Source organism: Tripterygium wilfordii, chromosome 23 (genome assembly GCF_013401445.1).
Source record: "Tripterygium wilfordii isolate XIE 37 chromosome 23, ASM1340144v1, whole genome shotgun sequence".
Taxonomy (NCBI): Eukaryota; Viridiplantae; Streptophyta; class Magnoliopsida; order Celastrales; family Celastraceae; genus Tripterygium; species Tripterygium wilfordii.
Window position 1 is genome coordinate 5,936,220 of NC_052254.1, and position 72,089 is coordinate 6,008,308.

Genomic DNA, 72,089 nt, shown 5'->3' on the forward strand with positions numbered 1-72,089 from the left:
CTTGAAATTTGATCTTGAAAGCTGAAAGTTCCTCTTCCGTAACTTTTTGTTGCTGTATTATGTTGGACAATTGTCTGCCCTGATCTGTGAAATTAGTCTTCAAAGCAATATGCCTTCTGTCCAATTCATCGAACTTATTTTCAGCCTTCTTTAAAGCTTCAGCAGCAGCATTCTTCGTTTTTTCCAATTGAGCTTCGGCCTCTATCCTTAACTTTTTCTCCTGCTCTTCGGCCTCCAAAATTTTTTTAATATCGGCTTGTAATAATCCATTGGAAAGTCGAAGACTCTTTACTTCCTCACTTAACTTTTCGACTTCTTTATCAATGTAAAGCTGAACTGACAAAGCCTGAAAGAAGAAGACGAAGATTATTTTTAAGCTAACATAGAAATACAAAGAGATTGAATTTTGAAAATACCTGAAAAGCATGAGAAATGCTATAAAGAGAAGCATCCTCAAGATTCAACTTAGGAGGAGTGAAACCAAGGGGATAAGCCAATTTGTGTAAATCAGGAAATAACTCGACAGGCCTCAAATAAAGGGAGATGTTAGGGATCGACATTTCGAAACTCCTCTCCGGGAGATCAGATGGAAGATCAGCACCCGATAATCTCAACTCCTTTTCAATTAGAGCTCTCAGAGGTGAAACCGGATGAACAGGATCTTTTCCTTCTCTTCTCACGGTCTCCTCTCTCACTTCATCATCAGGAACCTGAATGATGTCATCGGCCTCCTCGCTCAATCCCGCACTTTCACCTACTGGAGAAGGAGACGATACCCTGATTTTCTTTTTCCTTATAAGTGTGGAATCATCATCTATGTCACCCTCGGGAACTTCAGAAGTTTCAGTTACTTCAGCAATTGTTCCTAACTCACTGTGAAGTCCCAAGATAGATTCATGTTTTCTTTTCTTCCTCTTCTCCTTAGAACTTTTCTGCACTTTCTTCTTTTCAGCAATCTCATTAAGACTCAAAGGAATGATTACTCTTGGAGCCATATGGGGTCCTGTGAAAAATTGAAAAGAAATTAGTAGAAATAAGAAAGAAAATCAAAATCGTAAATATTTCATCAACTTACTTTCAAAAAGATACTTTGAGGAAACGAATTTCCAATCTCTTTCAGAGCGAGGAACTGACTTTAAAAATAACTGGCAATTCCTCGGAGCCTCTTTAGTAATAGTTGTCTTAAGAGATTTGCCTGCCATTAAAAGATAAATGTTCATAAAGAAATTAAATAAAAGTAAAGGAAAACTTAATTAATTATACCTTGAATTGTCCAAGAACTAGGAATAGCATCGTCATCTTCCAAAAGAATTTCCTTTTTCACCAAGAAATATCTCTTTTGCCAGTTATGATCACTGGACGTCGTCCCAACAATCAAATTTTCCTTATCCTTCTTCGACAACATATATCTACCTACATCCTTTTTGTTTTCTTGCCAAGAGTAAGCGGCAAGAAATTCATGAAGACCAAAAGTAAGACCGTATTTTGAACTTAAAGCTTTTAGAGATAGCAAAATACGCCAAGAATTAGGCATAAGTTGACAGGGGGCAACTCCAAAAAATTTTAACACAGACTTAACTAAAGGTCCTAAAGGAAACCTTAATCCACACCTTAATGATATAGCATATACTACAGTCCATCCAGGAAATTCATAAGAAGCTGATTCGTTAGAACCAGGAATTCGCATTTCTATTTCCTGTGGAATTCTGAATTCAACCCTAATACTATCTAAATCCTCTTCCGTTAATACAGAAGCAGGATCCTTGTCTACTATAACCTCATCCTCCAAAACTTTTTGAGTCTTACTTTTTGAACGAGTAGTTGGTAAAAAGCTAACCTTAGATGAACTAATCATCCTTTGACCCGATACTCCTTCAGATTCAGAGTAAGACGAAACCCTAAGATTAGTGGATTGATCTCCTAGTTCTTTTTCTGGTATATCACCTTCAGGAAACTCATCATGAGTATCTATAACAGTCGAACTTTCATTCGGAATGATTGAAGGACCGAAATTAGATTCGTCTCTTTCATTCTCTCGCTCAAATCTATCGATGAATTCTTCAGAGGAACCAAGCCAAGCCATAATCGAAAATTCGAAAAAGAAAAAGTCAAGAAACGTACCGCAAGTCGAACCGTGTCTTGGAAGTTTTAAGATAGTGGGTGGTTACAGTAAACCCATTAAAAAACCCCCAAGGACTAAATAGTAAATTCGAAATTCAAAAGTTAAAACTCCTCGGAAATCGTTCTTCCACGAATTAATCAAAGCCGTTCGATCAAAAGTAACTTCTCGATAAGTGGCGAAAATGGCAGCGCTACATCATGTCACTAAAATGCTAGTTAGAATCGAAATACGATTCAACTTCTAAAGTTGCGTTCTTTTTCCTATAAATATACTAGAGAAAACCCAAAGAAACACCACTTCCAAAACAAAAAACCTCTACAGTCATGAGTTCCTCCAAGCTTCCTATCGAGCCTGAGTACCGAAAAGTAATGTCCAAACCAACCAAGTCAGATGAAGGACCATCTAAAGTGGCAGAAAAATTTCAACAGTTGAAGCTATACCCCGATGGGTATGATCCTTATCAACATGCCTCCGATCTGCAAGATCTGCTGATACGTTTGGATAAAGATCTCCATGATGCAGAAAGAAGGATAATAGAGCTTACCCGAGCCTACAAATTGGCTGGAAGGTCACTTTATCGGCTTCGAGACATGTCAGAAAATGCTGCTATGGAAAATGATCCTGAAAAGCTACGACAAGCTTTACAAAACATCAATCTTTTTATGAAGAATAATCTAGTTAGAATGCATCATGCCTTATGGCCAAGACCTTAAAAGCTTGAGCAATTTTAACCATTTATAAATACTATTCCATGTCTATCTCTGCCAAAGATAAAGTTCTTAGACAAATCAAGAATCTCCTCTTTACATTCCAAATATTCAATTTCTGTCAAAGATGAAACCTTTAGGTGAAGCAAAATCTCACCGGTAAAAGATAAAGCTTTATTAGAGGGAGACGAAGCTTTATTAGGGGAAGACGAAGCTTTATTAGAGGAAGACGAAGGTTCCCAAAAATTCCAAAAATAATTCAACTCCAATAAATATCAATTCTGATCAGTTAACCCTCGAGCAAACCAAAAGGCGTTCCAATTCCTCGAGAAAAGACGTGGAGTAATGTCGCAACTGTCCATTTCCCCGTTATCTATTACAACTTCCAAGGAAAAGGTAACTTCTTTCATATTCCATTCGTATAAATATTCAAAAGAAAGAATCAGCAGAAACCAATATTTTCCTCAAGAAATCTTCAAGGATGGATACTCCTAACTCTCCACCTGCGAAAAGATCTAGAACCAATGAGGGTTCTACTTCTAAAGAAGATGAAGATGGAAATGATCATAGATTCAACCTCTCCCCTATAAGAGAAGATGTATATGAGGACGATCACCAGAAAACCATCGAATCTCTACAAAAAGCTCTGACGGAAACCAAAAGGAGACTTAAGAAAGCAACTGACAAAGTTCAAGACTACAGAAGACAACTTATGGTATCAAAATACGCCATACAAGGCATTCAATATATGTCATGGGGCCGACAAGCAAGTAGTCATGATCCAGATAAATTGCACGAAGCAATCACTGAGATCACAGTACAACTTGGTTCTGTTGTAGATGGAATTGACAGTGTTCTTTACACTCTAGAATAAAATTCCTGTCCATTTTCCTTTTTTCCAAATTTTATTTCAGGAAAATTTCTACAAAAATTCCATTTTATTTGCAAGGTGGGATATTTGAATTGTTTATTTCGAAATACGAAAAGACACCATGGTCTCTAAAAAACGGTGCAACCGTTTAGCTTCCCCACGTTTTTCAGGAATAACTGCTTCTTTGAACGTGAACCTTTCATCCTTAAATACACGGCGATAAGAAGGAGAAGACATTCCTGTTTCCTTTCAAAAAATCTCTCAAACACTCAACAAGATGAGTTCCTCTAACTCCACTCCTACAAAAAGAGCATTGGATGAGAAAGAGAATCTCATTCCTTCAAAACGGGCAAGAAACGAAGACCCTTCATCTTCAAAAAGGGCAGAGGCCAAAGGAGAAGGTTCCACATCTCGAAACAATGACGAACCAGACGATCAGTCGTTGAAATATTTGTAGTATCTGAAGAACTGTACGAAGAAAATCCTCGAAACTCCATCGAAGGATTAAAAGGACTTCTTGTAGAAGCCGAAAGAAATCTGCAAAACGAGTACGAACGAAACCAGTCTTATACGGATGTGCTTCGAGCGGCCAGAGATGCGCTGAACAGAGTTCGCGATAACGCTTGGGGTCATTCTCAAAATCAAAACGTTTATCGATTACAATAATCTCTTTTAGATCTTGCCGCCCATGTTGGGAATGCAATGAATATCATAAATGATGTTATTCGTACCTGGACTCGTTAAGAGTTATACCATTGCATATTCATTTCCATGTATGAAGTATTTATGTTTTATTTTGACAAAGATATTCTCATTGTTAATCTCATTGCTCTGAAATTGCAATTGCAGAAATACTTCAACAGTCAAAAAATGCAAAAACTGCAAACAGAGATGATGAGACGAAGAGCTCTGAAGAAGACGCAACCCCAAGCAAAATATTTTTAAGTTTAAATCAAACTTAAAAATAGGGGGCAAAGTGTAGGGGTCAAAATCAACCTCAACAAATTATATGGGTCATGTTCAACCCAACAACAACATAAAAGCCCAACAGAGGCTAGGGCCCGGAAGCCCAACAATAATAAAAGCCCAACAGAGGCTAGGGCCCCGAAGCCCAACAATAACAAAAGCCCAACAGAGGCTAGGGCCCCGAAGCCCAACAACATAAAACAGACCAGAACTTACAGTCCAAAAAGGACTTGGTCTTATCAAGGCAGTACAAAGCGATGCAAATAAGGCCGAACCAATAACTAAGGGACGAAGCCGAAGATAAGGCAGTTCCTCGTTAAAAGGTGACAGCCGAAACTACTGTAAACTACTGCAAACTGCTGCAAACTACTACAAACTCCTCCAAACTATCGTAAACTCCTCCAAACTGTTATGAACTTCTCTAACTACCACAACTGCTGGTAACTGTTCAAGAAAAGCATAAAAGGAGTTCATTAGGAGGGTGGAGGGGGATTCGGTTTTCGGATTTCTTACTCACACTGTATTCACAAGTGATAATAAAAATACCATATCATTCTGCACCGTGGACCTAGGCTCAAAGCCGAACCACGTAAAATCTCTTTGTTTTGTCTTATATTTGCCCATTCATTCTCCACAATTCGATTGTCGATAATTTACATCAACAATGTTTAATAGGTTACCCGATGACGGTCTGGAGCCAACAGTTGTCAATTTTCTAACTCTTTTATGCTTTGGGGTGTATTTGAGTATTTTAGAATTGTCTGAGATTTTAGTTACTTTTGGTGTGTTTAAAAATAGAGTGTCAATATTTACACACATAATTGTGTTGGACCTATGGTTCTACATGTCTAATTTTGATGATATTAAATCATTTGTAAATGATATTGAAACATTAAAGTAATATTTGATTTATGTGAATTGAATTTGAATGGATAGATCTTATTGATTAAGTGAGGCTTGTGCCTAATTCTATGTGAATTTGACATATATACATGCTTGAATATATATTGGAAATTCAGTTTTGCAAATGAACTAGAATGGACTAAGTTAAGGCATCAATTCTCCAATTATCATATTTTAACCAACTTAGGTCCCATTGACTTAATTTAAACTTGAACCACATGCACACGAGGGTCTAATATATGTTCTAGGACTATAATCATGAGAAATTAAGTTCATCACATATATATTTGGTCATATGCTTAAATTCTGTCAAAACTAGGTTTAATCTAATTTTGTGCATATGTGTTCTTTGTGAACGTGGTGAATCAAATGAACTCCGATTTAAATGAAATTTTGTGTGCACCTTAGTTTTATCCCTATGAACATATTTGAATAAGTAAAGTTTAAGAGAAAATTTCATTTACACTGAGTTTGTAAAATGGTAGTAAGGTTACACTTAGAACTTATCGGTTTTCACTATAAGTGACCTACTTGCTTGGTTGAGTGACCAAACGATTTCCGATTGTTATGAAATTTTATACGAGCATTCTAATAAGTATAAAATGATTTATCATGAAGTAATCTGAATTTTTTGGGTTTTTTTCAAATATAATTAACATATTTCTTGATATGAAGCTCTTTGAGCTTACATGCAATTGAGGAGTTATATCTCTTATTTCCTTGTAGGTTAATCATCATTGTGGTCTCATATGACTCAGAGTTTAGAATGTTAAAGATATTTGAAGTCCGGTTTCTAAGAATGAGCTTCGAGCTCTAGGAAACTATGGAAAATCTTATTTTCACCAACTTACCACCACTAAGGTCAATATTTAATGGTGATTGAAACAAGTCTTAGGGCTATCATTTTTGGACATATTGATTTTATCAGTACCATTACATGATTTTATTTGTGCTAAAGAGAATGATTCAACTGTGCCAAGAATCAGTTCATGTTGGACCGAGTATGTCATTGTGCAAGAATTGTGGGTTGTTTGCACGGGAGCTGTGTTGGCCAAGCATGTACAATTGCTTGAGCTGGAAATATTCTAGTCAAAGCTTGTAGAAGAAGTCTCAAGCATTGGAGGGAAGTTTTATTGGCTTGGAATTCAAGAGACAAAGCTAGGAGCTAAGAGACTTGGAGGAGAATAAGCCAACAAGGCTTTCTCTTCAAAGGACCAACATATGGGACCTACTTGTGCTACAATTCAGATTTGTCATAGTCTTTGTACTACAATAGAAATAGCCTATAGTTGCGGTTAAAACTGCAACTATATGTAAACAAAACCGCAGGCAAAGACTTTACCTGTGGTTTACCTTTTTGCAGCCTAAGCAAGAGTGTTGTTTGGCTTCTTCATTCAAGACTTGTGTTACCAAGAAGATTAGTTTGGTGCGACCAAACAAGGCCTTTACCTAGGGTTTGCTTTTGAAGTCTTGGAGCCAAAATGGAAGGACAAGATTGGTTAGTACATTTATATCCACGGCTGAGAATTAAAGAAGGATTAAAGGCTCAGATTTGAAGGTTAATGTGGATCAAATGGCTGCTATGGGAAGAAGTAGAGTTCTCAATTTTGAGAAGGTGTCCAACGGTCACTTTTATGGATGGCTTGGATTAGAGACATTTGTAATCCAATGGTCAGCTGTGCTTGAAGACATTGAATGGCCAAGATGAAGACCAAATAGCAAGATCAAGGTCTGATATTGAAACAACTCTTTTGCTTGTCAAATTGGACTTGAAGAGCAAGAGGATAAACGACTCTATCATTGAGGATCACGATTTGTTTGAGTTTTATATCCTATGGATGAGATTGAGAGCTAAGATTAAAGGTCAAGATTCGACGATGGAAAAAGATCCAATGATGGAAATTACAAGAGCTTGGTGAATCAAAAAGAGTCATTCCAACTGGGATAAGCTTTGTGCAAGAAAGAACCTACCTTTACTTTCAACTACAACCAAGCTTTCAAGCTTTCATCTTTACTACTCCTAATTACTTCTACCCGAGCCATACAATCTCAAGACTTCTTCATCTACTTACTTTTGCAAAGAGGGAGTGCTTATCGTTTTAGGGTTCAAATATAGATTTTCGAAATACCTCACTTGAACTTACATTCTACATTACCCATGAGATATTTGTTGCAATTCTTGAGTGTTCATCACCATATTAGCTTAGAGCTATCATTGTGAGAACCTATTCGTCAACATTCGTAAAAGTCCCTTTTGTTAGGGCAACCACCTTTGAGAGGTTGAGTTTGAGGGAGTACTTTGAAACCCTTTGTAAGAGTTTTGTGGAGCTCTTGGAAAACCACACCTTAGTGGAGGTTGGAAAATCCTAGGTTGGTGAACCTAGGTAGTAGATGATGTGAGATTTCGAGCCACTAAAACTATAGCGATTCAAAACTTAGTTATTACTTGCAAGTGCACGAATCAATAGTAGTATAGCTTGACAAATACAAGTGTCAAATCCACGAGGATTGAATATTAATCTATCCTAATTCCAAAATTCACCACAAATATCACCGAATAAGAAGACAAAAATTGTTGATGGTTTATTATGAGAAAGAAAGAGAAGAATTGCAAAGAATAAATTAAATCGGAGGGTTGTATGGAAGATCAAATTGGCGAAAATACTAGGGTTTCGATTTCACCATTTTATTGCACTTAAATCCTTTAGTTGTCAATTATCAATTTCTTCATGCATGTCAAAGACCAAGTCCCCTAATTCATGTAGTAGTCGTGGCGTCTAACTTACTACGTCTATTCTTAAATTGCAACTATCCACGGCGTATAGACTAGTTTAACAAACAAGAATGCAATTAAATCTATGACAACTTATGTAGCGATCACATGAATCCTAGCATATGACGTCTATGTCTACACGTCATGGTGTTAAATTGCAAGAAGCTATTCCCAATCCGAGCATGGCGTCTACTACGAATTGCATCAAAACAATCAAACCTGCATGGTAGCTAAGCATCACGGTTCAATCATCAATTAAGCACAACAATCAACACTCGACATAAAATAAAGAAATCCAAAAATTGATCAAACCAATATCATTAAGCACAATCAAGGAGGCTACATCATCCCCCTATCAAAAGGTTTAGTTCCTCATGCCAGATTCACACAAGAAAGTAAAATTAATAGAATCCATGGAAATCTAGGAAATAACACACAAGAATGATGGAACCCGATTGATACACTCTTGCATCCTGAACCTCGTAGAATCAACAAGAAATGGCAAAGGGAATTACAGAAGAAGAAAGAACAATGTCTATTATCAAATCTGCTATTACAAACTAATTTCTCCGCTAATATACTACCTAAACCAACTTAACTATCCTGGACAAGTGGCCCCAAAACCACCTTTGGATGATAGACCACAAACAATACGTGTCATCATCTTATATAATGGATCCTATCAACTCCCTCCCACTCGAAATACTCCTTGTCCACAAGGACATTACAAACATAGCAACAATACAAAACAATGATTACCAACAGTTCAGTATATTTAAGACTACAAAACAAGTGCATATTCAAATTTAAAGAACAAAATTAGGAAATTTCTTCACAAATTCTTCATAGTCCTCCCAAGTTGATTCCTCAGTAGTATGATCTTCCCACTGTATTAATAATTGTGTTCCGATAATGTCACATTCTTTGTAAATCCTCCTCTGCGAGACGGCTCTAGGCTGTTGTTGAATAAGACCCTCATCTGTCACCATTGGCAACTTGGTTGTAGGGCATACAGCTGATCCCAAATACCTTTTTAGATTACTCACATGGAAGACAGGATGAATTTTAGTCTTTGGAGGTAACTTAAGTCTGTAAGCAGAATTCCCAATTCTTTCCAAGACTTCGTAAGGTCCATAAAACTTAGGGTGAAGCTTAGAAAATGAATACTTATTCAAAGAAGGAAACTGGTAAGGGATGAGCTTGAGATAAACCAAAGCTCCCACCTCAAATTCTCTGTCAATTCTATGGTTATTTGCTTGGAGCTGCATTCTTTCCTGTGCCAATAACAAATTATGCCTCAACAATGCTAACATTCCATCTCTGTCCATTAAAGCTTTTTCCAAAACATCCAACTTTGCTGTGCCCGATTCATATGTAATTAAATGTGGAGGTTGATGACCATATACCAACTCAAAAGGGGTGGCCTAAGCTGCTGAATGATATGCAGTATAATAACTCCATTCTGCCCAAGGTAGATAATTCACCCATTTCCTTGGTTGAAGACCAGCAAAACATCTCAAATAAGTCTCAACATACCTGTTAACTACCTCAGTTTGCCCATCAGTTTGAGGGTGATAACCTAAGCTCATGCAAAACTTGGAACCTTGTAGTTTGAAAAACTCCTTCCAAAAATCACTTAGAAATACTGGATCCCTATCACTCACAATTGTAGAAGGCATTCCATGTAGCTTGAACACATGTTCAATGAATAAATGAGCTACTGTAACTGTAGTATATGGGTGAGCCATAGCAATGAAATACCCATATTTAGTTAATTTGTCCACCACCACCATTATCACTGATTTTCCCTTGCAAGAAAGTATAGAGGTAATGAATCCATGCTAATGTCTTGTCAATTCTATTTTGGAACAGGTAAAGGCTGTAAAAGTCCAGCAGGAGACAAAGTCTTATATTTATTCTGCTGACAAGTTCCACACTCAGCCACCATTTTTCTCACATCCTTCTTCATACCAATCCAGTAAAAACCCCTTTTCAATCTGTGATAAGTCTTTAAGACCCCAGGATGACCTGCTGATGGAGTCTCATGGAATTCAGCAAACAATTTAGCCCTCCAAGCACAACATATTTAGTAAGAGATACAGAAACATCAGCATCAACTGACTTCATTTCTTCACGTTTTGACTTGATCCAGTCATCCTGCTCCAAATGCCTCCTCAAATCATCTAACCACCCAAAATACAGGTAGGTGATAGCCAAACATTCACTTCTACTGCTAGAAGCAACATATTCTATTGGTAATTTAGGCAAAGAAGTAAAACCTCCTTTTCTAGATAAAGCATTTGCAACCACATTTTCTACACCTTTCCTATATTGAATCTCATAGTCAAACCCTAACAGCTTAGACATCCATTTCTATTGAAATGTGGTATTTGCCCTCTGGTCCAGGAAGTATTTGAGACTGCTGTGGTCAGTCTTAATAATAAAATGTCTTCCCTGGAGGAAATTTTGCCATTTTCTGACAGCAGAGACCAATGCAATTAACTCCTTCTCATATGTAGACAGGGATTGATTTCTAGGTCTCAAAGTTTGACTATAAAAGGCAATTGGTTTACCAGCTTGTTGCAAAACTGCTTTCACTCCTAACCCAGATGCATCACATTCCATTGTAAAAGGCAAATTGAAGTCAAGTAGTGCTAACACCTAAGGAGACACCATAATAGACTTAAGCTTCTCAAATGCCTCAGTAGCCACAGATGTCCAAACAAAACAATTCTTCTTGGTTAGTTGATACAAAGGATGACAAACCTTGCCATAGTCTTTAACAAATTTCCTACAATACCCTGTCAAACCAAGGAATCCTCTCAACTCCTTAACATTTTCAGGTATAGGCCAATCCATAGTTGCTTTGATTTTACTAGGATCTGCAGAAACCCCTTCCCTTGAAACCACATGCCCCAAATACTCCACCTTGTCTTGGCCAAAGGCACACTTGGACTTTTTAACTAAAAGGTGATGTCGCTGAAGTAAATCAAAAGTATTCTTCAAATCCTCCAAATGCTTCTCCCAGCTGGTATTGTAAATGAGAATGTCATCAAAGAACACTAAAACAGATTTCCTTAGAAAATTCCTGAAAATGTCATTCATCAAACTCTGGAATGTGGCAAGAGCATTAGTGAGACCAAATGACATCACTAAAAACTCATAATGACCTTCATGAGTATGAAATACTGTCTTCTCCACATCATCATGATGCATTCTAATATGATGATAACTTGATCTCAAGTCCAACTTTGAGAAATATTGAGTTCCATGCAGCTCATCTAGCAAGTCATCTATCAAAGGAATAGGGTACTTGTCCTTGACAGTCAACTGATTTAATTCCCTATAATCCATACACGTGTGCCATGTTCCCTCTTTGTTTTTGACTAATAGCACAAGTGATGAAAAAGGACTGTGGTTGTTCCCTTATAAAACCAGACTACTTCAGCTCACTAACAGCTTTTTCTATTTCATTATTTTGTAAAGATCCATAGTGGTAGGGCCTTTTACTAGGAGGTTTAGCATTTGGCAAAAGAGGTATCCTGTGGTCATGTATCCTTTCTGGAGGTAGAGAAGAAGACATTTGAAAGATATCATCATAGGTGAGCAACAAAGATTCCAGTTCAGCTAACTGTTTGGAAGACAGGTTTGTATTAATAGGTTGTACCTCAACAACTTCTTGTGAATACAATAGCATTCCCAAGCTAGAATCTTGGATAACCCTCTCCATCTGTTGGAGTGATAACTGTTACACAAATGACTGATTCTGATTGAAACTCATAACTAAAATGGTATATGGTTCACTGTGAACTGCATTGTTAATTCGTGGAAATCCCAGAGGACTAGACTCACTGTTTGTAACCATTGAACCCCAAGTACTACATCACAGCCTCCCAATGGTAACACAAACAAATTCATCATGCAATTGAAACTTCCCATAATTAAAGGTACGACTTATAGCAACCTATGCTCATCAGTTGCCCCCCGTCAACTATCATAACCTTGAATTCTGCAGTCTTCTCCAATTGCCATCCCATTTGCTTAACTAAAAACACAAGCAAAAAGGTGTATTATAATATACGCATCAAATACCCCCACACTTATCTTTTTGCTCGTCCTCGAGGAAAACAACAAAGAGGGAAACTAAAATACAAATTAACTCACTGTCGCGGGAATTGCGGTGGCACTTAGCATGTGACACAAGCCTTTAAACCCCTAGGTATCCCTAGTGGACGGGTTATAGTCTCGTGAGGGCTTACCAGAATGATACCCACAAATATTATAAGACACCACAATGCCAAGTTATTCCACTAATAGAAACATGTGAATACAATCTTGCTCAAATTCACACCAGCAAACCAAGCATCAGGGCAATATTTTCCAATACAAGCATTCATTCGTAAACTTCATTATGTCCAACGTGCTTATGGAATGTGAAACAACACTTGTATAGGGATTTCAATAACAACTCAATATGAACACAAGCATAGGATATTAAGAATCATTAGCAAAAACAAGTAAGCACTCCGGGTTATTTATTTATTTTGAAAGCAAACCATTTTTTTCCTGTGACTTGTGCAATGCTTTACCCCCTTAAGCTTTCTAATTGACCCATCTAACTAGTTTTCAACCAATGACTCCCAATCCAGTTGGACTAGGGCATCAGGTGTAGAGATACCCCTACCGGTCTAGTAACTCAAGTCAAAAAGGCTACGACGTTGAGCGAGTCACTGTAGAAGTCACTCATGGTCTCTACCTTTTTACGCGAAACTTACTGCTTGCCAGGCAAGAGGCCCGGTTACTCAGTAGAACCCAATGAGAAAAATCCACTTATTCTATTTTTCTTTTCTTTTATTTGTCGTTTATTTTTCTCGATTTTAATCCCGGACGTGTAACTTAAGAAAACTAATGTTCTTGACATACCACAAGTGTCCAACATTAAATGTCACCTAGCTCGTACCCCACAATACAAGTGTTCAAATTATTGGATCACACAAGATAAACAAAGTTGTAGATATAAACACACAATTGGGCATGAGTCCTTAGCAAGATTCATTAGTGCTTCAATTAATCACAACATCATATCGATCAAATTTCATTCATGAAAATCACAAGGCATTGCGTTTTTTTTTTTAAATTTTTAATCAAACAAAGTTGTTTCCACCCCCACACTTGAATTTTGCAATGTCCTTAGTGCATGGACTAACGTGAAAAATATCCTCAGGAAAAAATACTGGGTTAGAGCAACACAACCTTACTACGAAGAGACTTGAGAAACAATAATAATAAAGCACATAAACCTCAAAGGAAACTCCTAAAACAAGTCAAACTTCTAATTCTAAGATTTTATTCTGTCGAGCAGTTGTTGAATGCCTGTTGAGCATCTATTGAGCGCTAGCTGCTGGCCAATATTGTAACATCTACGCTCAAGCATGGGTTGAGCAGCTATTGAGTGTAAGGAGTTGAAAAGGCACAAAGAATAGAATTTACGCAAAATCCAATCTCATTTCGATAAATAAAACGTCAATTCAACCTAAAAACACAAGCAAAAAGGTGTATTATAATATACACATCAATTCACCTCCCTCTTGTGTTAAGCACGATCCATCAATGGTCTCAATACACACATATTTTTTTTAAAGATATAAATTTACTAAATTAATCATATATGAAATTACCATAAAACTTTTTTTTGTGCATTATGTTTTTTTGATACACTTAAATTGATGGGGTTTTTACCCATAAAGACAAAAGTTAAAAGTTGTATTCAAATAAGGACAACCTCAAGAAAACTTTAGAAAAAAAGACAAAGCCTACCAACTTATCAAAATATCCTCCATCCTTCTTCTTCCTCCTTCCTTGCACCACCATATCGGAAGTTGGCCGTCCAGCCATCATTTTTGATGAACGAACTACCGAAATAAAGCTCTAGGTCAGCCCGATCACAACCCAGTCATCAACGACAGTAGAAAATTACTTGAATCACTGGAAAAGCTTCATTTAATCACGGCCACTGTTTGAAAAAGAGCTAGATCCGACCAATACGGCCAATGCTGACGACCATCATCACGCCCAATCAACTCCACATGCCAAAGAGCATCACCTTTGAGATTTTATTGCTTTTTCGAAATTCGTTTTCTTCTGAAATCGAATCTGAATCTGCAGATATTATATCTGTTTCAGATTTGTTATGATATGTTATCTGTTTTGGAACTTCAAACAGATAACATCTCATTAAAGACATATAACATTTTAACACGACATATAACATATAGCAAGACAGATAACATTATGACAGATACCAAATTAAACGAAATAGATAACAAACCACCCACAGTCTACAAATCCTAAATCAGAACAAAAAACCCATGAAAATCACCATAAAAACTGTCATAAATAATGATGTGATGACGGATCGAAGGAAAACAATAAGATCTACAGGTCCTGTGGTGAGTATGAGTAGATATAGTTTGAATACAACAAATATCGGGATGAAAAATCACTAAAAAATGTCATAGAACTCTCGAATAAGCCATGAGGGGCGGAGATGAAGCTGCTGACTGTAGAGACGAAGCTTCCAGCGGAGGTCAGAGATGAATCATGTGCAAGAGGCAGGTGCCATGTTTGAGGATGAAGGTGATGATATTTTAATCAATAAAACCAATGTTATTAAAAGCGATCCGGACATCGATCTGGGCAAAGGACAGGATCATTGGTTCAACTAGTGGGTCAATGGTTTAACTGCAGGTTCAATTAATAAATAAGAAATATTATAATTAAACTTAATGCTAAAAAATAAAAAATACAAAATAATGAAATATGATCATCCAAAACTAAAAATAAATACAAAATAATGAAATATGATCATCGAAAAAAATATGTATGTAATATTGACATTTAACATTGTAATAATAATATATTATATTGACATATTGATTATATTGATATATTTTGATAAATGATAAGTGATAATTAATATACATATATTGGTATTATCATATTATATGTAAAATATAAATACATATACAAAAGAATTCAATATTTTGTAGTCATTTAACTCTAAAAAATAATATCTCCGATTCATGTAAAACTGGCTGGGTCACCGGGTTTTCGGTCCGATAGCCCGGTTTTACCGGTTTTCACCGGGTCACATGCTCAAACGATAATATTAACAGAACCGTGTCGGCTTGGTGTCCGGGTCACTGGTTTTCTGATTCGGCCGGCCGCATCAGTCCAATTCTCACAACACTGAATAAAACCATATATCTTAACTTTTTGTTATTTTTGAAATATTAGTACAAATTACATGACTTTATGAAATACGACTTTTAAGAATGTCTTTATTGGAACAAAACTCTCCAATGAGGGACTTATGCTTAATTTTCCGTAAATTTATTTTAACTTTGTAACCCTAATTATCATTAATTAAATTTATGATACAATTCTTCTTGTGATCTCTTAACAAACACTGATTTTATCACAAAATCTCGTCTCAGGCATATCACTCTTAATCCCAATGCCAGCAGCGTGTATGTAAAATATGTCTATGAACACAGCTCCATCAAGAAGGAAGCCATGATCTCTAATATCAAAGATGATGTCGACGAGATCCCCAGTTCCCCACGATAAGATAAACCATCTCTTTAGGATTCTGTGCGCGTGCTAACCCGCTAGTCCTACTTTGCATTTGCAGCCGCTTTGATTTGTGTGAGATGTGGTGTACAGTGTACAGTGGGTTTGGTTTTGATCAAAAAGGAAAAAAAAAGAAAAAAAAAAGAATATGTATAGTGCTTCTGTTGTTGAACATACTTTCATTGTGTGGACTACTATGTTCCAGCAGATTGAGTTGTACTCCCTAAAAAGTCAATCTTGGAAGCTGTTTTTCGCATTAAAAAACAAGATCGGAGAGAGATGTGGGTGGAGAAGATGATAGTTAGAGATATTAAAGATAACGTAATTAATAAGTAAGAATGGGTAATTTGGAAAACTTAATGTGTGTGTATTAAAAAAAATTGATGTGTATTAATTAAGTAGGTGTGTGTAGTGAGTCCAAGTTTGTGTGCGAATAATTGTTTCCTAAAAAATATTTAAATTTTTTAGGAATGTGGTAAACAAGGAGTGTGATTAAAAGCTCACCATTCCATTATCCATTCCATTATCCAACCAAGAAACTGTTGGGCTTGGCCTGTTTTTTTATTTTAAATAATGGACCTTAACCTATCTAATATCTTAAAGTTCAAAAGTTGGATTTCTTGGTCCATGGGCCCAACTAGGAACCCAAATAATTTTGACGCAACATCGTATGTAAAACCCTAAATTTTTCCATAGGGATACTTTTGTATTAATTTTTTTCCCTAGGGATAAATGAGGAAAGTAAAGGAATTTGGGGTAAAAGTGGAAATCTAATAAATACGTAAATACTTAAACCTAATCTACGGTATTAGTTGATCACCAAATTAGAGAATTATGGGTAAGTTATCTCTACCTCTATCCCTCTCCTTTGTTGTTTATCTCTCAATGAGATAAGTTGGATTTAACTAGGTATTTGCGATGATTGATGTGTTAGGAGTGGAAGGATTATGGTGTGGATAGATTTGAGGTTTGTGTGTGAAGAAGTTTATTGCAGGAAAGGAACTTGTGTTTTTGGTGAGTTTTTTTCCCTCCCATTGTTGAATATCTTGACAATATGTTTCGTTCAACATGGGAACGAGAACAGGAATGAGAACATTATCGAGGACAGAGTGAAAAGTCAACATAACACTGGCTACAGGGATCAAGGTTTTCATAGAGGAGACAGGGATAGGGCTCCCAGACAGAGAACATTGATATGTTTCAGATGTGGTTAGGAGGGACATCGCTCCATTGATTGTACAGTTCAAAATCGAGATGCATGTTTCTTATATGGCCAACATGGACATCGGATTAGAGATTGTCCAATTAGAGGAGGGTTTGGACACCCGACACCACTAGCGCAGCAGAAGGCGCCAATCAAATTGCCAGCTCCGCAGCAACAGAGAGTGCTACCTCCTACGGGTAGAGGACGTATGCCAGCACCACTTGTGCCACTTGTTCAGCAGCAACAGAGCGCACCAGGAAGAGTTCTTGCTTTAGGTTACGAGGCAACTCCTGTGGATCAGCAGGACGTTAGAGGTGAGTAGTTGTTTTCTTTGAGATGTTCGTTTGAACTCGTGTAAGGGATTGATTTGTCGATATCACCTTTTACAGTTGTTGTTCTTTTATGCTTACTTTGTGAATGTTTGTTGCCTCATTGAGGAATTTTCGATTTGTTGAGTCCCCGTAGGGACAAATATGTATGTTATTAGTATAATCGTTATGGTATGATTCGAATGTAGACTCTGAAATTGTGTTGTCAAGGATTCATTCCGTTTTGATAGAGTTTAGTGGTTTTGACGTTATGATCGAAGTCGGGATAGTATTGGAGTGTGATGAAAGGAGAGTCATATTGATGGTTCGAATTTAAAGATCGAAGGACATTATTTTTTTTTGGATTGGTCATAGACTAGTTTGGATGAGGACGCTTGTTGACGCATCTGAGTCGATTGAAATTTCGAGGATGAAATTTTAATTAGGGGAAGAATGTAAAACCCCACATTTCTATGGGGGTAAATGAACTCAAATGAAAAAAAAAACCGAGTAGTGAAAGAACAAACTAAGGAAACTTATGGGGCAAATTTAGAAATCCTAAAATATATATTATACAAGAACTCTCCTATGAAGTCTTAAAATGAGGTCCTAATTTTCATGATTCACTTTTATGGTTCGAAACAAAAATCAAATGCAACTTGAAAAGTGTATGAAATGTCTTTTGTTTTATATCCAACAATCTAGAATTATCGTACACTTTTCATGTTGAAATTGATTTTTGTTTCGAACAAAAAATGTATCGTTGGATTTGTAAGACCGATCAAAATACAAATATATTTTTTTAAAAAATATTTCAAACCCTAATAATTAAGACCTCATAGGAGAACTCCTCATATATATGGGTATATACCTCTATACCTTTTTGTCTTGCTACAAAAACTAATTGTAGTAACCGGTTTCCGTTTGACCCAAAAAATACAAAATACAGAAAAATAGGAAAAATAGAAAAACAAACAAAAAAATTCAAGAGCCCGTTCTTGAGCCCACAAAAATTCAAAAGCCCGTTTTTCGACCCACAAGATCTATAAAAAGTCATTACCTTGACCCATGAGTCCATAAGTACCCATAAATAAAAACCTTAGAAAATATCTAAAATTTTAAGAGAATTAAAAAATTAAAAAAGAAAATCTTAAAAAAGAAAAGGTGGCACCTTTTAAGGTTTTACAAAAAGAATGAAAAATACAAACTAGGGTTTCTAAAGAGAGAAAAAATTAGGGTTTAAAGGGTAGAAAGGGGAAAAGAAAATTGAAAGAGATATAAAACACTAGTCACACCATTTTCATGGGGCCCGGACACCACAAAAAAAAGGAGACAGAGAAAGGAGTTGACAGCCGCACAATAGAGAAAAAAGGGAGAGGGTTTTGGCTTTTGGTGAAAGAAAGGAAGGTTGAGAGAGCCGCCGCACAAAATAGAAAAAGGGTAAGGAAAAACAGTGGGGTTTGGATGGAGAGAGAAGTAGCAGCCAAGAGAAGCTGCCGGAAGAGGAGAGAAACGGAGAGAAAGAAGCCGCTGCACAAGGAATTGGGGTAGAGAAAAAGGGCTAACAGGGGGAGCTGCACAATCGGAGCAAAAAAAACAGAGTGTAGAAGGAGAGTAGAATCAGGAGAAGGTAATCGGCACATTATTTTGTTCTATTTCTTCATTACCTCACTGGTTCCATTTCGGGGTTTTGCTTCCGGTTTTGTTTCATTGAATATTGTGATGTTTGTTTCTGGTGTATTGCCAGCTTGAATTCTAAACCTTATGCTGTATGTTTCTATTTTGCATCTGGTTTAATTCCTCTGAAAGATACATGATTCCGTTCCTGCATGTTTTCAGTTTTGAAGTGAGCTTTGTTTGCTTTCACTTTCCGTACTGGAATCGATATTGAAATAGTTTGTATTCGGTTTTGTATGAATGGAGATGTTGGTTTTATTTAGATCCTTTTAGATCTTGTATATTGCTTCGGTAAGTGACTGTATTCGGTTTGAAGGTTTGTGTGTTGCTTTGAGTTATTGAAATGATTAAGAAATTCTAAATGATTCACAAGTCTGAGTTGAAACCAGTTTGTATTTGCTTTGGTTCACAAGTCTGAGGCTGTCTATGTTCTTTGTAGTAACATTAATCTTGCATTTAGGACTGTATTCATGGTTTTGTGTTAATATGCTTATGGCTTGACGATTGTCCTTGGATTTATCTTACTTGGTGAATCGATTTAGGATCTGATTGTTTTTGACATTAATCTTGGCGTATTTTATGGTTCTTTGCTTGGTAATGTTGTTCGTGCGAGCTTGATATGGAAGGCCCCCTCCTTTCCTTAGCTAATTTTGTTTGGATAATTATTTTGAAACCTTGAAATAAATTATTATGAAACGTGGGTTTGATTTAATTTGAATTTTGATATTAATATTTGGATATCTATTTTTGCCCCCATTTTCTTGTTGATGTTGGGTTGGGACCGCGCTGGACCTTACTTGGGCCGGAGTGTGCATTTGGAGTTTGGATTGGATCTAAGCAACATACGGGCTCCATAGGTCATATTTTTATTTTTTATTTTTGTTTATTTTGTATATATTTTTATCTTGTTTTTATTTGGCATGTATATATTTGTAAATGTAAAAATAGTGAAAATAGTGAAAAGCAGTGTAAAATAGTGTAGTTTAGTTTTATGCATGTTTAATATGATTAGTATGCATGTTTAGGGATTTGTAAATTTAGAATATCAAAGATTCATGAGTAGGAGTAGTTAATAAATTATTTGGAATGCATTGCTAGATTATATGTTAAGTTGTATGCTTAGTATTACAAATCTGTCAACTCAACAACCGCATCTTTACCAAATTTTAATATAAACAAAAACAATAGATGCCTAAATTAAAGTCAATTAGGAGGAGGACTTGATGACATTCAGCTCCTGCCCATACTTTAATTGTGTTATCTTCATTTAAACGAAAAGCAAATGATAAATTAATTTACTAGATATCTAAATTAAAGTTCATTAGGAGGAGGAATTGATGAAATTTAGCTCTTGTCTAGGCTTTAATTATGTTATCTCTTCGAATTAAAGTATTATTTGTATTCGTAAACACAATGATAATTTAATTTACTAGATACCTAAATTAAAGTTCATTAGAAAGATAATGGTAATTTAATTAAAGTTAATTAAGAGGACTTGATGACATTCAGCTCCTTCCTAGGTTTTAAAAATTATGATGATCAAATGGGTGGAATGTTTTCCATTAATGTTAGACCAAGGCTTCTCATTTTGATGGGTTTTATTGGAAATTGATGAAAATCCCACTTGAAGTGAGTTTTGAAATTTTAAAAAGAATGCACGGGATCACTATGGTCATTCTCGGCTTGGCCAAAATATGTTCTTTTTGATTTGGAAAGAATTCTGTGGAATTTGCAAAAGGGCATTGGGTTTTATACCAAGGAGACTTTCATAATCACAAAATAAAAACGGTCTAACTTTATTTGATGAATACAAATGATATTTTAATTTGAAAAGATAACATTAAAACAAATTGGGACATACAACAAATTTTTAGGAAAAGGCACATAGATCAATCTAGATAACCTTTTAGGGAGTTGTGGGGTGCGTAACACCTTCCCCACACTCAATAGACCCCCTTACCTATTTTATGGTTCGTAGACCACATTTTTAGTGTTTAATTGCACTCAAATCAATTGGTGGTGACTCTAAACATTTTTCTTCCTTTCATTGTTGGTCCACGTCGTGACCCCAGTTGCGACAACTGACGACTCCGCTGGGGACGTTGGTTTTTATACCAAATGGGTCGAGTCTGTATGATTGATTTTTGTGCTTTTCTTGTATAGTTTTTTGTTAGTTCCTATTTGTGTTTGCATATTAAATTTGAGGAATTTAATGAATTTGTTCAATGTTGTTGATATCTTCATTAGATATGGGCTTTGTGAGATTTAAATGTTAGGGATATTGGTTTGTATGCTCCAGCACACACATACACTTATCACTGCACACACTTAACCCTATTCCCGGGTTACTTAGTGATTAGTGAGGGTTGACCTACCACTTTCATGGGATTCACTTCCCTGTATGGGTGGGGGAAGACATCCTCTTGGATTGACGTCCTCTTATGACATTAAGGGATGGACTTTTGTGATCCAATGGAGCAAAAGCCACCTGATCTAGAGATCTCGCGATTAGTTAGTTAAACTACCCATAAGCACTATAGATAAACCATAGCCATGGTTCTAAACCTTCAGACATTTTTAGGTGGTATTACCCAATTTAGGAGCAAAGGGGGCATCCCTATCCCTAACTATTTATTTCCCATGTCCATACTATGTTAGATTCCTTGTTATATGCCTTAATCATGCTCATTTTCTTTTTATCCCCTCTTGTATATATTGTTTTGCTCTTGTATTTCTTGTATCCTAACCTAACCTATGTAGGTTAATATCCATAATTGTTTTTCTTTCTTTTCTTTATTATTGATCATGTATACACGTTAGAGCATATCTTTGCAATCTAACAAGATAATATTGGTAAATGATCAAGCCCATAGGAACAAGCATGGTGGAGTTGGGTGATCCAGTAGAAATCAGAGATAGGTAAGAGAAGGTACAAGAAGAGTTGGGAAACAATTTGAAAGAGGATCAACCGTTTAGACCAATGAAGAAGGTTTCATTCCAGACTCGAGCACCGGAAGCTTTATTTGAGTTTTGGTAGAAGCAGGATGTGAATACAAAGAAAGCTTTTAGAAGCAAGTTTGGGCTAGTTGATCATCTGTTGACTGTCCATGCGCCAGTAACTCTCTTGAAAGCGGCTATACATCATTGGGATCCGGCATACCGTTGCTTCACTTTTGGGTCAGTAGATTTATCACCATCGATGGAAGAGTATGCTGAGTTGCTGGGATACACCTTGCATGCTAATAAAATCTACAACCCTAGAGAAATGACTTTTGCAGAAACAGTTATCTCTAAGCTTTTGGGTTTACTGGTGAAGAAAATTAAAGAAATGGGAAGTACAAAGGGTGCAAGGTGGACTTTTCTAGAAGAAATACTGATGAACTTTGCTAAAGAAAATTTTCACAATGAAGAAGGACGATTTGCCTTTGCAATTGTCATATATGGTACTGTGATTTTTCCATGCGTTGGTGGAAACATTGATAGAGGTGTGATCAAAATGGTTAATCATGTTAAACATCAAGCGACTCCAGTGCCTGCCATATTATGTAAGACTTTCCGGTCCCTTAATCACTGTCGTGTTTCTACAGAAGGGAAGTTCATTGGATGTGCTCAGTTGCTTGGAATTTGGCTTCTTAGTCACCTAAGGTATGACAAGACGGTTGGGGCTCCTTTTGTGCTGTTCCAAAAGGATGATTGTCAATTGAGGGATCCTATTGGTGATTTTGAAAAGACAAGATTACAACCTTTAAAGCCTTCAAAGGAGATATGGAGTTGTTTTTTATCTAGCTTGGATGAAAGGAAGATATACATGAGAGCTCCATGGCATAAAACAGACGGATTGATTTACAGGTGTAGTGATTTCGATTAGGTTCCATTTATAGGCCCTTGGGGAATTACTATTCAGGCACAGGCCATGTTTCTCCAACAAATAGGTGGGAATCCGTGTAGACTAGTCACTTTTCATTTGAAGGAGTTTGAATTCTCCTTTGAAGATGAAAAAGCAAAGGTGTTAGTATGGAAGATAGTGGAGGAATGGAGTACTCCTCAGGGAGTAAGAAGAGGTCCGCAAAATATTTATGGGACTGCTCAGTACAAGGCATGACATGCAAGGAAAATCTTATACAGTTTATGATATGTCTGATGAGGGAAGAAGGAAAGGAAAAGGAAAGTTAGTTGGAGGAGATAACGGGAAAGAAAAGTGCTCATAGGAAAATGAAGCCATATTTAAGGAGGTCATTGAGGAAGAAGATGAAGATGGAAGGGTTTCGTATCCAGATTTTGTCCCAGACAGAAGTGTAGAGATAATGGTGGAAGAAGAAATTCAAGAAATGGATGGAGACTTACAGATGGAGGGCACATCAAGTGATGATGAAATGGTTAGAGCACCACCTAGATTTCTTGACAAAGAGGCAAAGATAATGTGGAAAATGCTACAAACTATGACTGAGAAATATAAAAAGTATAAAGGAAAATTTAGAAGGATGAAAGTTGAGTTCGTCGTGAGCAAGAAAGTGAAGTTATAAGAAGATTTGCAGATGGAAAAGGAAAGGGGCAATCTTCAGGAAGAGCATACCAAAATGAAGGAGCAAGTGAGAAGTATGAAAGGAGAACTTCAAGAGGCATAAAAGGAAATTACTCAAATGAAGGGAACAATTGTGACATTGGAGGAGTTAAGGTACGATGCTAAGAAAGAAATGTTTGACAAGGTCGCTCAGCTAAAGAGGAATATGGTGGAGATCAGCTCTCTGAAAGAACAGATGGAGTATGCCTTTTCAGAAAGTCAAAAATTCCAGAAGCTATATGAGGAAGACAAAGATTTCATTCAGCAGAAGGAGGCAGAGGTGGAAGAATTGAATCAACAGAATGATTTCTTACATGATGAATTGAATGAACTTCAACAGAGGCAACAAAACACAGAGGACAAGATCAAGTTAATTATGAGTCGAGCATTGCACTTATTAGAATGGGCTCACAGTTATGAAAAGCGGGCACAAGATTTGAAAATAAATCGGGCATTTAAGGCGCCGAAGTTGGCTGGAGTTTCTTTGTTTTTGGTAGATTTACACAAAGACTTGTATGTGCTTAGGGAGAAGATGCTTCAAACGCAATCAGCGAATTCTGATGTCGTTGAGATTGATGACGAGTAAAGACGTAATCTATTTGGGCTGCAATATTTTGAATGGAATGATATTTTGCCATTATTATCTTTTTTGGATTGCAAAGATTTCTTAGGATTTGCACAAATAATAACCGTATGCACACATGTATTATATGTGCAAATCCTAAGAAATCTTTGCAATCCAAAAAGATAATAACGGCAAAATATCATTCCATTCAAAATATTGTAGCCCAAATCGATTACATCTTTACTCATCATCAATCTCAATGACATCAGAATTCGCAGATTGAGTTTGAAACATCTTCTCCCTAAGCACACACAAGTCTTTGTGTAAATCTGTCAAAAACAAAGAAACTCCAGCCAACTACGGCGCCTTAAATGCCCGATTTATTTTCAAATCTTGTGCACGCTTTTCATAGCTGTGAGCCCATTATGATAAGTGCAATGCTCGACTCATAATTAACTTGATCTTGTCCTCCGTGCTTTGTTGCCTCTATTGAAGTTCATTCAATTCATCATGTAAGAAATCATTCTGTTGATTCAATTCTTCTACCTCTGCCTCCTTCTGTTGAATGAAATCTTTGTCTTCCTCATATAGCTTCTGGAATTTTTGACTTTCTGAAAAGGCATACTCCATCTGTTCTTTCAGAGAGCTGATCTTCACCATATTCCTCTTTAGCTGAGCAACCTTGTCAAACATTTCATTCTTAGCATCGTACCTTAACTCCTCCAATGTCACAATTGTTCTCTTCATTTGAGTAATTTCCTTTTGTGCCTCTTGAAGTTCTCCTTTCATGCTTCTCACTTGCTCCTTCATTTTGGTATGCTCTTCCTAAAAATTGCCCATTTCCTTTTCCATCTGCAAATCTTCTTATAACTTCACTTTCTTGCTCACGACGAACTCAACTTTCATCCTTCTAAATTTTCCTTTATACTTTTTATATTTCTCGGTCATAGTTTGTAGCATTTTCCATATTATCTTCGCCTCTTTGTCAAGAAATCTAGGTGGTCCTCTAGCCGTTTCATCATCACTTGATGTGCTCTCCACCTGTAAGTCTCCATCCATTTCTTGAATTTCTTCTTCCACCATTACCTCTACACTTCTGTCTGGGACAAAATCTAGATACGAAACCCTTCCATCTTCGTCTTCTTCCTCAATGACCTTCTTGAATATGGCTTTATTTTCCTGGGAGCACTTTTCTTTCTCATTATCTCCTCCAACTAACTTTCTTTTTCCTTTCCATATTCCCTTATCAGACATATTATAAACTGTATAAGATTTTCCTCTTTTTGCATGTCGTGCCTTATACTAAGCAGTCCCATAAATATTTCGCGGACCTCTTCTTACTCCCTGAGGGGTACTCCATGCCTCCACTATCTTTCGTAGTAACGCCTTTGCTTTTTCATCTTCAAGGGAGAATTCAAACTCCTTCAAATGAAAAGTGACTGGTCTACACAGATTCCCACCTATTTGTTGGAGAAACATGGTCGGTGCCTGACTAGTAATTCCCCAAGAAGGGCCTATAAGTGAAACTCAATCGAAATCACTGCACCTGTAAATCAATCCATCTGTTTTATGCCATGGAGCTCTCATGTATATCTTCCTTTCATCCAGGCTAGATAGAAAATAACTTCATATCTCCATTGAAGGCTTTAAAGGTTGTAATCTTGCCTTTTCAAAATCACCAATAGGATCCCTCAATTGACAATCATCCTTTTGGAACTGCACAAAAGGAGCCCCAACCGTCTTGTCATACCTTAGGTGACTAATAAGCCAGATTCCAAGCAATTGAGCACATCCAATGAACTTCCCTTCTGTAGAAACACGACAATTATTAAGGGACCGGAAAGTCTCACATAATGTGGCAGGCACTGGAGTCACTTGATGTTTAACATGATTAACCATTTTGATCACACCTCTATCAATGTTTCCACCAGCGCATGGAAAAATCACAATACCATATATGACTGCAAAGGCAAATCGTCCTTCTTCATTGTGAAAATTTTCTTTAGCAAAGTTCGTCGGTATTTCTTCTGGAAAAGTCCACCTTTCACCCCTTGTACTTCCCATTTCTTTAATCTGCTTCACCGGTAAACCCAAAAGTTTAGAGATAACTGGTTCTGCAAAAGTCATTTCTTTATGGTTGTAGATTTTATTAGCATGCAAGGTGTATCCCAACAACTCGACATACTCTTCCATCGATGGTGATAAATCTACTGGCCCAAAAGTGAAGCAACGGTATGCTGGGTCCCAATGATGTATAGCCACTTTCAGGAGAGTTATTGGTGTCTAGACAGTCAACAGATGATCAACTCGCCCAAACATGCTTCTAAAAGCTTTCTTTGTATTCTTATCCTGCTTCTGCCAAAACTTAGATAAAGCTTCCGGTGCTCGAGTATGGAATGAAACCTTCTTCATTGGTCTCAACGGTTGATCCTCTTTCAAACTGTCTCCCAACTCTTCTTGTAGCTTCTCTAACTTGTTTCTGATTTCCACTGGATCACTCAACTCCACCGTGCTTGTTCCTATGGGCTTGATCATTCTGCCAATATTATCTGGTTAGATTGCAAAGATATGCTCTAACGTGTATACATGATCAATAATAAAGAAAAGAAAGAAAGACAGTTATGGATATTAACCTACATAGGTAAGGTTAGGATACAAGAAATACAAGAGCAAAACAATATATACAAGAGGGGATAAAAAGAAAATGAGCATGATTAAGGCATATAACAAGGAATCTAACATAGTATGGACATGGGAAATAAATAGTTAGGGATAGGGATGCCCCCTTTGTTCCTAAATTGGGTAATACCACCTAAAAATGTCTGAAGGTTTAGAACCATGGCTACGGTTTATCTATAGTGCTTATGGGTAGTTTAACTAACTAATTGTGAGATCTCTAGATCAGGTGGCTTTTGCTCCATTGGATCACAAAAGCCCATCCCTTAATGTCATAAGAGGACGTCAACCCAGGAGGATGTCTTCTCCCACCCATACAGGGAAGTGAATCCCATGAAAGTGTTAGGTCAACTCTCACTAATCACTAAGTAACCCTGGAATAGGGTTATGTGTGTGCAGTGATAAGTGTATGTGTGTGCGGGAGCATACAAACCAATATCCCTAACATTTAAATCTCACAAAGCCCATATCTGATGAAGATATCTACTAACATTGAACAAATTCATTAAATTCCTCAAATTTAATATACAAACACAAATAGGAACTAACAAAAAACTATACAAGAAAAGCACAAAAATCAATCATACAGACTTGACCCCTTTGGTATAAAAACCAATGTCCCCAGCAGAATCGCTAATTGTCGCAACCGGGGTCACGAAGCAGAATGACGATGAAAAATGTTTAGAGTTGCCACCAATTGATTTAAGTGCAATTGGACACTAAAAATGTGGTATACGAACAGAAAATAGGTAAGGGGGTCTATTGAGTGTGGGGAATGTGTTAGGCACTCCACAACTTCCTAAAAGGTTACCTAGATTGATCTATGTTCTTTTTCCTGAAAATTTGTTGTATGTCCCAATTTGTTTTAATGGATTTTTCATATACCTGAAAAACCATGATGACCAAATGGGTGGAATGTTTTCGATTAATGTTAGACCAAGGCTTTATTAAAAATCTCATTTTGATGGGTTTTATTGGTAATTGATGAAAATCCCACTTGAAGTGGGCTTTGAAATTTTAAAAAGGGTGCACGGGTTCACTATGGTCATTCCCGGCTTGGCCAAAATATGTTCCTTTTGATTTGGAAAGAATTTGGTGGAATTTGCAAAAGGGCATTGGGTTTTATACCAAAGGGACTTTCACAATCACAAAATAAAAACGGTCTAACTTTATTTGATGAATACAAATGGTATTTTAATTTGAAAAGATAACATAATTAAAACCTAGAAAGGAGTTGAATATCATCAAGTCCTCCTCCTAATTAACTTTAATTAAATTACCGTTATAAAATGTAATAGGGTCGAGTCTGTATAAATTTTTATCTTGTTTTTTATTTGGCATGTATATCCTTGTGAGTAACTTGAAGAAACACTTGGGTCTTTCAGTGACTCCTTCTCCAATTCTACCTACAGTCACTGAGCATGGGTTGGTCCAACAGCAGCCAAAGGTCGTGTTACAAAGAAGAACGTATAAAAAGGGTAATGTAGCTGGTACTCAACTCTTGGTACAATGACTTGATCATAATGAGGAGGATGTCACATGGGAAGACTATGAAGAATTTACACAAAAATTCCCTGCATTTAAATTCTGAATTTGATTGTCTGGTTACTATCCAGGAGAGCTTCTCTATATACTTGTTCTATTGTATTACATTTATGTAATATCTAATCTTCTGCTATTTGGGTAAATCCTATTTCAGTCTATTCCTGTTCTTCACCATCCTTGTGGACAAGGATCAATCGAAGAGGACGGCAGTTGATAAGAACCTGGAAGTTTGACTTGAATCTGGAAACTCTGAGTAGTCAGTCTAATGGATTTGTTAATTGTAATTTGTTTATAGTTAGAAATTGTAACCGACTTTAGTCTGTTGTAACTACTATTGAGTGTATTGAATAAAATACCCTCAGCTGGTATTGTACGATTAAAACATCAAAGGGTACTCTTTAAAGCAGTTTTGATGAAATGAAATGTGTTTTTGTTCTTGTTCTTCCATTTCTCTCTCAATACTAGGTTAATGTAGAAAGGTTCCTACTAGTTAGAACCGTTCACACAATAAATATATATTAATCAAACACAAGGACCAAGAATGAAAAACAAACCAAGTCGATATGTTCACCTCTGACTTTAAAGTGATTAATTGTCCTGTCTCTGTCCTTGCAGTCCCAACAATTTCACCTCCCAGGTCTTGGTAACATGTTAACGTAAGCATACCATTAACGTAACAACCAACCAAGAATTGAATGATACACTCTCTTGGAAGGAACACAAAAATGGCAGACCAAAATAGAAGAAGGAACTCTTTCGAGGAAGTAGGGAGACCAAGAGGCTGAGTAAATAATAACTGGAAATGGTCAATCAATAGCCATTGAAAAGAGAGCCTTTTGTTACCCTCAAATCTGGGCAACTACCAGCCCATTAAAAGGACCTGCTAGTGCCCATAATCTCGAGCTTTTTGAGTAAAGAAATATTTGGTTGTTACAATACTTTTGTAACTAACCCCTCTCATGATTTCCCAAAATCATGGAATTGATTTGGTAAGAGTTTAATCTTAAGTTGGTCAAACAGGCTTTGTGAAGCCCACGGTCCACACCTCGTGTGTTTTGGCCCAACCCATACCTTAGCCCATGTATGATTTTCCCACCAACAAATTAGAAGGATTTTGGGCCCAAGTTCATAAACTCACTCTTGAGTTCATAATTTTTAAAATGTGGGATTGGGTTCACGACACCAATTTACACCATTTCATATGCACACTTTTGACTTCAATTTCTCATTCACCCTATATTGGTTTTTGTAATGTAAGTGTTCTACACTTAACCTTGGACTCGTCCCAAGGGACGTACGGATCCCATGCTTAATTGTGCCTATAGTAAGCCCATTACAAACCAATATCCAACAATTTCAACATGATATTTGCTTCGATTTAGTTTCAATGCAAGCAAAAGTTCTTAGATTCATGGAGATTTAGAACAGCAGCTGCAACCTTTGTAACTTCATGGTATACCCAAGGATTAGCTAGTTCCTATTTGGAATGGTGCAACTTCTTAATCGCCGCAGTTTCTAATATTCATGCTAATAGTTTAATGCATTCTTTGTTGTTACTATGGGATCCCGAAACACAAGGGAATTTTACCTAGTGGTGTCAATCTTTAATCAAGGGTTTATTATTTTTTTAGTTGAGGCAAAGTCGAAATCTTTCAAATTGTGGGTTATACAACTTTTTATCACCGAAAGATTTTAAATTTTCCATGTTGACCATTCATTGTTCAAACGTTTCAACATGCTCACCAAAAATTGTAGTTTATTTCATTTTATATTCCTTCTCTTTAATTATTGTTCTTTCCAAAGTTGTATGGGTCAAAGTTGTTGGAGAAGATAAAGTTATTGGGTTGGAAGGTATTGCTGTCTACTTGCGATAGGGATTGGGCGTTTGACCGGCAAATTCAACTAGCAAATATGATGGAAGAAAAGGGTATCAAGGTGGAGAGGAGGATCGTTATTGGAGATTATCATGGGGACGAAGCCACGGAATTACCTAAGCAGCAAAAATTGATGATAGCCTTAAAAGATTTCGTATTTTAATCTTCATTTGCTCAATTTTATTTCTAATTGATGTTTGTTTCCCTGCATGTGTTCCAAGTTTGTAATTTATGTTTTCTTTCATGTTTCGTTTGCTCTCCCTTTATGGCAGCTTCTAATAATAAGTTATGTTTTTTGCTTTTCACATATTAATGGATTAAATGCTGCCGATTTCAAGTCCATTCGATAGAGGCTTAAATCCGTATAGTGCTATACCGATCGACAAAGAAAGTGTTGTATGTAGGGAGATAAAATTCACGAAAACCTACTGAGCAGTATCAAAATAGGCAGGAGCTATTATTTTAAAGAAATTTGGTTTCCCCGTGTCTCACCTTACAGGATCAAAAATTTTTTTTGTTGTTTTTATAAGCTTGTATATAGGCAATTGAATAAGGACTTGAAGACGACCAAAATGAATCAATCGAAAATTTAGTGCCAATTGCAGAGCACAAGTACCTGGCAAAGCCATTGCTCTCTTACTTTTAGTTTTGGAGATCAATTTTCACAATTTGGGGTTACCCCTGTATATGCCCAAGGACCTTAAAATGGTTGTAAAGTGAAAAGCTAAAATATGTTTCGTCTTGGCTTTTGCTCTGGCATACAAAATGGTTGTTATAGTTCTTTAGATCGTAATGAGTAATTAACTGTGAGTTAACAACTACGAACGAACAGGGTGTTGTGGGGTACTAACACCTTCCCCACACTCAATCAACCCCCGAACCCAATTTTCTAATCGTAGACTAGTATTTTAAAAGGTGGTCAATTACACCTCCAAAACAGTTGGTGTCAACTTCATTATTTCTTATAACGCGTTGCGATTCCAGTTGCGACACGTAGAATTTGTTAATTCGAACTTCCATTTATTTTATTTTTTGTAGGCATATTAAATGCTGCCTTAATTTTGCTAACTAGATTTGATTTTATTTTTGGAATGAAATAATTGTTTTTGGAGGATGTTGTCAGAAATTTATGTATTTAGGGATATTTTTGTAATTCCATAGACTCCTTTCGGGAAGGGTCATTACACCCTGTCATCCATATAATTATTTATAGGAAAAATAAGAGGTAAGTCCCTACATTAAAAGTTTGGTTCCAATAAGGACACTCCAATAAGTTTTGTTCCATGAGGTCCATCAAGTTTAAAAAATATTCCATAAAGGACAAAAAGTTAAAATATATAATTTTATTGTTTAAATATCCTCAAACATGAAAGAGCTTCTCATGCACGTGATTTATCTCAGCCTGTCGTCGGAAGCTTCATCTCCGCCCTTCATGGCTTATTCGAGAGTTCTCTGACCTTTTTTTTGTGATTTTTCATACTCACCACGGGGCTTATAAATCTTGTTGTTTTCTTTCGATCTGTCATCACATCTTTATTTTCGGTAATTTCTATGGTGATTTTCGTGGTTTTTTTGTTCTGATTTGGTATCTACAAACTGTAGGTGATATGTTATCTGTTTCGAGTAATTTAATATCTGTCATAATGTTATTTGTCTTACTAAATGTTATTTGTCTTGTTAAAATATTATCTGTCTATAATAAAATGTTATCTGTTTGAAGTTCTGAAACAGATAACATATCAAAACAAATCCAAAACAGATATAATATATGGATCAGATTTCAAAAGAAAAAAAGTGTTCGAAAAAGAAATAAAATCTCAAAGGTGATACTCCTTGGTCTGGAGTTTATTGGGGGTGTTGATGGTCGTTGATGTTGGTCGTATTGGTCGGATCTAGCTCTTTTTTACACGGTGACTGTGATTTCATGAAGCTTTTCCAACGACTCAAATGATAATCGATAGTCGATGATGAATTGCATGGGCTTTGGTCGAGTTGACATAGAGCTTCATTTTGAGAGTTTGTTCGTCGAAAATGATGGCCGGATGGCCAACTTTCGATGGTCGGTGTGAAGGAAAAAGAGGGAGAAAATAAGAGAGGGAAGAAGAAAGTAACGTGTTATACAAGGGTATTTTTGTAAGTTTATAACCTTTGTCCTTATTTCTTTTTAACTTGTCCTTACTGAAATACAACTCACTCATTTTGTGGTTATGTGTAAAAAGCCCTTATTTATATATGCATTTTGATATCCTAATTATATAAGGCCTAGTCTGGTAAACAATTTTCAAAGTAAAATATATGCTAGCAGAAATGGTGGCAGTAAAAATGCTCGACAATTTTAGTAGTAGATATACTGTCTGAATGCTTGATAGTGTTTGGTTGAACTTATAGTGGTATTATGCGTTTTAATTGTAATTGAGAGATATAAATGTATTTAATCATAAAAATTAAATATATAAAATAAAGATAATTCATTAAAATAAAATAAAGATAATTAATTTATTAAAAAACAAAAATAATTAATTAATTTTGTCAAAAAAGATAATTAATATTTAATTTATAAAAATAGTGATATTTAAAAACTCTTCAATTCCTTAATAAGTGAACGTGTTCTTGAGTTAAGAGTCAGCTATATATAATATATATGCATATGTCCGAGAATAATTAGGATCTCCAGCTATGCACTTAACATGTTAATTCAAAACAAACCAGCTATATACATATACATATATACATATATATATATATATATAAATTCTCCTATGTGGACCAACTTTGTGAACTTGTTTTTCAACCATAGATGTGGTGGGTCTCAGAGTAAATGTGTGGCACCCACTTGTGTTGTGCTTTATTACAACCTTTGGATTATGTCAGCGAATAATTAGGATCTCCAGCTATACATCTAAGTTATCTAACATGCTAATTAAGCTAACAAGATAATTAATTGATTACATTAATGAACATATATATATATATAATGAAACACGTGTTTATAAAATTAAAATATATATTATGAAACAAGTTAATTCAAAACAAGCCAGCTATATAATATATATTTAAGCAAAAAAAAAAGATATATTATATATACATTCATTTTTTTGACTACTTTTAACACGTTAATTCCAAACAAACCAGCTATATATATATATATATATGGGATCCACAGGACCACAGCTATTCATTTAACACGTTTAGTAAAAGCAAACCAACTATATATATAATATATAGATTAATACATATGATCCACAGCTATGCATTTATAACAAGATAATTATTTGATTACACCAACACTTCCTTTCTCGTATACATATACCCCCAGAGACCCTCACAGCTAGAAACCACTATGGATTCTTCATCTTCCCAAAATCCCACAGATAAAGGTAATACTGCACAACTCTGTAAAATGGTTTCCATCGACGACACTTACGCTTATATTGACTTAGTACGCCATCCTGATGGCACAGTCACTCGTAAACCGAGCAGCCATCCATTGAAATCAACAGCGCCTGACCTTAGCCACCCCACTCCGGTACTCTCAAAAGACGTGACAATCAACGAATCAAATCACACTTGGGCTCGAATATTCTTGCCTCGCCATGCACTTGATCAATCTTCCTCCTCATATGCACCACTTCCTCTCATTGTATATTATTGTGGTGGAGGGTTCGTCACATTGTCTGCAGATACAATATACTGTCATGATTTTTGTTCCAACATGTCTTTACAACTCTCTGCGGTGGTTGTCTCCCTCAACTACCGTCTCGCCCCGGAGCACCGCTTGCCGGCAGCCTACGATGACGGCGTGGAAGTATTGAACTGGGTCGGAAAAACAAACGATGAGTGGTTGAAAGAGCATGCCGATTTGACTAAGGTGTTCATCATGGGATCTAGTGCGGGCGGTAACCTAGCTTACCATGTCGGATTACGTGTTGCGGCCGCAGGAGTTGATCAATTTAAGCCGTTGAAGATTAACGGCTTGATATTGCACTATCCATACTTCGGTGGGGCCAAGAGATGTGAATCCGAGTTGAGGTTAATAAACAGCCACCTTATGCCTCCTTGGTTAAGTGATCCAGCGTGGGAACTCTCATTGCCAATTGGAGCTGATCAAGATCACGAGTACTGCAATCCGACGGTGGGGGATGGGCCAAAATTGTTGGAGAAGATAAAGTTATTGGGTTGGAAGGTATTGCTGTCTACTTGCGATGGGGATTGGGCGTTTGACCGGCAAATTCAACTAGCAAATATGATGGAAGAAAAGGGTATCAAGGTGGAGAGGAGGATCGTTATTGGAGATTATCATGGGGAGGAAGCCACAGAATTACCTAAGCAGCAAAAACTGATGATAGCCTTAAAAGATTTCGTATTTTAATCTTCATTTGCTCAATTTTATTTCTAATTGATGTTTGTTGCCCTGTGTTCCAAGTTTGTAATTTATGTTTTCATGTTTGGTTTGCTCTCCTTTTATGGCAGCTTCTAATAATAAGTTATGTTTTTTGCTCTTCACATATTAATGGATTAAATGCTGCCGATTTCAAGTCCATTCGACAGAGGCTTAAATCCGTATAGTGTTACACCGATCGACGAAAAAGTGTTGTATGTAGGGAGATAAAACTCACGAAAACCTACTGAGCAGTATCAAAGTACGCGGAAGCTATTATTTTAAGGAAATTTGGTTTCCCCGTGTCTCACCTTACTGTGTTTGTTTATATAAAAATTGAGAATTCGAATTGAAATTACAAAAATTGAGAATCCGAATTGAAATTATGAAATTTTAATGCTTACCGTACTTGAGGTTGTAGATAAGATACAAAGTAACGACCATTAAGTTCATTTAAAAATCATTTTGTTCACATTTTCTTTTATGAATTGTCGGATTCATTAATAAAGATTAGTTAACAAAGAGGTTATCAATTATAGAGAAATTTTATTTACACCACAAAAACTTTTAAGTTTACACCATTTTGATTTTTTTTATTTACATCCATATCCTTATATGAAATGCCTAATACACCCTTAAATGAAAATAAATATTAAAAATATGTATTATTTGGTTAGTAGTGTGTGTGGATGTGGGTACCGATCAATAATTCTGTTTCACATTTGAACCATTAGATTTAGGTTATATCATCCAACGGTGGTCATATTTTATCTATTATTTTATTAATTTAAGTCTTACCTCTCAATAACTCATCTCTCCCAGTTTCTTCTTCAAAAACATTGAACAAAACAATTTTGTTTTTGAAACTTCTAGTTTTGTTTATCTTATTACCGATGTTGCTGGATATATATACCTTCTTCGACATATCAATTTTAAAAATAAACGAATATTTTTAATATCCCTTTTTCTTTCCATCTCATTAGATAATGAAAATGTTATTTGTCCCAACACTTTTGGTCTCAAATATAAAATATTCCCAATCCCATGTGGCATTGTCACCTAAGCTTGATGACATGGAAAGTATGTTGACATGAATGGACACATTTGAAATTTAAGAGTACTTTTGGTTTACCTGTTTTCCAAGTATTTTTTGTTTTCATTTTCTGAAAAATATAAAACACTTCTGAAAATGTGTTTTGCTTGCCACTTTGAAAAACACAGAAAAGGAAAATAATCAAAAAATAGAAAACGATAAAATGGTGTTTTCTAAAATTGAAAACACGCTCACTTTATAAACCAAAATGATATATTTCAATAATTTTCTTATCCACAAACTTACATAATCTAAGTGGTAAGTCAGATAGAAATGCCACATAGATTAAAAAAAAAAATTTATTAAAGAAGCCACATAGACATGTCATATGTCTATATAAGTTTATGAATATTTATGAATGTGTAGTTTTTCCTCTTTATAAAAGACGGGAATCTCCATCTCCCGTATTCTGTAAACCTTCAGAGTCATAGTTGGGAGAAAGTGCAAGCAAGAGTGCTTCCAAGTGGCTCAAATGGTTCGGCTCTTTCTAAAAGGGCCCAAACAAATGAGAAGCCCATACGTTTGGTTACTAGATTGAAACGTGTTCCCTTTTTAAGAAACTTGTGTTCTATTTTAGAAGATTCAATTCATGCTTAAAGTCGTGTAGAGATATAGCCATATTTATTTTACCATAAAATTCCTATTAAGTTTTTAATGAAAGAGTATAAGCAGTTTTACTTAGGGATGGCAAAACTTCGTCTGGATGACCAAATTTCTCCGACCCATAACAAGCGTATCAACATCTGTGTTAGACTTTCTTTGTGAATGGAAAAAAAAAAACCTGCTTTGATATTTTGTTTAGATAATCCCAAATGCACCAAGCAATCAAATCTAATATTTTGTCTTTCACAACAAAACATCACTGGCACTGAGCCCTGATATCATACAATAGATCAATAAATGAAAAACGGTTAATAGTGCAACTAAACAATGATTAACAACATACTTTATCTGATAAAAACAGATATTAAAATAACTTGCATTCAAAGCACACCGAAATGGCTCATCATTAAACTTCAAGTTCTAGATACCTATTAAAATTATCATGACTTCAAGCACTATCAAGCTTTTCTATATCTAAGGCATAATCAAGGGCTCTCAATACCGAGCAATCTCGTTAACTTTTTTTGCAACCGAACTAACTTGAGTGTCAAAGTGTCCCCTTGAGATACACCTCGGGAATCCCGTAATTCTTGTTATTTATCTGTGTAGAGAAGAGCAGCTGCTCATTAGTTCCTCCAAGTTTGATCAATTAAGACGACTGTAGGTTCAAGTAACAACTTACTGAACAATCAGTTAACTAATCCGATTTCCCACGTCATTAGTAGCAACTCCTTACACAACGTGATAAGCCAGTGGTTGATCATGAAGAATTAGATAAACATTGATGTAAGAAAGATACTCGATGTTAAACCAACACATCAAAGCGCAGCCTCATAACAAAATACCTCTCTAAAACCCAACTTATCGTATCAATTTTGCAAATCTTTTGATTTGGGATTGATATAACATTCTCATATCATGACAAACAGACAAAGCAACAGTTCTACATTCTACAAGTGGCAAATTGGTATGTTGCATGCCCTTTATTGTCCTCAATTTTAAAATAAAAAACTATTAAATTATTAAAAAAAACTGACCACTAGTTGGTGGCTCAAATTTCAAGAAATAGAATCAGATCAAATATGGGCACACACATTCTTGACATTATTGAGTTGTTGTCATTATTTGTAAGTACTTTGAGTCTGTGTGGAAATTATTTCATATTTTAGTTTCTAAAAAAGGATTTTGAAAGAAGTTTTAGAAACAAATTTAGGTCTAATTGTTGTGATCAAGGCCCATTGTAAAAAAAGCCTATTCTTGTTGAAACTACAAGGGACAATGATAGGTTGGTACTCACTATGGAATTTTTAGACGGATTAGGGGGTTCCGTAATTAATTTTAAATTATAGAGTCTACGATTGGAATCCATTGGCTTGAGAGATGTGTCCCTTCTAGACATTTAGATCCAGTAAAAAAACATATAGACATAAAACTACTCCTAAATAATCAATTACAGCTTTACCGTTTAGTTTAAGTTAGACCGCTTGCTTTAGTGCTTCCGTCTTTCGTAGACGGAAGCTTTCTTTTTCTTTTTGTTTTTAATTCAAAAATGCGTTAGTAAATAACTAAAGACTGAAGCTTTCTTTTCTTTTAATTAATTAAATATTTAAATGCATTTAAACGATTTCAATTATAGTGTTTCTATTTTTTCTTGTTTTCATGAGTGGTTTTGGGGTGGGGCGACACTGGCCGCCGTCCCGAGCCCCCAAATCCCTAACGTCCACAAATTTTTGAAAAAAGTTGTTATAGTAGTTTAAGCACAAACAATCAACTAAAAAATTAATAATTCCCAACATATTTCAACTAAAACACCAATAAATAAAATAAATTTGAAAATAAATAAAAAAAGAAAATATGAGCCCCTTTGTAGAGTTACTAGTAACATAAAAAAAGGGTCCCTTTAAAGAAAGCTTAAAAAACTTTACATCTAAATATATCAATGTCAAAAGGGGCCCCTTTTCTTATTGTTCGGTTCTCGTAAAACAGTAACATATTTTTATGATTGAATTTTTTTTGATTATTCAATCATACTAGTAAACTAAATATCATGTCACTAATCTCACATCCTATAATGCTAATACTTTTTTATTGACATTGTCATACCTATTTATAAATAGTAAAATTATAACTGTGTCATTACATGTGGGCATATAATGCTTATATTTTTCATGTTACTGTTTTCATGTTACTAATTTTTAAGAATAGAAACAATAGATCTAAATATATCAATGTCAAAAGGGGCACCTTTTCTTATTGTTCGGTTCCCGTGAAACAGTAACATATTTTTTATAATTGAATTTTATTTGATTATTCAATCATACTAGTAAACTAAATATAATGTCACTAATCCTACATCCTATAATGCTATACTGTTTTATTGTCATTGTCATACCTATTTATAAATAGTAAAATTATAACTGTGTCATTGCATGTGGGTATATAATGCTTATATTTTTCATGTTACTATTTTGATGTTGCTGTTTCTAAAATAGCTCATAGGTATGGTTCAACACTCCCAATTGAATAATCAAATATTGCTGTCCATATTTCTAAAAACACCCACCCAAATCATTTTCACATCCATTTTAATTTTTCAAAAACATTAAACTGTTCTAGAAATTACAATCGAACACACTCTTTACTTTTATTTCTTTGCGTCTTGTGACTCTTGTCTACTTTAGGACTGTTGGCCCTTTTGAATTTGTATCTCTGTATATGGGCAACGACTGTTTCTGTACAACATTGAAGTGAATAAACTGGTCACTAATTGTTATTGTAAATATGAAGATGAATCTATGTCGATAATATTATTTTAAAAAGAATAATATTATTTTAAAGAGGTGTAATGTTATAAATGGTCAATAATTGTTATTTCTTTTTTATTTCTTAGATGTTTTCTAGGGTTTTGGTTTTAGTTTTGGTGGGTAGTTTGGACCAAAATTTGGGCTTTTTTGGATAAAAAAAAAAAGCCTGGAATTTTGGGTATTTGTGGGTTCATGGGTTTTAAGCAAATAAATGAATTTTTGGGTTTGGATTTTTTTATTTTTGATTTTTGTATTCTTTTTTAAATTAATTTTTGTATTTATTATTATTTTAAAATTCAGCCGGACGAAAACCGGTTTCTATACTTTGTTATAAGTGAAATCATGTAAAGAATAGTACTAATTATGCATATTTTCTAATCTATATGCGCACAACAACTATATGCAGACAACTACTGACTTGTATCATTCATTCATTAAGTACCATTTCCATAACCCCAAATTTCCCCATCACTCTATAGTTGCAAAAGGTCGGCACATAAAAAGTTTTAGGTTCCTATCCAATTACAAAAATTCACTCTATTACTACTTCAGATAAGCCACCACCAAAGCCAGATGCAAAACCAAAATGTCCTCCTTTGTTACAACATTGCTTCATGTGGCTCTTGCAACAAGTCCCCATCTCCCTCTTCTCCAAACTCATACAGACATGTAGGGCCACTGATTGCAAATGATTTGGTGGAACATCCATGTTTGTTTGAAGCTGATGATTGCAGCAGGAAACTGACTTACTTGAGTCAGAAGAATGAATTGAATGGCAACCACCGGTCTCAGCGATTTTGTTGCCTTCTTCTAGTTCAATGGTATCCTTCAAATGTTTAGCAACATGGGGCCCATTTTCGCCCTCATGTTCTGGATGCAAGTTCATATATTTAGGACCAGAACAACCATGGTTGTGTCTATGGTCTGCCCCTGCAGTATTATGGACCGTATTGCAATTATGGTCGTACCAGCTGGTCCTGTGAGACTGATGTGTGTCACTACACTTATTAGTCCCACATGAGTCGGAACCGAAAGGCTTTGGCTGACATTTTGAGGCACATTTTTGGGCAGAAAATGTTTCAGGTTCGCATACTTCTTGGTTCTTTTTGTCGGAGCAACAATGCTGATGTTTGTGGCTACCACCAGAAGTATTATGTTCGAGTTTAGTACGAGATGTGCCACATTTTGTTCCGTGTTTGTGGGTTCCCCTTGAAAGCATCATGCTGTTAAGGGTTACTAGCAGACACGTCCCGGCGTCAGCAAGAACAGCAGCCCAAACAAGTGGATGAACTACAATGGCCAAGACAAGGATAATAGCCTTGGTAGAAAATGACAGCACAACATTTTGAATAACTTTCCGATGTGCTTTCCTTGCGAGTTTGATGGCTCTCGCTATTTTTCTTAGATCATTTGACATAAGAATCACATGCCCTGCCTCAGTTGCCAGAGCCGAGCCTGAAACGCCCATTGAGATGCCAATGTCTGCAATAGCCAAGGCCGGAGCATCATTAACACCATCTCCGATCATGGCAGTTTGCCCTTCCTCCTTAAACGCTTCAATAATCTTTGCCTTGTCTTCAGGAAGTAATTCGGAATGAACCAAATCTAGGGCATTGTCTAGCTGCAAATTATATGTGAATGTACCTAAAATCGCTGAATTCATAAGCCTATCTATTCACTATAGGCAATTCAGCTAGCCAACAACTAGAACAATGGAGAATTTGCAGAATGACTATCTCAGGTTGGCACATAATATAGGTTTGGATTTGGTGTGTACCTGCTTTTGTACATGTGTCGCTGCTGCATGACTATCCCCGGTTAGCATAGCAGTCTTAATTCCCAGTAACTTAAGCTTTTTGATTGCCTCATGAACTCCTGTTCGACAATCATCAGAAAGGCTAAAAATTCCTACTGGGGTTGTCCCAGAAAATATGTATCTTACACCCTTTCCTCCATCAGAATCACCTTCAGTAGCTGGAACTAGAGATTTATAAGCATAACGATTAGTCAGAACGAGCACAAAAACAGAGTAACTAGGTCAGCTTATATAATTCTGAATGTAAAATCAGGCAAAAGCTTTCACCTGTGTCACAACCAGCTCGAAGAGCGATTTTTCTGTTTCCAATATAGACGCCGTTGCCTTCAATTTTTCCATAAATTCCCTCGCCGGGAAAATTCTGAAATTCCTCCACAGCTTCGGGCTTAGGCTCAGCGGAAAGCGACCTCCCATAGTCCACAAGTGCAGCTGCCATTGGATGACTTGACTTACTTTCAATGCTTGAAACCCTTCAATGATATACAAAACTTGTATTAGTATCCATCGGAGAATCAAACTTTTTGTGATGTTTGTGTAAGGCTAGAGGTAACATAATAAGTCCTTACCAGTAAAGCAATTTGTCAATACTAATGTCATCACAGAGGGATTGGAAATCCGTCACTACAAATTCACCTCTTGTAATTGTGCCAGTTTTATCAAAAGCCATGACCTTAATTTTCGAAAGGGTTTCAAGATATTCGCCGCCTTTGATTAGAAGGCCGTAATGTGCAGCCTTTGTAATTGCACAGAATGTTGCAACAGGGGTTGAGAGGACGAGAGCACATGGACATGCACTTACTAAAACAACTAAAGCCAAGTAAAGCCAGTGTTTCAGGTTGTGAACTCTTAACGCAGCTGGAATCACAGCCAAGCATATCGATATAACTATCACCGCTGCAAAAACACATATGAAATCTGTAATATTTCGATGAAAGTATCGATTCGAAGAGATACACCTTAAATAAGGAGAGAATATCAAACTAACCAGGGGTGTAATACTTGACACATTTGTTAATCAATCTCTCAGTTTTTGATTTGTTAGTCTGAGCTTCTTCTACTAACTTTGTCATCTTAGACACCAAACAGTCTTCAGCTAGAGCAGTTGTTTTGACACTAATATAACCTGGGAAACAAAAATGAGAAGGTATTAGCTTCAATCCAAGCCTGCATCAGTTAGAGAAAGCAATTACCATTCAGGTTCATCGTTCCGGCCCAGACAATGGAGTCCCTTCGCTTTGACACTGGAAACGACTCCCCGGTTAAAGTTCTCTCGTCCATTTCAGCTTCGCCTTCTACAACAACTCCATCAATAGGTACAGCTGCACCAGCCTTAACAGCAAGGATTGTATTCACCTTTATTTCATCGACGTTAACCTCTTCTCCAGTCTCGGCTATGACTGCTTTTTGAGGGGTTATGCTCATCCACGCTTGCATCACTGCCTTCGTCTGACACAGGTATATAAAAGGAATCAGTTTATATATATTGGTTGCATAGCTATAGTAACACTTTCAATTAAATTTGAACTGACTTTAGAAAAAGACACAAAAAGCTCCACTTTTATCAGTCAGCCTGTGAATTAACATGCAATTATGTCCGGAACAGAGATGGCCATCCAAAACACTGTAACATTTTTGGTTTTTTCATTATCATCCGAGCCTTGTATCAAACTATTTGAGATCGGCTACATGAATCCATCAGAAAAATAAATGACTTGGGACGCTCTCCCGGTACTCTCTAAGGGAATATATTCATATAATTGTTCGCAAGTTTTATGAGAGTTTTACAATGTATGGCTGCCAAACTAGCGCAATCCTCCTTTTCTACTATGCACAAATTTCCCCTTTCCTTCCTTAAATCAAAATTTTTGCAGAACAAATTGTACATTTCAATTCAATATAGATAAATTAGGGTTTTGGTTAAGTACCTTATGGCTTGCCATTGACTCGAGCCATTCTCCGATGTTGAAGAAGAAGACAATAGTTGCAGCCTCTAAAAAGTCATGCATAACAGTTGTTGCTATCACTGTAAACAACAAACACATACGCATGGTGTGTAAGTAAGCAGTTATGATAGAGAATTAGAGAATACGCATGGTGTGTAAGTAAGCAGTTATGATAGAGAATTAGAGATTATAGTAGTGGTATGTGGTTAGTTGGTATCCCAATTATCTCAACTGCTGAGTTGTATGCACAGAATTTTATGTGCATCATGTGTAACATGTGGAGTTCACGAATTCATTTGGATCCTGAACGTCCAACCCAACAACTGAGATAATTGGGATATCAACTGCTCGGATCTTTATAAGTAGACAACAGTCAATATTTACCTAACCTAGTAACCATTAAAGCAAAGCGTGTGATGTATGATTTACTCAAAAAACATACAACACTACTCATAGATGTATCAGATTGGTTCTAAACTTGTACTAAATGCGTCTATGCTATCACTTTCACGCTGACGCAACAGCTACCCTATCCGTTGTCATCCCTACTACACTTCATATATTTCTTTCTCACAAGTAATTAAAAAATGTTAAAATAATTAAATTACTTACCTGAAATAAGAATGAGAATGGTGATGTCTGCAAACCTAAAGTTTGCAATGGAGGCAAAGGCTCTAAGGAAAATTGGAAGAATTCCGGCGGCCACCGCAGCAAGAGCCACCCAATGTAAAGGATGGTACAAGTATTTGAAGATTGAGATTGCAAGTAAGAAACCACAGACATTTGTGTACGCGTTTGGCCACTTTTTCTTGAAGCCTCCCACATCTCCTGCTGATGCTCTTGCATTGGCTTCAAGTCTGTATTTGTTAAGTGCTTCCACTGTAATTATTATATTAACCCACAAATATTCCATTAATCTACAGTCAAAATATATTAATTAATAAATTCAATATATTGAAAATTGACAAAGAAAAAAAAAGAGAAAATAAGTATAAAACTTCAAATATGATTGATTTTTTAGGATAATCTGGTCAATGAGACGAGAAAGACAAAATAAGTTAAGAAAGAGGGAAAGTGACACCCACCAAACAAAACAAATTCCCTACCTACTGAGCTTGACACATCACCTGGATCCCCTTTTTGACCATACCCATATATATGTCAAGTTCATTTCATTATTTATCTGTATTATTGCACTAATATATATATATATATATGTATATATTTTACCAATAAAATATATTATCATCACTAGTGCCATGGATGGTTTAATTAAGACAACAAAAATAACCAAAAAAAAAGAAAAAAAATAATGGGGAAGTGGGAGGTTTAAGAAATTGCCAATTTGAAGCTGAGAAATGACAAGATTGTCATGGAGAACAATGAGAGTTCTTGTTGGCACAATGACAGAGAAATCTTTGATTCCATCAATGGATTTGAGGATGTTCTCAACTAGAGGAACCTCTGATGAGCAGCACAAACCCAACACATCAAAGTAGCTTTTCTGCAACTTTTTCTTCCCCTCTGTAGACATTATTGCTCTCTATATCCCTACTCGATCTGCAAACACCCAAAAAAAAGAAAAAATCAGAGAGAGAGCTGTTATAATGCAAGTGAACAAAGAAAAAGGGAGAGAGAGAGAGATGCACATAGATTTAATTGGATTTTGGACACAATACAAGTTATGAGAAGAAAAAAGGACCAAAAATTAGAGAGAAATCTATAAATATATATGTTTGTCATAACTTGATAAATAGAAAATAAAAATTAATGGAAGATCTTAGATACCTTGAATACAGAAGAGGAGGAAGAAGGATGAAGTGGGTATGTATGGTACTGGCCTTTAAATATAGAATGAAACCTACGAATTTTATTTTATTTTTTCTATAAACTACAGATGTATTGCAACACAGTAACAAGAAGAAAACAACAAGGCATCGGATGAGACAATCTGAAAACATCATACTAAAAACAAAATGGGGAATAAATCATAAAATCTGATTCTCTTTTCTCTAGTGGAGAATCAGTTGATTAATAATGGTATTGTACAGAATGGAACCCACGTGTAAATCCACAGAAATGCATTGTTTTTTATGACCAAGGACAGCATATGTGCTCATGAGTATTGTGATTTTATTATTCTCTTTCTTCTGCTTTTTAAATAAATTTTTTTTGTTCAAATCTTGTATTTGTTATGCAAGTAAACAACTTTGGTTGCTTTTAATAATTTTTTTGTGGCTTTTACACGTTGCTTTATAGTCTTTGCGTGAGGCTTTTTCGCATCGGCATCCACAGATTGCACTTATTACATTTGGTGCCAATTCCACCCACGTAATTGGAGTGTCTAGTTTTTTAAGCCGATAAGGTTTGATAATGAAATGTACGTAACATGCATGCTTATGTGCTCAAATTTTACGTACGGGTTCGAGTAGGAATGTAACCGGTTTAATCGGGGACTAGTCGGTTCTCTTAAAAAAAAAGGCCGATTCCTAAATCACTGGTTTATAAGGCATAAATTGGGCTGGAAAGAGGGACGGTCCAAGGTTGAATTAGCCGGTCCAATTTGGTTTTAATAACATGGATTTTTTCTCACCACACCTAGAGAATGTTAAATCAAATTCTTACAATCGGGGCGTAGACAGGGACTACACTAGATTATAGTCCCACCTCCAAATTTACTATATATATAATATAGATATATATAGCTATACACACACTTGGCCTTTTTAATGGCAAAAAAGCAAATTTAACCTAATAGTAATGCACAATACATATAACCATGATATTACCCATTACATTGTTGTGAATATTACACAACAATATATAACAACAATTTTTGTTTTAAAAACTTAGATTGAAATTGAAATATGACTTCTAGTCATACATTTATATATTATTATTTCATCTAGTACATTGTATTTAAATAAATTTTATCAATTTTAATATGTATTTAAGTTAATTTTTTGGCATACTTTATGAGGCCAAATATAAGATGAATGTTCATCGATAATTGCCTTCAAAAAAAAATTCGAGAACACTGCACTTGATCTAATTTTTTTTTAATGTTAGCCCGCCCCATTATTATTTCCTGGCTCCGCACCTAGTTACAGATCTCAATCGCATAGGTGAGGTGGAGTAATTGTAATAATATATGTTGGGATTGACCCCCTAACTATTGGGCTGGTCTTTGGTGTAAGATCTATCCTTAATAATTAGTATTAGAGTTGAACTCTTCCAATCGAAGCATGTGTGGCCCTGTGAGATTCTGCATTCTAGGTCAATCCATAGAAGTGTTATCTAGAAAATATATAATTAAGTTGTCATTTGGCTCGCATAATCCAACTTTCCAAGAATAAGAGTTTTTTTTTTTTTTTACTAATAATTCTAATGTTTGGTTGGTAGAATCTTTGAAATCTAAAATTACTTGAATTCATCCAAAAAAAAGAGGAATCATTGGAATCCTCATTTATTTTTAATTAAATACCTATAACGTCATTTTGAAAAACACATAATTTTTACAATATCTCAAATTATTTTTAATTTGAATTTAAATTTAAATATATTATACAATATAAAATAATTGTAATTTTTACTCTAACCAAATATGGCCAGTGAAATCAATTATCTCAGGAAAATAGTAAAACAATATGATCCAAACATGACAAAGAATGAGGATGTCAAGAGAATAGTTTTTCTAGCATTTTTTTTCTCCATTCACATCACCAAATTTGCGAATCAAACAAAACTAAAAAATATGCATGAAAGGACATAATATATGTACTTTTTGTTCCTTCCACTTTATTTTCCAACTCAAACGGATCACGCAAGTGTTTCATGAAGATTTCATGTTTGTTCAACCGCCTGCAATTGTGAAAGTCACCAGCTGGTCTGCCACTTTTGCATACATTACTCCACTTGTACCTATTTTATTCCTACTTATGTTTATTGTTTAATTAATATTTTTAAATTTAAATGTCTTTATCATTGTGCTAACTAATTATATACTTTATACTTTAAATTATTTATATATATATATAAATCATCCGTATGATTCTATTGTATAAGAAAATTATGAAAATCTTATAGAAAAAAAGATGACCCCTTCATCATTTTGTTTACAAGAAAAGTGGAGCAGTTGATCTTGCTACTCTTCATAAAACAATATCACATGACAATTGATCTGTCACCATAACCTGGTTGTTACTCTTCATAAAGTCACATGACAAAACACACAGTATCATCACTTCTCAAGGTCGCTAAGCCTTTCTAAAAACAAAGTCCAGAAACCACATACGGTATCGGTAACAGACAACTCTTATGGAACATTAATACTAATAAACAGAGTAAACTTTTCTTAATGTGTCTTCACTTTTACATAAAATTCAACAGAGAGAGATGTAGCTTAAGGTACTACCGTATGCGATTCCTGAAAGTGAAACTGACATTTTCAGGAGAATGCAGATCCCTCCTTGCAGAAATTTGCATAACTGCACCATCAGCGAGCATGCGTTGCAATACTCTTGTTATGTTTTTGGTGTCATCAATTCCAAGATGGTGACTTCCCAACACTCGTATTTGACGTTGCTTCAACATTGCCATCATCCCTCTAGCCTGTCGGACATGATTAAGAAACATATAACGTATGTTAAATAAAGCTTGCCATTTAAAATTACGATAAAAAATTAGGGTTCCCCGATCCCGACACCTAGGGCTGGTGGGAGTTCAAACTATTTCACTTAGGAATAGAGCTAAAGCAACAAAGGGGTTAAAGGTTTAAATCATGGGAATAGCTTCTCCGCAAGGCAGGAGACTGAGGCTGCCCTTCCATACTGTAAACAAGTAGTAGTTTGTCCTTTAAATTACAGTTTGAAGAAATAGTTTTTTGAATCCCACATTTAGCTATTTGTGCGACTTTCTCTCCATCAACAAGCATCATACCGACACCAAAAGGAAATGTAAATGTAACTTTCAAGTTCACAACATAAACAGTCATAGTCCATGTGGAATGGAGCATTAGCTTATAGGATAAAGAAGTGTTTTACCGTATATCATCCAAAAGGACCAGCTTTAATTCATTATCAGGGTGATGCCTTGCATATTGATATGAAATAAATGTGATTTCTCTTTTAAGCTACAAGATGTCATATCAAGGGGGATTTACAAGTGTTCATTAAAAGCTGAAAACTAAAATAAAGTGTTGGTTTACCTCTTGATTGTAAAAGTTAAGGTAGACATCTTTCAGATTGATCCACTCCATAAAATATGGGGGAAGCTTCATCTTTGACACTTTACACTGTTGAGGGACCTTCGTTTTCAAATCCCAATTCCCACTGGTACCAGTGGAACAGAAAATATGTCAGCAAACAAATATAGAGAACTCCTCAACACGAAAATCCACAAACGAAGTATCATGTGTAGATAATAAGGAATTGCTCATTTCAAGTACGATAAGACACACCAAGTTACAAATGCTGCTCGATTAAGCAGCCCAGACCGATCATTGCCCCACAAGTGATGCTGAGCCAACCAAGCTTCAAATTGTTGGATAACTTCCTTAAATGGGAGAGCTGTGTCATGCCAGACCCTGCAAAATTATGCATGTAAGCAAGATTATACAGAAAGCTAAGAGATTGCAGGGAACTATTATCTTCCAAGTTGTCATACAAGTCATGATGCAAAAATGAAAACTTAATCTACACAGTTACACACTATTTCTCTAGCACCATAATCTATCCAGTGGTCAGACTGACAGGTATTAATTTTAAAATCTCCGATTTCAACCGTTTCGTTATGTAGCTTCTCAATAATTAAACTATGCCACAAAAATGGATATATGGTGATCTGACATTATGGAATCAGTCGCATTGTTTGGGGTGGTGAATAAATAAAATATTCCTAGGATCCCAAACCAAATACATTGTCCTACTGAGCAAAGTAACTCTGCAACATGAAGCTTGTCATCCTCAAAATGGAGAAAAAGCGAAAAACTTGAAAAATGTAAAATTCCTATTGGCTAGCCTACACAGCTTCAGGATTTTTCACCCCTCTTTTGGGATGGTACCATAATTTATATGTGCAATGCTTTGGTGGTTCTAGTCGCAACAATGAAGTATTATTGCTCTTGTAGAGACTTGAGACAACCATGACATCAAATGGCAATAGCTAAACTGGTAACATTGCTACTCCCAAGGCTGACAGAAAAATAATTGGAAATCCACAGGACAGATAACTGCTACAAAAGCCATGGTTGATAAATTTGGTCTAGACTAAATCTTGTCGGTCTTTTTCATCAACAGCTTGCTTGCACACTAAATCTTGTCAAAATCATAGAGAAGCTGAGTCCAAATCTTGTTAGAAGGCAAGCAAGTTGGAACATCAAATAAAAAAATCAGGAAATTTGCTGCATAGCTATAAACCATTTTAAAGTTTCCATAACCACTACGAAGTTTTGGTATTATAAAGGTGACATCTACATCAATGTCACAGCCATTGTCTTGTTTGGCACCCAACACTAAGTAAGACACTTGCATGAAAATAATTTTCAACTTTGCAACATACCGATCAACTCCAAATTTGCCATATTTCCCTTCAATGTATTCGTTTATTCTTTGCTCACTCATCGCTGAGGGTCTTACAAACCTGTAAAAGGCATATGTACATATATTTATACACACACATATAAAAGCAATGAAAACACATCATGCTTCGTACATGTAAGTAACTGTTCCAAAGAACAGAGGTGAAAATAAAAAGGGCTAACAATTTACAAGATTATATTTGAACTGAAGTAACTATCTCAAATATAATAACCAACACATCAGAAGAAAGCATGCCAACTTTGTAGTTCTAGGAAGCCAACTTCTTAAGGGACACAAATTCGGGGGCCCATATAAGCATAGATATAATGTCAACGAGACGACGACAGATTCAAATATTATATAATAACTAAATAAGCATATAAGTTGTTACTATACAAAAAAAAAACGCATGCTTATAACTGAATCTATCTGTAGCATTTAAAGAAATGAGTTCAAAGCAATAGACTCTAGATCATGAGTTTATTACATGACCATTTGCATTGTACTGGATAACTGGTTACCTGTCCATTTATTAAAAAGTTGAGTACATTCAAAAACATGATCTTCTTGGGAGAACTACGTTACGCTGCGCATTTGCAATTGTAAAGTTAAGTTAATCTTAAAAGACCGTCAATAAAAATGAGTTTATTCAAGTAATAATAACCCAAATACTGTAGTGATATCTAAAATAGGTGAGTTGGACAAAGATTGAAAAAGAATAATGAACACTCATCAGGTGTAGAAGAATTGAAACCTAAACAAGAAATGGAAATATTCTAAAACCTGTGAAAGAAATCGACAATAGCCATGGTTTTAGCATCTAAAATCAGCACAGGAAATTCAAGAATCTCAACTTTCCCTTCCAAATCAAGCACCAAGAAAAATTCAAATTTCTGAGACTGCTTGTGTTCAAAGAAAGCAGCATCCACATGAAGATCCTTACAGCAATCGTGATTAAACGTCTCTATATGGAGAGGATCATCCATCTGAAGAGCAGCATAATTCTAATTATAACCAGAGATTACAAATCTGCACATCTTAATATCAAAATATTTTGAGAAGATCCCTGTATTACATGTTCTTAAAACCACATGCTTGATAAACATGGAACAAAGCTCTAGACACGGCATCTAATGGATCTCATCAGAAAATTAAGAAAAGTAAAAAAAAAAAAAAAACTGTCTATTAGATTACCTTGGCCATGTATCTCAACACTACATGTTATGGACAAAAGCAAGAAATCCAAGATAACAACCTCATGAGGAAAAAAATCACAAAAAAAAGAAAGATGCCATAAATTGCAAATGCAATGTCAACTTTTATAGATCATAAGAGCAGGTTCGACGAAGATGGTCATGATGGAAACAGAGTCTGTTTCCATCATAACCAACAGAGGCATCACAACACAAATAAATAAAAAAGGAAAATAATTGACAAACACAAGGCACAATCTGATCTCATTGGGCATTCACTTCTATTGGGGTAATTCTTCTCTCATTATCGAACTCCTATCAATTATCTCATTGGACATGCACTTGTAAGGTAAGCATATTTTCATTTGTTTGATTGCAAAAACATCCAATCTCAAGAACCGTTCAGTTCAAAATCTCATTTTCTGACTTGGTATTATCAAAATCATGTGAGTGTGCCCAAATACCTTGCGGACTTTGTGTTATTGAATATCATATTTGCAATTGATCACTACTTGTGCACATAGGGTCTTCCATAAAAATGAAAATACGTCTTCCCATTGTTTCAAATATTGCTTCTTTGATTCCCAGACAAAAATAAGAGGCTGATAATTGTTCCCTAAATTTTACAAGCATTTACGAAAGTATTTAATAAGCAAGAGGCAAACATCTCACTCAGGATTGAGATGATCACATACCAATATGATGAGCTTCTTGCGTATCAAATGTTCATGAAAATACACAAGGATCCTCAAATTCATGTTTCCATGTTTAAACATGACTTATGATACGTGGATGTGACATTTAAGCTTTCTTTAGTTGACAGGAATCCAAGAAAAATCTTAAAACCCAGGACAAGATACTCAACTATGATAAATGGTATATACGACTGTTTGAGTACTTGAGAGAGGGAGAGATAAGCAGCTTTGGATAGGTTACCCATACAATCCCAAAGGAGCAAAACCTATTGATATAACTTTCTAACATGACCTGATTAGAGGGATTCCAAAGACGTTGCAGAAGAGGTGTTTGGATTGTGTTACGAGTTACCATCATAAGATACTAAATTTTACTGAATGCCCCAAGCACTCAACTTATTAGAACTCATCACATTACTATGAATATTTTACTGATATCTCAAGCAGCAATGAACAGATCCAATGAGTCCAAGTATCCTCCATCTTTATGCTGACAAGGTGCAATCACTTAAGAAAGACTATTAGAAAATGCACTTGATTCGGTAGCATATTCAGCCCCTATATAAAAGCTTATACCCAACTAATGTCTGTGAATAAGTTAGTTCATTAAAACATTTATTCCACTAGAGCCACTCGGTACCCACGGAAACCCCACTAATCATCCATACCTTGTGAACATGGACGCATAAGATTATGCAGCAGTTAACCATTCTACATCATATATTTCCCAGTTTGTAGTTGAAACATTTCATCAAACACATGGCGTTCCCCCAGAAACAGTCGTATACAAAGAATAAAGATACTAAAACAGAAACCCTTTTGAAAATCAAATAATGAGATGGAGATGCACTAAAATATCCATTTACCTTGGTGCATTTGCCTTGTGTGTAGTACAAGCACACGGGCCTCCAGCGAGCAGTGCCATGGCTTGGTGGCAGAGAGGCTGAGGAAGATTCCATGGTAGCAGAGAGGCTGAATCCACGGACGACTATAGGTGTTGAGCGTCTGATGGACGGTAACGGGACAAAGGAAGGAGAGAGAAGTGAAGAAATTCTAGAGAGAGAAAACCTAGAGAAAGCCATGGAAATTGACTTAACTTTCGATTTGTAAATGTTTGGCGGGGTTTCTGGGTTTCTTTCTCTTTTTAAACAGTACTTGAACTCGTACTACATTGTAAAAACCCGAATATATGAGTCCCCCGCCCGGTAAACACCAGACAAATAGACAATTATAGTTCCCTCTCCACACGCACCAACTGAGATTTCTAGGTTTCAATCAATTCTATCACCTACCAGAGCCGGATCGAACCGCTGGTCGACGTGGTGTAAGGCGTAAACCATTACGTGGAACAACGGACCTCATAGGTTATGCCATTATGGGCCTAAAGTTCAACCAGAGTCTGGCCCAAAAGTTTCTCAAATCTATATGACATTAAAATAACCATTGAATAAAAGCACATATGTAGGGCCCATTTTATATCCAACATTCCACATTAAATGAGGGTCTTTTGAGGGTCACTTTTTTGGGATATCAAGCATTATCCTTTTCATTAATAAAAATCACAAAGTATTTTTCTAACTCTTGCTATCAAGTTTATTTGTGACATATTTTGGGTGTTCAATTAATTGTCCAACCTATGAGTGCATCAAGTGATATTGGAGCATGAGAATCTAAGATACTCCTGCTCACGACCCGGAAGACTGGAGTAGGGTCGAGCTTGCCCTTTTGGTGGCCCTGGGCAAAAAATTACTTGGAGGCCTTTATACTTAAAAAACATAAAATATAACACATTAAATTTTTGATGGCTGGAACCCAATTTTGGGAGGCTAGGCCATCACGCCTTGAATTTCATTACATAGAATTTACAATCAGTCATTACAAAAATTGGAAAAAAAAAATCTACATTTTGAAAATTAGATGAAATCACATAAATATCTTAGACCTTACAACATTTTGAAAAGCAAAATCATCAATAACAGCCTCAAAGTCACACTTATTCAACATATGTTTTTCGATGCATAAGATGGCCAATCCATTCAACCTCTCTTGTGACATAGTTTATCGCAAAAAGTTTTTCAACAATTTTAGGTTAGAAAAGCTCCTCTCTGCTGATGCAACAGTTATTGGAACAATTAATAAAATTCTATAAGCTATAGAAACATTTGGTAAACAATCCAAAGATTCCACAAACTCAAGAACTTGAATGGCTGTCTCTGTTCCTGTAGGTAAGTAAATGATCAACACTTGCAATTCACTAATCAAGTCATCGGAGTTAATATTTGATTTGTTGCCATGTGTTAGAGCAACTTCGAGCTTGACACAAGATTCCTTCAAACTATTGTATTCCATCTTAACCAACTTCTTAGGATCAAATAAAAATCCAAATATACATTCAAATGCTTCCAATTGTTCAAATTTGTTCTCCAAAGACGAAATAGCAACATCAACAACAACCAAAAAATAAGAAACCCTATGAATTAGTCTTTTTTTTTGGAAATATAGGTTCAATTTCCAGATCAGTTGTAATTTTTTTGGTAATGTCCATAGCCAATGGGAACCCAAATTTCCTATAATTTTCAAAATAAGAAATCAGCACCTTCAACCTTTGTGCAACAACATCAATTTGCATATCTTCAAATTGCAAAAATTCACTAACTTTTTGAATTTTCATCAAAACAGTATGCCATACAATCATTGTCAACAAAAACTTAAAATTTTCAAGTTCATGTGTAGCTAAACTTTCAGCTTCACTGCTTACTTTAGGATCTTCATTGATTCTTGACAATTCAAACAAAGCATCTCTTATGTCAATAGTTTGAGTAATTATTGTTGTAACACTATCAATATGACTTTCTCATCTAGTTGATGACAGAGATTTCAATCTCAATTTATGCACAAAATCTTGGAAAATTTTCAATCTCTTTGTAGAGCCAGCAAACAAAGTATACAATTGTTGCACCACTCCAAAAAAAAACTCTCAGCTTTAACACATGAATTTGCCATATCACAAATTGTTAAATTAAGAGAATGACAAGCACATGGCATAAAAAAGGCACTAGGATTTATTTCAAGCAATTTCTTTTGAACACCTTGGTGTTTTCCTTTCATATTAGACCCATTATCATATCCTTGCCCCCTCACATTATCAAAGTCAAGCTGTAGGCACTTTAACTCTTCAATCAACTCATTAAAAATACCCAAACCAGATGTATCATCTACTTGCAAAAATTGTATAAAATACTCTTCAACTTTTACTGGTCTCTTTGGCACATTTACACATCGAATAATTAAACTCATTTGCTCTTGGTGACTTGTATCAAGGGTACAATCAAGCATCACATAAAAATATTTTACCTCTTTAATTATCTGTACTATAAAGCTTTGAACCTTAGAACCTAGCAAATGAATCAACTCATTCTGAATTTTATGACTAAGATAGTGATAATGAACCTCCTTATTCAGAATGTGTCTAAAATGCTCTTGCATAACAAAATCAAATTCAGCAATCAATTCAAGTATTCCTAAAAAATTACCATTATTATCTTGGTAAATTTTCTCATTTTATCCACGAAACGCCAAGCCACGAGAAGCAAGACACTTAACAACAGAAACGATTCTAACTAAAACTTGTTTCCAGTGTTCTTTCCCTTTTTAAGTTGCCCTTGTAACTCTTTATCAATTGTTTCATTCTTCTTCAACCTATTTTGCAAATTAAGCCAAGTCTATATGTTATTGAGATGTTCGAAACTATTTTTATGTTCCCCAAGTCTATTAGCTAAATGTTTCCAGTTATAAAACCCCTCATTTACTAGCAGACTTTTGTTGTGCACTGATTTAAACAACTTACAGCAAAAACAAGACACTTTGTTCACCTCCTTGGAGTACACTAGCCATTTTCTATCTTGATACTCTCCATTTGCCAATTTTCTAGTATAATGAGAATTAGAAAAATGTCTTCCCAACCCATCCAGAGGGTATTCTAAGTTGTTTTCTCTTGTAGGGCCCTTTTCTACCAAAAGATCCCTTGTTTTGTTATCAATTTCTCCCCAAGTTCTTGGATCATACATATCCACATTTTTTCTTGCTTCATTCTTGGTTTGTAACTGTTCATCAGTTGCATTTTCATTCCCTAACGTAACAGTGTTGGCTTCTATTTCATTTTCAACCAAATCACATACATCTTCATTCACTGCTCCCCCTAATTCACTGACTACATCATCATCCACTGACTCTTCAATTGAAGAATTACCTTTGAAAAACTTATCAAGTGCTCCTCTTTGAGATTGAATAAGTTGTTCTACCTTTTTTCTTTTATTTCTTTTCTGACTACCCGATTGATGTTTCCTAGCAAACATATGCAATTATTCAGAACATAATTTCATATGCAAATATGCAATAAATTGACCTTACAAAAAAAAAACATATGCAATAAATTAATAAGTGATAATCTCTAGTTCTCTACCTACCTCATCACTCAGAACTCAAAATGAACTTGTGTGAGTTTTTGAAGAAGCAAGCAAGAGAAATTGGCTCTATAAGCATTTCTCTGTGAGCATCCCATCCAGTTATTCAATCACATATTTCAGTATATACCTATAAAAAAAAGTGAACGAAATAATGAACAAGACTTACTTGAGAATTGAGATGAAAGCCATGGCTGCTCTAATGCTCTCTGCGATAGTGAAGAGAACGAAACCCTAGGGCCAAATCTGAGCAACAGAATGTTGTGCAATTGGACTTTGTTTCAATATACACTAATACACTTATATATATATATATTGGGGCCCCCCAGATTGGGGGCCCCGGGTATTTGCCCAGGCCAGCTTGTGCTCAGGGCCGGCCTTGGATTGGATTAGGCATTATGAGGGGCTTCTTGATCGACTAGCTCGTCGAATCTATAGGTATGATCACATTCGCGATTAGAGAACTGAGTGGTTCGAGCATCGCTATTACCAACTTTGGTATGATTCGTCTCATGACATGCGAGCTGAGTTGTACGAACAACACTATACGCATCCTAAGTGTGAATTAGAGTGGTTTGCTCGTGCCCATGGGGTGGATTGGAAAGCCTACAGGGTTTACCATAATGAACAACAAAACGTCTTCTATGATAGATCTTGCAAAACAAGCACTGACTAGTATGCCTATAAGAGGGTTGAATGGCGTCAACATAGACCAACAAACCCGCATGATAGACCTCAACTTCGCGATGAGTGAGTAGAATGGTACTATGATATGGCAAGGATTGGTATGATATTTGAGCAGAATGGTACATAGCACTTGCCATAACCTACATAGCCAAAATTATGGTGGTAACAACCGCCTCGACTCAGTCTTTCAAGTTGATACTACGATAATCAACCTGGACAACAATATGGAGCACATGAGGAAGACTTCACTCATGTTCGATAAATTGCCTGAAAGAGAGTTACGTCCTGATGATATAAATGATCATACTGATCAATCACAATCCAATAGAGCATATAGTACTTGATAGTTAAACAAAATTAATAAACTATAAAGGAAAATGTAAACAAGCAAATTCAGTAAGTTGAGTCAAGAGAAAAATATCAAGGAACCTAATTTCACCATCACCAATCCTACTCTACTCCTTTGGCATACTAATTCCAATTATCATCCATTGAAAACATTAAACACAAATAGATACTCAAACATAGATTAATAATTATGAATTACCATAATCAAAATCAAAGAGTATTGATGGCTAGACTATATTAGAGCCCTAGTGTCGTAACCTGTGCCACGACGCATGCGGGTACTCGAGCATGTCATCACAACCCATCCGAGTACATTTGCAGTCGTCACAAATTGATATTTAAAGATACAATTGGACGTCTAACGATCAAGGTCTGGTATGCTTATATATTTGAGATTCATGGGGGTTCGATGGTCTAATTATGTGTAAAACCCCAAACTTTTTGTTAGGGGTGTAATTGAACTCAAATTAAGGGTGCGTTTGGTAGAAAATTTTGACAGTAGCATATATTGTAAATAATAAATGGTGGTAATAAATGGTAACATATATGATGATTGAAATAATAGTAGGTGTTTGGTTATACTTTTGCTACTAGCATATATGGTGTTAAAATTACTGTGTAAATTACGTGCAAGGGGTATTATGCATTTAAGTTCTAATTATTTAAATAAATAAAAAAATAAATTATAAACAATAGTTTATTAACATTAATTAAAAAATTTATTTGGTTTAAAAAGAAGACCTCATTTAATTTAATTTTGTTTAAAACATTTTTTAATTTTAACAAATGAGCGTCGGATTTTGTGTAATTTAACAAAAATTTAAAAATATTTTTAATTTAAAAAATGCTGCCACAGATTCACTTTAGGTATCACGAGTTGAAGAAGAGAAAACTTTTCGGAAGTTGGTGAGTGACATAAGCATCCGGGATGAGAAATATTTGAGGGTTTTTCAGTCATATTGTTCTCAAAGTGTCTCAAAATGGTCTAAAATGAACCATTTCATTTTTGACAATATACTGTGTAAAAACTGTCGCAACTTTTGGGACAAAAAAATGCTGTTTGATTGATTTCAACCATATATGGTTAATCCACAATATATGGTGCACCAAATTGACCCAAAGTATGGGGTTGAAACTACGACATTTAAATAAATGTGTGAGAAAAATTAAATTATGAAAATCTGGAAAAATGTATATAAATATGTGCCTTAGGAGTCGTGCAAAGAAAAAAAAAACCGTAAAAGTGTTTGACCCATGAAAAATTTAGTCACACCGCAATTATTATTATACATAACTCGACTTTGGTTGACTTTGCGTTGACCATGTGTATTTTTAGGGTTGAGCTCTTAACACCCGAAAAAGCAACGCAAACCAATTGAAAACAGAGTGTTTTGCTGCGTGCTAGGGACGCTGTAGAGGATGGAAGGGACTCTCATTCACCTGTACGAAGTCGCTCATATTTGGTGATCGAAGCATTACAATGGTGAGTATTACGGTTGACAACGTTGTTGCTTATAAAACACTCCTCCATCACTGTGAAGGGAAATGTTTCCATTTTTTCCATTAAAACACCTCAGAAGGTCATTCTAGTCGAAGAATCCCACCAAGTAACGATACCCAAAAACAAGAATAATAAAAAAAAAAAAAAGGACAAATATTGAATGGCTACCTCTTCGAGCGTTTGTGGCTGGATGTCACTCTCAGTCCCCACATATTACTGTCTCCACTTTCTTCAACCACCATCTGCGAACGTGCATCTCAAGTCCGCAACCATCAGTAATTTCAATAAAAGCCGAGAGGGTTCTTTGAGAGGTGAAGCACACCCACAGTCCAAAAAAGACCAAATGGGTACTCAGACACCGTGATTAGGCTCCGAGAATTTCACTTGTCTTCATTCATTTGAGCAAAACAGAGCTTCTAGGAAGTACCTACAAAGTGCTCAAATTGCTTCTGCAACTAGCAGAGTCTGAACATTATAGAGCTGCAATGGTTGCAACAAGCAGAGTCTTGAACTAGCAGAGTCTGTAACATTATAGAGCTGAACATTAGAGCTCAAATTGCTGCTGCAACTAGCAGAGTTTGCAACAAGCTCTTGTGCTTTAACTGAACAAAGTAGTCTAAAGCTTTCCATTGGCCCATAGGGCCATTTTAAGAGCACTGATCCATCAGGTAATAAATGATCTTTTTGACCTTTTCATTTTGATTTTTGATACTTGGTGAGAGCGTTTGAACCGTGAAGATCATTGGTGTATTTAAAGGAGTGCCCATCGTTAATTTTGGAATCTGTCATTGGATTCGTCCAAACATTCTGAGTTGACCCACTTTAATTTTGATTAAAAATATATATGGACTAGAAGGTCTTCGTCCACTTACTTTTAAAAGCCTAGCCGTGACTCTAGGCGATTTTGGCTTAACATGGAAATTGGACCACTTCAAACTTTGGCAAACTTATGGAGGATGTACCTGTGAGCGACTCTATGAACTTTTTGAGGAATTCGCGATTTGAAAGCTTGAATCAATTTACCTTGGATAGTTTAGTAGATGAGATCATTTAATAACTCGCGAGATATTGGTACGTTATATAGGGGATCAAGGAGACGTTGTAGGTGTCGTAATTGCATAGTTGGTTTGCACTGCTATCGAGACAGGGGTTCTAATCTCTTTGGCTTTTAAATAACCGACCTTTTGTTTCAATAAAATTCTGTGACATATATTTCCTTGCGCATTAAACACATGCTTCATTGAATCGATGTTTGTTGCCTATTTATTTATTCACAGTTCTTCGAACTTGATTATATTTTTTTGGCATGTACTTAGGCATGCACTATTTTGGATATCGGGATAGAAAATATTTGATGTGATTTATGACTCTTCGTACGTAGAGCCTGCATAATACATTTAGAAAAATTATTGACGGTGTGTTGTCTGGCCTGTTGTGATTTGAGAGCTGTATGGGTGGATGTGATAGCCATGTTGTTGTTGTCTAACTTTGACTTTGTGCAATGTTTGTGTTCGCGATGCACCATTATGAGACGTGATCACTGCCTGATATTTATCCCTTTATCAGTTACCCATTTGATTGTTCGAGGTATTTGATCATTGTCTGGGATTTATCTCCTTATCTGTTACACATTTGATAGTACAGGGTATTCGAGCGCCACGATCTCCGATAAGGAATCCGAACTGTCGTGGGTTGTCTTGATAGTTGTGGATGGTTTGAGTGCCACAGCCTCTGATGATGAATCTAGACTACTGATGCTGTCGATTGGTTATTGATGATTTGTGGTGCTATGCTCATGGATTGAGATGTGTGATTGTATATATATTTGCATACTTATATATGCATATTGGATGGTGATTGTGGCATGATTCATTTTATATTGTCTATAGCCTTCTTTGTACCATTTCGAGTTGATTGCTGTATCTATATACTAATTCTACATTTTTTTTCATATCGTTATGATTTGCTTTCTCTCATTATCCACCTCATGGATATTCAGGGTCCTTATAAGGTATTGTACTCCTACTGGGCTATTTAGCTCAACCTCTATTTTTTGCTTCACTTTCAGGTGAGTACGTTGATGGCAACAAGCATCCCAAGGCGTGAGCGATTTTCCCACGGATACAATTGTGGTTTATGCGTAGCATAGGATTTGATTATTAAAGACTTTCGCATGTTTTATTGTAAATACACATTTAACTATGTCTTATATATTCTTTTTAAGAGTTGGATTTTATTTTGAATTCAATAAATGAATTATAGAGATTTTTGCATAGAATAGAAATTTGTATGTTTGGGATATTTTGATAATTCCGTAAATTCCCTTTGGGATGGGTCGTTATATTATGTGTGGGGAAAGTGTCAGGCATCCGACAGTACTTGTCCTAAACGGACAGTTACCATCTGAGATCTAGGGAGTTATGAGTGTTGCCATTTTATAGGAAATAACATATACATATAATTACAGTATAAAGCTTGCAAGAAAGATGGATTGGCGGTCGATCGGACTAAATATTCCAGTCGGGATCTGTACAACCTTACGAAGAAAGCGCACGTAACTTATAAGTGTTGGCGTAAATCCTTGCTATTAGGGGAATAATATGATGTGGTGGAATGAAGGTGAAAAAGATTCAATAATTGACGGAAAACTTTACTTAGCTCTGAAGGGATGAGAAGCAGTTGGGTCTGCCCTTCATTGGGTCGCGTTTGGGTTTGACGAGTAATGGGCTGGACATAGTCAAAAGGCTTGGGCCTTGCGGTTGGCTTAGTCAAAAGGTCATCAAAGGGCCTCTTATGTCTTCTCCAACTTTACTCAAGGGCTCCATTTTTTAGGGGTATGGAGAAGGCGAAGAGGCACATTACTAGTTCTCAAATGTCTGACTATTAACAACGTCCCTTCATTCTGTTGAATATCAATTAATGCACGTTGGCCTATAAAATGAAGGGAGTCTAGCTAGTTTGCTCAGATCATCTGAGACATCCAGATGATGAGGAAAATCGAGGGACGGCATGAGTATTCATTCTTTTTCAGAGAATTTTGTCAAAGGCAAAGTGAAGAGAAAAGGAGGATAATCAAGTTATCATGGAGACCCAGTGTTCTTCTGTGGGAGATATCGTTGAAGAAACTAGCTCCGGCTGCATGGTATCTCTAGAGATTTCATTGTTCCTCTCGGGAAACAGTTCGACTACTCTAATGTGCCCCCATCTTAAGCCAGAGAAAGAATAAAAGGGGGGCCTCTTACTATTCAATGAGGTATGAGGCGACACCTTCCTGACCTTTCTTTCTGTTCAACAAGGCACCCCTGAAGGGATGAGAAGCAATTGGGTCTGCCCTTCATTGGGTCACGTTTGGGTTTAGCGAGTAATGGGCTGGACATAGTCAAAAGGTCATCGAAGGGCCTCTTATGTCTTCTCCAACTTTACTCAAGGTCTCCATTTTTTAGGGGTATGGAGAAGGCGAAGAGGCACATTACTAGTTCTCAAATGTCTGACTATTAACAACGTCCCTTCATTCTGTTGAATATCAATTAATGCACATTGGCCTATAAAATGAAGGGAGTCTAGCTGGTTTGCTCAGATAATCCGAGACATCCAGATGATGAGGAAAATCGAGGGATGGGCGTGAGTATTCATTCTTTTTCAGAGAATTTTGTCAAAGGCAAAGTGGAGAGAAAATGAGCATAATCAAGTTCTCATGGAGACCCAGTGTTCTTTTGTGGGAGATATCGTTGAAGAAACTAGCTCCGGCTGCATGGTATCTCTAAAGATTTCGTTGTTCCTCTCGGGAAACAGTTCGACTACTCTAATGTGCCCCCATCTTAAGCCAGAGAAAGAGTAAAAGGGGGACCTCTTACTATTCAATGAGGTATGAGGAGACACCTTCCTGACCTTTCTTTCTGTCCAACAAGGCACCCCTGGATTTGGTCTATCAACAATGAGCATATATGGGTGATAGGCTTTTGGATGGCCTTCAAGGAACCAAGATCAATTTTGTCCAAGTGCTTCATTGTGATCAATTTTGTAGACGATTCTCATTGTAATATTATTTTGAAATTAATAAAATCACAATTCTTAAACCTGACTGTGAGGAAAAGAAACTAATTGTGTAAGATTACACCTGCATGACCTTACTCATCATAAGTCGAGTTGAGGCTTCAAGACTTTCGAGTGGGCACCATCCCGAGTAGGGTCTTTGTTCGAACAGATGCCATTTGAGTAGAACTGAAATGGGTACTATAGTTGCCCCCCTTTGCTAGCTTATTTTGAAAAATGAGGCAAACAAATGAGTATTCCAAGATTCGGGACAATTTCTGAGTCAAATTCGGATGGACTTCGGTTGGGGGAAAGGAGGAGATTGAGAACTTTAAATCAAGTTGTGATGGATTCTTAAGGGCAAGAATAAAACCTGTGAGAGTAAAGAGAAGGAATATTGGCAATGGATATCACCAAGTAATGTACTACTTAAAAGAAATGAATGAGGGGGGGCACAAGTGGAACTCGTGATTCACTTCCTGATTCTCCTTGAATTTTGGCTCAGACCGATTTGTGAAAAGAATGCGAGGGACTTGAGTCAGACTTATGATGCACTGCTCATACATTCCTTAGATCTTGGACTTTGATTAATATTTGAGATGAATTCGAGAGGCATGAGTTGGACTTGTGATGCACTACTCGGATGTTCGTTGGAATTTGACTTTATTTGGTATTTGAGAGGAATTCAAGGAAATGAGTCGGACTCGTGATGCATTGCTCAAATATTCCTTGAAATTTGACTTGGATTGGTATTTGAGAGGAATTCGAGGAACATAAGTCAGACTCGTGATGCACTGTTTGGATATTTCTTGGAATTTGACTTTGATTGGTATTTGTTGGATGTGTGGGGTTTTTTTTCTACACTATGGACACATGTTTTGCATTAGTTAAGCTAAAAGGATGAGATATTGTACCTGTTCATGACAAATTGAAAATTTTGATGGAAATGAGAGGAAGCAAGTAGGGATAAGTAGAAGATGAAGGTGAGAGAGAGGTTGGACTCAATCAATTTGAGATATTGTCATCGGGAAATTTGATGGAAATGAGAGGAAGCAAGTAGGGAGAAGTAGAAGATGAAGATGAGAGAGAGGTTGGACTCAATCAATTTGAGATATTGTCGACCTAAGGCTTGAGTTTGTTCTTTGAAAGTTGCCTCCAATATTGAGGTATTGAGCCACAACTTTGTACTCTGCAAGCGATTTGGGATATTTTCATGTTCTAACATCTCCTGTATTATAGTGCGAGGATCGATAATCAATGTTTGGAAAATTGATCGCGTAAACTATTTATTGATTAAGAAGTTGTTGATTATATCATATGAGATGTATTTCAAATTCAAACATGATCTTGTAGAATCTCTTATTAGTTAATTCAAACAAAAATTGGAGCAAAAAGAAAGTAATAACGTGGCTCTTTATTGGGATCAACATTACTCAATCACTTGAATCAAAAAAATTTCAACAATTACAAGCATTAATGGAAAAAGAGAATAACAACTAACCAATCTCAAATTCTCATCACAAACTAATCAAAAAATTAATTAGTAACACAAAGTTAATTTAATTAATTAACTAACAAGGAATACAATCAATGAACCACCTAATTATCTTAACAGGAAGCTTGATGAGACTCATCGCCAAATTTGCAAGTCCAGCAAAACAAATGCAGCAAGGGCATAGACAACTCAACACAGTCCTGCATCAATATTTTTAATTCAACAATTAATTAAATATTAAATGTGAGAAATAATAAATAAATTAAACAACACAAACCCATAAAAGGTAGATCCGAAATCAAAGTTAACATAGCCTCTTTTTTTTTATGCCAATTGATTAAACAAGGAAAAAAAAAAACCCAATTGGCAAATATTCAAGGGAAATGTAGGATATAGAGAGAGAAGGAGAAATTGAACTCACCCAATAACCCAAACAAGAAAAAGAAAATCAACCCAATTGGCACAATTTTAAGGGAAATGTGGGATAGAGAGGGAAAAAAAGGAGAAATTGAACTCATCCAATCAAACCCAATTGGCACAATTTTAAAGGAAATGTGGGATATAGAGAGACAGAAAAGGAGAAATTGAACTTACCCAATAACCCAAATAACAGCACCAACAAGAGACAAAACCAGAGCCACAAGAGCAAACGGAAGGCCAATCAAGAACCCCAAAGGCCTGCAATCCCCCTCCCCCATAATCTTCTCCCTTTCACTGGTTCTATTCTCTCTCTCTAGATCTTAATTTTAGATAATCAAACTGGAGCGTTTTTCGTTTAACTCCCCAAAAACAATCGAAATCAATTTAAAAGAGGGGAGGAGGAGGACACTATTTATACGGCTCAGTTTATTGATTGGAAATTTCCATGCAACAACCTTTACGCGGTATTAGGTACTGGTTCTGAATTTTATTTTGACGAAATCGCCCTCGTGAAAACGGAATAAGCCCCGAGAAATTTGGGGGTAGCTTTGGTATTTCATGAAACGTGTAGTTGACTCGGTAACGTGCGGTCAATTACGGTTCGCGTCGGACTTTTGACGGATCAAACTTGGAAAGCGTGTGCGAGATTTGGAATTACTTAATTTCAGTAATATTAAGGAAAAATAAATAAATTAATTAATTAAAAAGTAAAAAACAAAATTAAAGGGATAAAATAGACGGTTATCTACAGTCGCTAAGAACCGAGAGAGAGGTCACTAATAGGGGTGGTAAAATATTGTCTGGTTTAGATATATGGACAAGTAAGAAAAGAGAGTTGTTTCGCTTGTGAAACGAGTCTTAATTCCCCTAACCTTCACTGGCAGCCCTCCAAGTGGCAAAGCAAGAAAAGAGGTGTATCCTTCTCCTTGCCTTTACGGTGAGCAAATGGGTTTAGCGCGTAGGAACGTTATGAAAAGATTATGCTTCTCCGGTAGTCAAATCAATGAGAGAAATGATAGCGCTGTTTTGATAAATTAATTGAGAGTCCGACGCCACTTACCCCTTTTTCATAGAATGGACATCCTAACTCAACAGTAAAGGTACCATAATTAATTGAAACTAGTTACATGTTCGCGCTTCGCTCGATACATAATTAATTTGAAAAATAAATATTTTTGATACTTTGTTACCATGATGAACAACAGAGCTTAAATTGTAGAAAATGAAGATAATTGTAAGATGAACAAATAAGTACAATACATTTTTCTTAATATGCTAAGAAATAATTTTCTAAGAGGGAGCGATAAATTTGATGCATAAGGAAAAAATAAGCTCAGGGTTTAGCAATTCTTGTTTGCGTTGTTTTTTTCTCCAAAGTGACAAAGGTCACCAAGAATATGTATATGAGCAACATTTTATGCATAGTAATAAATTGACAAATCATGAATCGCATTCTAAATCTGAGTACTCAATAGCGTCAACAAAGCGAAAATATGTGTTCCCATTTATTCACGCGACTAAAAGATAAAACTAAAAGATTTTTAAAAGTGGTCAAGTTTGAAGTGCAATACACTTCACAAATATTTTAATTATAACGCGAGTACATTCAATAGCAAGATAATAGCACTGTTATAACATGTCATTATTGAATTGTAACATATGGTTGATCACATGAGACGGAAAAGGCGTGATGATTGAAAGCCTTTCTTAACACAACTTCTATTTTATTTTATTTTATTTTATTTTATTATATGTGGCAAAAGTTTGAGCCATACAGAAGAAGATGTGACAACTTCTAAAACACTTCAGTATTTTGTAATACACTTATCTTAATTATATTATTATGATTATGATTTTTCAATTACTTAGCCGTTACTTTTCATTATTTTACCTTCTTTTTTTTTATCACTTTTTGTTGTTCCTAATAGTATTTATGCACATTTAATTAGTTGATCACATGATGGGTTTAAAGTAATTATTATAATGTTTTTAACTGTATTTATTATTTATTATTGCTTCTTATGTCAACAAGCCACAATTCTTCATATTATATCAGTAAGCATATATAATATATAATATAAATTGTTGTACTCCGTACTTCACAGGTGAGCATTTTCACTTCCTCTGTGGTCTTCTCCGCAATTCACGGGTAAAGAGATTTGGTCCTCCGTTTTACATATATAAATTGATGATTGATGATAAACAAACTTCGCCACTCCCGCTCTCGTATATAAGAAGAATCTGAAGGTTTCTTTCAGAACATGCTCCAGAAGCAAGCCGATAATACATGCTTTGATCAGATAGAGCAGTAAGTAGATTTACTAACCACATGCGGAGGCGCCCAAGGCGGTGTGTCACTGGACCTGTTGATGAATTTGATAAAAACAATGGATGATTGAATTTGTCCGACTTGGATTAAACCAAGTTTGGACATAAGTTAAATGTCTGAAACATAGGTCTAAACACAAAATTTTTGTCCGATTTAAAATCAGATTCGGATCCAAACACATAAATCTTATCCGATTTACTTGTTTGGACCCTAAATCGGATTAAGTTATTGTCCGATTTACTTGTTCGGATTTAAATCAATCCGACTTTGGTCAATTAAGTAATCCAAAATTCAATCCGGCCGAGAGCGCAGTCGATGATGATGGAGATGACGACGGAGATCACTTGTTCTTGGTGATTGTCATGAATCAGTAGGATTGGATTAGTGATCTACCAAATTGTTTTACTTCACCAATCCAGAATCTTCGTGTTCCAGGTAAAATAAGCTAGGGTTTTTTCGTTCGTAAGATGATACATATGTTTGCCTTTTCGATTTTTGATGATCAATGTTCTTTTGTTAATTTGAGAGATTTAATTTTTTCGAAATTCTAATGTGGTTGAATTCAAAAATGAAAAATGAGATTTTGTGATTCGTTGATGTAGCAAAACTAGTAATTTCACCTCTAATGCACTACCAGAGATAGCTCTACTCTGTTCTGCTAAGACAATTTTATTACAGAGCTTGAGCAACTCAACAATAGAATGGAGTTTTTATTAGGACAATGCTAGAGACCCCCAAAATTTGACCCCCAAAAGTCCCCCAAATCTATGTGGCATTAAAATATCCATTGATTAAAAATACACATGTAGGTCCCACTTCACATCCAACACTCCACATTAAATGGGGGTCTTTTGGGGGTCAATTTTTGGGGGTTTCAAACATTATCCTTTTTATTATCCTATTGTCTTTATTGGTTTTTCCCAACTGATTACAGTAAGAAATAGTAATGAAATGAACGGGACGGATAAATGCAAAGCCAAATTCGAGAATGGCTACTCTCCAGTCTCCAAAACAAGAATAAATCAACTCAAATGTTTTTATTCATCATCCTATCCAAACAGACCCAGCTTCTATATTTTTTTAGTCCTCCCAAAATCAGTGCCCTTGATTCTCCAACATGAGTTTCCATTGGTGATAACTGTCCAGGCTTTATTAAGAGCAAACTCAATGGGTAACTGCTATTAAATAATGATGGTGTAGGAGTACAAAAATAATAGAAAAATACAGAAAAAGAAATTCGATGTAGGTGATTGAGGCACAAGTCTCTTGCTCTCTTCAAGGAGATTCAAGCCCTCTGTAGTTCTTTGGTTTAGAACAGGTGCACCAGGATTTTTTTGGCTCGACTCCTCTGGGATACAACAGCCCAACTCGATCGTATAGATAATCCAAACCTGTCTCAGTTACCCATTAACTTGCTCTCTCTTATTAAGCTTATTTTTAGAAAACCAGTATGTGGCTCTTCCCTTCAAGGGGAGAGGACAAACAAAGAAGAGAAGAATCAAAACTGGTCTAGGTTAGCTTCGGACGAGTCAGATGTTGTTGTGAGGCAAGAAATGGATGAAACTCTCTACTACTCCAGCTGCTATTACCCCCTATCTGAACCATCTCCTTCGCCTCCTTCAGCTTCTTCGGCTCCTGGTGAAACAGAGGTAATCCTTGACCTCACTGATATACTCAATTCTAGTGATCAATCCAATCCTGAGTCACATGTCAATCCTATTTATGGATATAATCCTGAGTCACCCGATAGTACTAAACCCGAAAAATATAGTCTTCCTCATCGACAGAATTGTGGCATACCAAAACCCCAATATATCCCTGATTTAAATGCCAAAGCTAAATATCCTGTTAGTCATCATGTTGAATCTCGTAGGCTATCAGAGTCATATGCATCTTTTGTATATCGTTTATCTTCTGTATCTGTCCCAAATAGGTGGCATAATGCTCTAGCAGACATCGGATGTCATAAAGCTATGATTGAGGAATTATGATGGCACTCGTTTTTTGAAGCATAAACAAGGTAAGGTAACTCCCTTAATTTTTTTTCCCGATGATATGGTTGTGACTGGTAATTATGAGGATGAAATTGGGTAATTTTTAAGTTACAAGAGCTTCTTGCTACCGAGTTTGAGATGAAGAAATTGGGTGATCTTAAATATTTTCTTGGGATAGAAGTTGCCATATCAAAGGATGATATATTTCTATCTCAACGAAAATATATTATTGATTTACTAGCTGAAATGGGAATGCTAGATTGCAAACCTATTGACACCCTGATAAAATCACAAGTTATCTGAATGTCCAAGTCCAATGGACTTTAATAAGAGCGGTTGTGGGAAAATTGATTTACTTGTCACATACTCAACCAGACATTACTTATGTTGTAAGTATGGTTAGCCAATTTATGCATGCTTTGGGTGATATTCATATGAATGTAGTTGTCAAAATTCTAAGGTACTTGAAGACAACACTAGGCAAAGGCTTAATGTTCTCTAAACAATGTCATTTGAATGTCGAAGAGTATACACAAGCTGACTAGGCCGGCTCCTTGACTGATAGACGCTCCACGTCTGGATATTTTTGCTTTGTAGGCAGGAACCTCATCACTTGAAGAAGTAAGAAACAAAGGTTGTTGCAAGATCAAGTGCAGAAGTTTAATACCGAGGTATGTCTCATGGAATATGTGAATTGTTGTGGATAAAAGGTTTGTTGAAGGATCTAGGTTTCGAAAGAACCTAACAAACCTATGAAACTTTACTGTGATAATACTGTTGCTATGAGTATTGCCACAATCCAGTTCAACATGACCAGACTAAACATGTGGAAGTGGATCGGCATTTTATCAAAGAAAAATTGGAGGCTAATATTATTGAAGTTCTGCTTATAAGGACAGAGGATCAATTAGCAGATATTCTTACCAAAAGTCGTCTCCAGGAAGATTTTTTATCTCTCTTGACAAGTTGGGCATACGCAATATCTACGCACCAACTTGAGAGAGGGTGTTGACAATGAGTTGTAAATTAGCTATAGTTTAGGCTGTAATTATGTAGTACATTGATTGTAATTGGGTATCAAATTGATTGTAAATTAGGGATGATTGATTTAGTTACTTTTCTTGATTCAAGGTTTGTAATTATATAATACCTCCTATTGGAGAAGAATAAACTATCAAGCTCTACGTGAGTGTTTGACAAGTTTGACAAAAGGAAAGTCAAAGACTCAGGCATGCACAACTTGGCATAATGTTTGTTTGTTTGTAGTTATTTTCAAATTGATGTTGTTTAGGTGGTTACAATCACTTTTGCACACCTAAAGATAGTCAATATTTCAATTTGCACACTGTTGTTTAAAATGTTTCAATTTGATCACCCAAAAATAAAAATGTTTTAAGTTGATCACTCGGATAGGTTTTTCTAATTTGGGGCAGTTAAACTGTCTATGTGGCAGGTTGACTGTCAAATTCTTAATTCCACCTATATAATGATTTCCATGTGGACATAATTAATACTTTTTAAGAAAAAAAAACATGTGGACCAATCCTCTAATTAGTAGACTTAATTACCTCTAAACCACTTATCAATTTAAATAAAATAAAATTAATTAGACAAAACCAAACCCATTAATTAGTATACTTAACTACCTCCATCTTCCCTTCTCCTTCCCCCCTCTCTCCCTGTCTCTGTTTGGTCGGCTACATCATCAACCCTTGCTTCAAGCTCTATCGATAGAGAAAGAGGAAATATAACTCAAGAACCCAACAAGATGAGGAATTCATCTCCAGTACAAAGACTCTACCTTCGAACATCTCAAAAACCCAGTTAAGATAGATCTAGGGTTCAAAAAAAATTTGGAGTCGATTTCTCAGGTTGATTTCTTTCCAAGGGGGAAGCTTACAAGAATAAGAAGCATTTGCCTCTTGATCATCGCCGCAAGAAGACCATAGCTACGTCCTGTCATATGATGCAACAACCAAAATAGATACTGGAGTTTTCTTGACTAACAAATTGTGTTTCTAATAGATTTGGAGAAATTTTTTTGATGAGGACCTTCGTGAATGCGCAGATTTGCAGGAAACATGAATCTGAGCTTTTCAATGAAGGTTTGCGGAAAAAGGTAACTGAGAAAAAAACCAAGGTTGCTTTTCAATGAAGGTTTTCTTGATTGTTTTGTTTATAATATTTATTAACTAATTAATTTATAGTATTTCTACTTTTCTGAGGTGGATAATATATAAATTAAAAATTTCCCTTATTACACGTGCGTGACTTTGATTGGCTTTTGTTTTTGAAAAAACAAAATTATTTTTCACTTATTTCAGTCAACCTGCCACAAAGGCAGTTCGACTGCCCCAAACTGAGAAAATATGCCCGAGTGGCCAACTTGAAACATTTTTATTTTTGGGTGATCAAATTGAAACATTTTAAATAAAAATATACAAATTCAAACACGGACTATCTTTCGATGTACAAAAGTGGTATTAACCCTTTTTTAAATAGTCAGGAGTGTTAAATGATGTATTTTGCTACAAAAGAGAGAGCCAGGGAAAAAAACTTAAAGACTTTGACAAAGACTTTTCTTTAACCCCAAATTTGGGTTAGACTTTGGCAAGACATTTCTATAATCCCAAATACAAGTCTTATGAAATGTCATTGCCAAGAATTGAACATGCAACCTTTAGGCTGCACTCCTACAACTCTACCACTGAGTCACATGTTCGCGTTTTGAATTGTCTGTCAATTTTATTTTTCTTGGGATTTTACTAATATTTTCTCACATTCGAGAATATGTATTTTTAGTATATCTAGTTAATATGGCATGACTGTCGTATAAAGATGACTCAAAACATATTCCTGAATCAACCATAACAAAGCACTTTGGCCTTCAACAGTTTTAAGTACATGTAGTTGAATCAATCAAACTTTCTTTTAATAGAATCAATGATATTAAGAATTTTAGCAAGTTCTAATCAATGATAAAAAAAACAATGAATCATTGACTAAGACTTTAGCCGGTCCTTGTTTCCTAATTTTTGAATTATTGATGTTTAGTGCTCTAATTTTGATAACAAGCTGAAATGTATTTTGAAGATTCTTCCCAGTTAGGAGTCTTGTTTATACATTTATCTTCGTAGTCACATGAATCTTCAAATAGACATTTCATTCGATGAATCTAGCATTTTTTTTGTCCGTTATCAATGGCTTGTATATTCTTAGGATAGTGATCATGAAAGGATGAGATCTCTGCAAATGTCTGAATTATTGATGCTCAGTGGTCTAGTTAGGCTTAGGGATCCACCACTTAGTTTAAAATTTGTTTGTAATGAATGA

General features: G+C 35.8%; 5 protein-coding genes across 7 annotated transcripts; 1 reads left to right on the forward strand and 4 right to left on the reverse strand.

Moving 5' to 3' along the window:
- Positions 1–9,148: 9,148 nt before the first annotated feature.
- LOC119992741 lies at positions 9,149–10,135 on the reverse strand. Its single transcript, XM_038839535.1, has 2 exons — positions 9,879–10,135; positions 9,149–9,662 (listed from the first exon to the last, which is right to left on the reverse strand). The coding sequence occupies exons 1-2, from the start codon at positions 10,133–10,135 to the stop codon at positions 9,149–9,151; spliced, it is 771 nt and encodes a 256-aa protein (XP_038695463.1).
- A 23,529-nt stretch (positions 10,136–33,664) lies between these two features.
- LOC119993713 (probable carboxylesterase 120) lies at positions 33,665–34,887 on the forward strand. The gene has a single exon (XM_038840931.1). It carries the CDS (start codon positions 33,725–33,727, stop codon positions 34,751–34,753), a length of 1,029 nt encoding a protein of 342 aa, XP_038696859.1. The 5' UTR covers positions 33,665–33,724; the 3' UTR covers positions 34,754–34,887.
- Positions 34,888–39,688: 4,801 nt separating this feature from the next.
- LOC119993023 (cadmium/zinc-transporting ATPase HMA2-like) lies at positions 39,689–44,577 on the reverse strand. Of its 2 annotated transcripts, none has more exons than XM_038839912.1 (9): positions 44,363–44,577; positions 43,634–43,900; positions 43,004–43,101; positions 42,269–42,524; positions 42,064–42,201; positions 41,645–41,972; positions 41,346–41,548; positions 41,040–41,242; positions 39,689–40,883 (listed from the first exon to the last, which is right to left on the reverse strand). In XM_038839912.1, exons 1-9 carry the CDS (start codon positions 44,553–44,555, stop codon positions 39,795–39,797), a joined length of 2,775 nt encoding a protein of 924 aa, XP_038695840.1. In that variant the 5' UTR covers positions 44,556–44,577; the 3' UTR covers positions 39,689–39,794. The 2 variants fall into 2 exon arrangements, with proteins under 2 accessions (XP_038695840.1, XP_038695841.1); XM_038839913.1 differs by having other exon boundaries at positions 40,741–40,906.
- Positions 44,578–47,175: 2,598 nt separating this feature from the next.
- On the reverse strand, positions 47,176–52,770 carry LOC119992957 (uncharacterized exonuclease domain-containing protein At3g15140). Of its 2 annotated transcripts, none has more exons than XM_038839805.1 (6): positions 52,354–52,770; positions 50,458–50,585; positions 49,580–49,660; positions 48,480–48,605; positions 48,228–48,351; positions 47,176–47,632 (listed from the first exon to the last, which is right to left on the reverse strand). In XM_038839805.1, the coding sequence occupies exons 1-6, from the start codon at positions 52,567–52,569 to the stop codon at positions 47,432–47,434; spliced, it is 876 nt and encodes a 291-aa protein (XP_038695733.1). In that variant the 5' UTR covers positions 52,570–52,770; the 3' UTR covers positions 47,176–47,431. The 2 variants fall into 2 exon arrangements, with proteins under 2 accessions (XP_038695733.1, XP_038695732.1); XM_038839804.1 differs by having other exon boundaries at positions 50,383–50,585; positions 52,354–52,767.
- An 11,142-nt stretch (positions 52,771–63,912) lies between these two features.
- Positions 63,913–64,828, reverse strand: LOC119993595 (signaling peptide TAXIMIN 2-like). Its single transcript, XM_038840786.1, has 2 exons — positions 64,608–64,828; positions 63,913–64,213 (listed from the first exon to the last, which is right to left on the reverse strand). The coding sequence occupies exons 1-2, from the start codon at positions 64,709–64,711 to the stop codon at positions 64,090–64,092; spliced, it is 228 nt and encodes a 75-aa protein (XP_038696714.1). The 5' UTR covers positions 64,712–64,828; the 3' UTR covers positions 63,913–64,089.
- Between the last annotated feature and the right edge of the window lie 7,261 nt (positions 64,829–72,089).

What these genes read in the sequence shown, in the direction of transcription:
- LOC119992957 (XM_038839804.1), bottom strand. Translation starts at nt 52,569, where the DNA reads ATGGCTTTCTCTAGGTTTTCTCTCTCTAGAATTTCTTCACTTCTCTCT. An exon ending in ATTGTCGATTTCTTTCACAG is followed by an intron (nt 49,661 to 50,382) that starts GTTTTAGAATAT and finishes TGCCTTTTACAG; the next exon opens with GTTTGTAAGACCCTCAGCGA. An exon ending in CGAGCAGCATTTGTAACTTG is followed by an intron (nt 48,352 to 48,479) that starts GTGTGTCTTATC and finishes CACTGGTACCAG; the next exon opens with TGGGAATTGGGATTTGAAAA.
- LOC119993713 (XM_038840931.1), top strand. Translation starts at nt 33,725, where the DNA reads ATGGATTCTTCATCTTCCCAAAATCCCACAGATAAAGGTAATACTGCA.
- LOC119993595 (XM_038840786.1), bottom strand. Translation starts at nt 64,711, where the DNA reads ATGGGGGAGGGGGATTGCAGGCCTTTGGGGTTCTTGATTGGCCTTCCG. An exon ending in GCTGTTATTTGGGTTATTGG is followed by an intron (nt 64,214 to 64,607) that starts GTAAGTTCAATT and finishes ATATTGATGCAG; the next exon opens with GACTGTGTTGAGTTGTCTAT.
- LOC119993023 (XM_038839912.1), bottom strand. Translation starts at nt 44,555, where the DNA reads ATGTCTACAGAGGGGAAGAAAAAGTTGCAGAAAAGCTACTTTGATGTG. An exon ending in CATTTCTCAGCTTCAAATTG is followed by an intron (nt 43,901 to 44,362) that starts GCAATTTCTTAA and finishes TAATAATTACAG; the next exon opens with TGGAAGCACTTAACAAATAC. An exon ending in AGTCAATGGCAAGCCATAAG is followed by an intron (nt 42,525 to 43,003) that starts GTACTTAACCAA and finishes TACCTGTGTCAG; the next exon opens with ACGAAGGCAGTGATGCAAGC.
- LOC119992741 (XM_038839535.1), bottom strand. Translation starts at nt 10,135, where the DNA reads ATGGTGGTGGTGGACAAATTAACTAAATATGGGTATTTCATTGCTATG. An exon ending in CAAACTGAGGTAGTTAACAG is followed by an intron (nt 9,663 to 9,878) that starts GTATGTTGAGAC and finishes TTTAATGGACAG; the next exon opens with AGATGGAATGTTAGCATTGT.